The sequence below is a fragment of the Rhipicephalus sanguineus genome, chromosome 8 (genome assembly GCF_013339695.2).
Source record: "Rhipicephalus sanguineus isolate Rsan-2018 chromosome 8, BIME_Rsan_1.4, whole genome shotgun sequence".
Classification (NCBI taxonomy): domain Eukaryota; kingdom Metazoa; phylum Arthropoda; class Arachnida; order Ixodida; family Ixodidae; genus Rhipicephalus; species Rhipicephalus sanguineus.
In genome coordinates, this window is record NC_051183.1 from 2,510,691 (window position 1) to 2,582,779 (window position 72,089).

A 72,089-nucleotide genomic window follows, 5' to 3' on the forward strand; every position below is an offset into this window, starting at 1 on the left:
GTGCCTTCAACGAACGCTGCTTCACATATGCATACTAGTGCACCGTATAGCTTGCATTCCTTTCCGATAAAACTGACATTCACGACTTATGAGTGACGGCATTGCCGACGGCTCTTTATTGCGAACAGGGCTGGCGCTTGGGAGCCGAAACGTTGTTAAATACATTTTCACCTCGGTTGGCGTCTTCCAGAGTTTTCACCAATGTTTCATCTCGACCAGACGAGGTTTTGTATGACCACCATCGCTTTGAAAAGTGTTCACAGCGAATATGTTGCTACAGTACTTCGAGAAATCGGACAATCCTTGCGCGCAATAACACACGTAGTCAAATAATTCGTTCAAGTACTTGTTGGACAAACAACTCCCCCCACTGCCCCTCCCCCCCACCAGCCTAAAAAAACATACAGTGAGATCTACACAGTTTTCGGATACACATGGTGCGTTTTCAATGGCAGGGGTTCGAAGCGCTTTTCAGCTTCAGCTTTTGACCGCTGTATATGACGCTTTCTCTAAATAATAGAAACGACGCTTGACAAGCCGCCCTCATGTGCGCTCTCTGTCGGGCCAGCACAAGAGGTCACTGAAAGTGTGCGCCTGACACGTCACGGGAATTTTGATTAACCAGCTCGTTGCTATGCGGCCTCACATCTGCTGAAAATAACCCTTCATTTTTTTTTACTTGCTCCATGCACGTCATTGCGAGTAGCTTAGTTTCATATTACGCATGATATTAGCTATGCACAGCCGTATGAAAAAATCCTGCCATGTAATATGTAAAACCCTTAATGGAATTTTAGGGGTTGCTGCTCGCTAGCAGCATGGAGGGACGGACGTAATTAATATGAAAGCGATCGCTTCTTCTGGATAATGGCGGTGGTCGTTTCTAAGCTCGTTCCACTGAAATCAAAGGGACTGTAATGCATTTTTTTTGAAAGGTACTATCTTTTGGGTCCATAACAACACCCCAGTCAAACAACAGTACGCATGTTCAGCTCGACAGGAAATGTTACTCGTAGATTGCCCACAGTTAGACTTTTGTACACTGATAGGCCCCAGCAGCTGCAACGTCACTTTTTCCCCCACGAGCCGCATTTATTTTGTGAGCTACACCAATCACGGGGAATGCGTCAAGGTGCAATTAGCGAATGTTCCGACAATGTGTCAAGCCGGCCATGACGCCTCTTTATTTTCACAGTAATGAAAATCAAATTCTCGAGTACTGTATGGGTAAGGGCATGTGCAGAGGCTCCTATCAACATAGACTCACATGAACGCACACACTCAGATTGATTCCAAGAAAAAAATTCCTGCTCTGTTAACAAAATAGGTCACCCCCCGTTTCATTTAACTGTCTGTGTGCAGCAAACCCATGAAGTGACACGTGATTGGTGGGAGTTGATGAACTGCGCAGCCTTGTCCGGCTTAACGGTTAGGCACTGGTCTATATATAGAAAGTGACAATGAGACAGTTCAGCCGTGGAACAAATGGCAGCATTTGGTGGTCCAATTGAACTTTATTTGCGACAGTTTCAGGATGTATGCCCTCTGTTTGTTTACAACACTTTTATTTCACGTTGCATGATAATATGTAGTTGTAATTAGGGCTCCATGTTTTTGGAGTTGAATTTTCTTGAAATTCGGAGGGTGTTTTTCGGAACTTACTTTTTGGCTGAAATTCGGCATTAATCCTAGTTATTTTTTCGTAAATGCCCAATCCTCCGAAATTCTGAGCATAATTTTGCGTGATTCTGAATACTCCGAAATCTTAGATGAAATGGTATCCGAACACGAATACATTATAAGACGCGAAACGTATTTTAGATGTCTGGAAGGTTTGCGCGCACTACCACATATACACACAGGCACAAATACTCGGATACAAAACACCTGCGTTTATGTGCATTACAGTCTTAAAGCCTGTCGTAGTACACGCAAGCATATTTTACGAGGTTGCTGTCACTGATGGAAGCGCGCTCCTTTCTAATGATGATTCTCAGCTTTGAAAATGCCCTTTCAGCGTTTGCGGTAGAAAGTGAGAGAGCCAGAAGACCGAACGTCCAGCGCGTGGGTGCTAGCCACTGGACAGTGTGAAGTCTCCAAAGCGACAGAGGTTCAACAATGTTAATGATTTCACAGCTCTGATAGTTCGCAAAATCGCTCATGAGCTGGCGCATGTCGTCAGTTTCCAGCAGCACTAAATTCAATATCGGCACGTAGGTTTCGAACGAGTGAGGTAGCTCATGCTTTACATATGGATTCACAATTTCAACGCTGTACCAAAGCGATTCACTGGTGTACTGCAGTGCATCGCAAAGGTTTCACTTATATAAATAAATAAATGTCTGTCTCCATTTTTCTGCGACAGCAGCGTAGCATCCGTGAAGGTCGGCGACAGTCGTTGAGTGGCCATTCTCGTTAAGGAAGTCCAACGTACTTGCGACCTCTGATGTTAAGACCTCAGATGGTCACGCGATTGGCTGAGAAGCGCGTGCAAACGAAACGCCAGTATAGGGTTCATTTGCACGCGCTGCTCACTCACGCATTTAATCATTGTGATTAAGCGCGCGAGTAATCATGAACAATCAAGCAATGATTAAGTAAGTGTTCCTTAGCACGCATTTCATAATTGAGAGCACAGCAGAGTACACGAAATCGCCTTAAGAGACTTCAGCCTAATCAGTATGTCGTGCACAACTTCAGGCGATAAAACAAGAGTTTTGAGCTTCTCACACTTCGTTCACTTGGCGGCGTCGCTTCTCAAGACAAAATGGTTCGCCATTAGCACAGAACATCTTCTAAAGCTTCACAAAGATAGAACCACTTGGACGGACATACAGTCTTCCGCATCTTTATGACCATGCCCTTGCCCATGGCCATGCACACAAGAGCAAACTTACGGCGCAGCTACCGGGGACCGCGTATTCGATGTCGTTTGGCGCGTCCCAGTGCCGCTAGGGGACCGTATATCAAGATGTTTTCTTGCGCTCCCGGGGTTCCTAGATAGGCTGTCGTCTCTCGCTCGGTGCACCACAAGCCGTTTATTAAATGTGTGATGGGTGCGTTCTACGAGATACCGTTGTCGTGGGGTAAAGTTCAGATCGGCCAAACCGGCCGATGTAACAGTAACCGCCCAGAAGATGCCCTTTCGATAAAGAACGGAAAAAGGTAATATTGGCCGTTCAAATCGGAGTTTATCGGATAAAACCGAATTGTCAAAAGCTTTACCAGCGAGTATTGATCAGATTTTTTTCGGATTTATCCGAAACGTGAAGCCCTAGTTATAAGTTAGTGCGTGGGGCTGATAGGCCAGCACATTAACGAGGTCCCTCATGGAAACGTAAAGAAGCAAGTTGCATTTTATTCTGTTTATTTCTGCAGAAATCCTCGCAAATTAAATGCAGCCGAGTGACTAAAGAGTGGTCGTATCGAAACTCCTTAGAGTCTTACACTCTATCTCTATTATAACGCATCTTTCAGTCGACACCAGTCCGGAAGTATATCTATGCTTCATGGATCTCTGTTGCCTTTACAAAGTCCTGTTGCCTGCTCATCTCTTACTATGAGGTGTAATCCTGATAGTAATTCAACTAATGTTGGATTGAAGCAAATATAGCACTCAAGTCCCGCAGTGTAGTGAAAGAAAGCTTTCGTGGAGTATTTTGCAAAGTATCCGCAATTTATTTTACACGGTAAAACCGGGACGGAATCATAAGACATGGAACTTGACGAGACGTTCTCCGCCTTTGCTTTGTTCTTTAGTGATGTTTTTTTCTTCTGAAACATTACCATTTCTCTCAGCAGCATTCTTACAAAAGTAACTGCCCAGTACTAGTAGCAAGTGATCATTTGGGTCTTGCGCGATGTAATTGCCACAGTGATGTTTTATACCACCACAGTATTGTCCAGAAAACATATTCTTTTCTTATGTTGAAGGATTGTCCATTCTCTTCAGTGATTTCAGCATATCGGGCAGCAGCCGCCTTTTAAATTTCCCGAAGCTCGTCTTTGGAATGCAATCTGCGAAGAATACTCCTCCATGAAGGTGTTTGTATGGCGCCAGCCTCTCTGCGTATAGGTAAAAAGAAAAAAAGAACATTGAAATCTATACCGTGTAATACTCAAGAAAGACCGTAGTTTTCGTTTTACCATTCGATACCATTAAGTATCCAAAGTACGTCGCAGAGCGGTGTAAATTAGCACCGCATTGAAATGGTAATCAAGCAAGCACTACTGTCATTCAATAATGAACACGTAGCGTGTAATGCGATTTAACGAGCATTTGGGAAGCTGCCCCTCGGACGCGGCCTACAGTCTAAACTGTGTAAGCCTTACTATCGGTGCACAAAATCACATTTATACGTTATTTTGTAACCGATAAATTACAAGGGTATATTTTAACTGATACATATATGAGGTGCATTGTAACGGATTCATATATAAGGTACATTGTACCCCTATATATGTTGATGTTATAGAAGTTGCGCAGTTGGCCTTTATTTTCTAAAACGGAAGGTAACCTCTAAAATGTATTACATTTAGGGCTTCAGCTACCGTTACATCTCTTTTTGTTTTGATTGCACTCTATAGCCACGCCACAGTGGTCTAGTGGTTATGGCGCTCGACTGCTGACCCGAAGGTCGCGGGATCGAATCCCAGCTGCGGCGGCTGCATTTTCGATGGAGGCGAAAATGTTTGAGGGCCGTGTACTTAGATTTAAGTGCACGTTAAAGAACCCCAGGTGGTCGAAATTTCCGGAGCCCTCCACTACGGCGTCTCTCATAATCAGATCGTGGTTTTGGGACGCTAAACCCCAGTCATTAGTATTACTCTATGTTTACCGCCAACCTATACGTTGGCTATGATGCCCTACACAAAATGTACACAATGTTGCGCTTCAACGCATTTTGTGCATCTCGAATTGCACCAGCAGTGTCATGTCTTCCAGTTTACTGAATTGTTCTCACAAGAGGTTCTTGTGCAGCAATTTTAATTTAAATTGAAAAATGGACTTCCCCTTGCAATACTTTTCGATAACACATTGAAAAGAGTACATAATGTGGTCGAATTGCTGTTGCATCCATATATGCTTTCTTTTTCAGTGCCATAATTCTGCATGACAATCTGTTGTGAGAACAAATAAGTCAGATATCAAGGATGACACTTGTGACCCAAGTACAAACTGTCTTAAAGAAAGACATTGTGTATATGTTCAAAAGCTGAGTGCACTCAAACCAAGGACATCCCTATAGGTAGCTGAAGCAACCTCCAAATCTAACACATTCTTCTGTGTACAGTCACTGCTTGGCCACTCACACAAATCACCTATATATAGTGTTCAGATATGCGCCACCTGTTACTTAAGCTTTTCTCAATTCTGTGTGTGTGTGGGGGGGGGGGATATAATATGCGGACCCCAAAATGCCACCAGCTCCTGCATCACTACTGTGTACAAAATAACACTTTTAGCAAAAGTTTGTGACCTTACACGCACAAAAGAAAACCTAAGGTACACACGTAATCGCAAAACGTAGTGCCAACAGCCGCAATTTGTAGATATTTTAGACTGACTATAATAATTCAGTGCAGGTGAGTGAAAGCACATTGGAAAGCACCGCTCGCAATATTGTAGTAACAGCGACATTTTTAACGAACTTGAAGGCGATTAAGTACTTGAAGGTGATTGAGAACTTGATGGTGATTGAGAACTTGAAGATTTGAGTACTGTGAGGTATGAAATGCTTTATTAGAAACATTTGGTTCAATAAGTTTTGCGTAAAAAAATTAGAGCGCTCAGACCTCTCATGTGCGGTCATAGTATAGAACTATGGAGAACGACAGAAAAGGCTCACATGTGATGCTAGATAATTGTACTTGCACAATACTAGATCCATTCCTGCACAGGCTCGAGTATATATACTGATATGCTGGCACTAATCAAGGAAGGGAATATAATGTGCGTTACGCTTTTGTAAAACAGAATCGCCAGATGAAATGCATAAATGAAATATAATGGCGCTTGTAAAATGCATAAACTAAAGAAGATATTGTGAATCTTATAAACACGCAAGTAAAACAGACCAAATAAATGCACTGCCCGTGATTATAGAAGTCAATACTGTCTGAAATGCAAAATCAGCTGCCAATGGGTTAAAGCCTCTTCAACGCACGGATCTAAGATACACCTTGAAGTCACATGTCTCACTTTTTTCGCTTCATTGCTATCCCTGACAAACACAGAAAGCAGCGAGAAAAGCACTGTACCCAAATGATGTTTTGCTTGCTTACGATCACCAAGAGACGATTCAGGTGGGCATAAAGCAGTCTTTTCGATACCCTGTAAGCTAACAGCGTAACTTTTTGCACAAGAACAAGCATTGCACCCCTGTTCCCCACAGCGGCAGGCTTGTTTCCACAGTAGACAACTTTTACACAGTGGACAACGTTTCCACAGTAGACAACTTTTCCACACCAGTCCGCTTGTGCCACAGCAGTCAGCTTGTTTTCAAGTTCTGTTATTTTAACTCTAAACCGCAGTTCCACCTCGATGCACAACTGCAAGGAAGCAATTTAGAAAATTAGGAACTGTAATATTTAGCAAAAGATGATTCAAAGAATGTTTCATGTCATAAACGTCAGCTGTATAGGTGTGAAAACTATTGATAATTAAGTGCATTCACTCATACGCCAAAAACTATTAGGCAATCGTTAATATTAACAGAGCCATTTGTTTTAACGGCCCATTTATAATTACACATTCATAAAAATCACCTTTAAAACTTCACAAAGACTTTTTTGCATTGTTATTTCACAAAAAAGCCGGACAAATAATAGCTAGCATATCAAAAGTTGAGTGAAATCTGTTAACGAATTGTGCTTTCTTTCCTGTGTGCTCAGATTTTACATTGCTTGTATTGTTTCCAGATTTCTGCTTCTTCCTCTAGAACTGAAGGTTATAATCTATATTTGTGCATTTACATACGAACATCTTTGGTCCAGTGCTTCCTTAACCAACTCGTCCAGTCGCTTATTCTTTGGCAGTTCTAATGGAGACCCTCTAACTTCATGTGTAGCCGTCGAAAATGTTGGCTTTTTAGCCAAGACACTGGACCCTGCTGCTATTTACCCAAACATGTCTTGTCTTCAGATAGTCTTGAAAGATTAGTAATTTCAACTTACTATTTCCTTCACCAAGTTGTGTTGCAGAGAGGGCCCCATGAGTTCCATGCGGTGGTGTGGGAATGTCGCCATGAAAAAGGTGTCTTATTCTTTGCATATCAAGTGATGTACCAGTCATACTTGAAAAGCTTAGGACCTGGAAAGAGCTAAACTATTAACATAAATGGCGCAGCGCCTCCTCCCGCCCCCCCTGGCAACAGGACGTAACGTGATAATGTCTCGGCATGACATTCCTTTTAATAGTGAAATGAAAGGTGTCAACAAAGAAATCTGGAGGTTAGAGGCAGCATTCTCATTTGTGGTACTTGGTTAGGGTGTTGGTGACATAACTAAATCTGCGCTTAGTATTCTTTCACGTTACTTGCGAACGTTCCTTCCAACTGATAGCATCTTTAAATATACTCTGCAATACACAGCGTTCACATTTTACATAAAACACCTACCACCTCACAGACTTGTGAGACATGAGATGCAAAAGTGCCCACTTATTCGCTGCTATAAACACGAGTATACTTACATAAACCTGGCTTCTTGTTTTCTTCAGGCTTTGGTACATCCAAGGTCAGGCGTGATTAAATCTTCAGAAGAGCATCACCGAGGGCCTTGCACGTCCAGTGACACTAGGACGTGTTGCTTCTGGTACAGGACTCTCACTGCAGATGGTTGAGCAAAAATATTGCGCTGAAGTATGCGTGTACTCCATTTCTGCATCAGCACGAAATGGAGCCTTTTCGTTGAATGCTCGTGAACTACATGAAACATATGACATTTCGAGGTTGGTTTAGCGTCAGTGAGTAAGAGAACTGACATTAAAAGAAGTGTCGTTTCCATCCGGAGCTGGCGACATAGATGTTTATGCTGTTTTTGTGAAAGCGGTCCACCTCAAGAAGCGGTTGCAGACGTGCCGAAAATGCAGGCAAATTCTGAAGGAGCCACTTGACGAATTCCTGGAATAAGGTCGGTACGTTCTTGTAACACACCGATACAGAATTACAATATTAGATACATTTTTGAACCATATTTATTTGAATAAAACCAAGACCGATTGCACAACTGTTGGTTACGTCAAGGTGTAGTCGATGCGCCTGAGCTTGTGCAACGCACACAACTACTCCATCTATAAGTGATAGTGGAGGCCACTCAATTACCCAGTGAAATGCGGTGCGCATCTAAATAGCGGGCGGGAAGAGGGACGAGCCAAGAAAAATGTTTGTAACCGACGCATTCGTCTTCGCAGCTTTCTCTGGGTGCACAGCGCCGAAGTCCGACAATGCAAGTAGCGCTCTGGCGATCGCCGCTTGAGATTTCTTACATTAGTGTAAGGACGACGCATCAACAAAGGTTGCCGCCTCTAGTCTGAAGCGGTGCCGCCAAATTCTGCGATCATTTACATCATTACAAGGCTGGACAATCCTGCATTGTGGCCTGCACTTTTCTGTTGCAAACAAAAGCCCGTGCGCAACAGCGACTGACCGAGTTTTCCTATGACAGTGCCATCCCTGTGACTCGTATTAGACGAACAGTGTCTTTGAGTGATCGCAGGATAGTACGAGTCACTGACGCTGCTACCCAGTTGCCATCATGTGTCAACGCGCCCGTCCGCTTATTAACGTTTGTCTGAATGTAACAATGTGGCATAGCCACCTTCCCATTGCCTGCTTCGCGTAACATCGATTCCGCCAGTGCATGGGGTGTGCCTCAATTTTTTTGGCCACTTCCCTCTCCCCCAGCGAAAGGCAAGCTGCAGCCTAGTTTACATCTTTCCTCGAAAGCAGTAGTTGCATAGTTCAATCCGTTGTCACGTCTGTGTATCAGGGCCAACTAAAGCACTGTTGCTGCAAAAGACTAACAAGAATGGTGACGTTCACCTTGCCGGGACCGCGAAGGAGCGCGAGTTTCAGTACACATTAAACACTTCCCCACTAAAGCGCACGTCTCACTCACGCACGAATACCGGCACCTATATTACGCTGACGAGCCGCGACACATTCAAGCGATGGGGAGTGAAGATTGCGAAAAAAAAAAAAAGATAGACGGTTTGGCTCTGCGAGACAACGTAGCATTATGCAAAAGCAAGTTCGAGAGTCGCGAGCAAAGCCAAGCGCGGTTGTTATGTCAAAAATCGTTACATTAAAGCGCTACAGGCGGGCTGCCGAAAGTGACGAAGAACGCCATGCCTGAGTGGCCTGGGCACACGCGTTGAAACGCCGAAGAGCCGAGCCCCACCGGCGACTAATACCCGTAGTGAGTTCAGCTGAAGACATGTTCTTTCCTGATGTCCGCAAAATCTCGATAGGTAGAGTACACAGTGCTTTCGCAGCAAAAGAAGTCCGTTTATACAAAGCACAAACCAGAACAATGAAAAAACACTTACCAAGTTCGTGTATGCTTCCGTGTGGTCCGAGGCAATCGCCTCAGTAGCCACACCGCATGTTTGTTGAACTCAGAACAAAGTAGCGCTCACAGTCACAAAATGCATCCTTGCAACGGCCGCGTGCTGCTACGAACAAGTGCCGGTTCGTCACTGCCACAGTCGGATGCGCACGTGACCCAAACGGTATCAACGAGTCCACCACCGTCGTGTCGAGTGCGTGTTTGTGACATCACCCCGGCGACAAGAATGTTATCACTTAACATTCAACACACATCACAAAGTCACGGGCGCGCACTGAAAGCGGTCCGAGCACCAGACGGTCACGCGCAATATCACGTCGATATGTTCCAATGGGTTCTGGGGTAGCGCAAGCACTCGCTCACGAGGACAGGGCTCTGTGCGTACGTAGGTTCAATAGAGGCGCTTGTCCGTGTATTCTTGTCAAAAAGTGCTTCCAGTTTTCGTCTAGTAGAGGAGCTTTTATACCAGATATGTAGTAAAGTATCGGTAGCTGTTTAAATAAAATATCAGCGTGACGCAAATCCTGCATTTTTCTTCGCCTCCTGAGTGTACAAGTTGATGCACAGTGTAGGAATGTAGGTGTATGGCAAATTGTTTTTTTTTTTAATTATCAAGTTACATTACTAACTATATTTATAGAATTTTCTAAAATGTAATTAAAATACTTTACAAGTTAGAGCTGGCCGAAAGCAACATTACGATACTACTGCTTTTGAAATGTAATGAGAACACTAGAGCAAAAGTTCATGATACATACAAAAACTCATGTACGCCTTATTTACTGTAAATTCGCAATAAAATCTAGTCTTATTTGCATAACAGAACCAGTTGGGATTCGAAGGAGCTCCAGAAAGGTGTCGCCGTTTAAAGAACAGGGGGTGGTGGTGGTGGTCTCTGTATTACACCCTAAAGAAATTGGACCAGTACGAAGACTGGTTTCGCTGATTTAGAGGAGATCGGCGGGGTCTTTGTCCTTCGCACAACTGAAACGCCAGCAGTGTTATACCTTGTGACATCCGTTACACCAAAGAAACAGGCCAATAGCGACGACACATCGACGACATACAGTGGTTGAATGTTGACCCGAAGGTGGTGGGTTCGAATCCCTATCGCAGCAGCCATAATATTGATGCAGATGAAATGCTAGAGGCCCGTGTGTACGTGAAATAACACCATTTCGTCATAATTTCTGGAGCCGTCACTGCCGGCGTGCCTCATAATCACGTCGTTGTTTAGGGACATCGACGACACTGGCAGGTGATGTGTTCATCGACGCCACAGAAAATGCAGCTGTATTGTTACCCAACATGTCGATATACATACTGTACCGGAGCACATCGGTGTCAGCTCTGTGCCAACAACAATTCTTGGCGATCTCATGGCAAACGCAGAGCCAAAAGTACACTGCACTAAAATAGGCATGGAACGAACAGTTCTTGGCGTTTTCATGGCAAACTCAGAGCCAAAAAGTACACAGCACCGAAATGGGCATGCGTTGTGGGATGGCCCAAACACCGGTATGTTGGTTATAGCGCAGGCGTTATACAACGCGTCTGAAGCAACGAGTTGACATACAGGTTTGCAGTTCGAGCGTTACCACTGCGCTACGGTCTACTGTGCTGTAGACACGCCGCACGTCGGAGAGGACAGCTTGGAACGTCAGGCGTCGGGGCCACCGTTTTCAAGGTGCTTGTGCGCCCCCCTGTTCTGTCCGTCTCGAAACGAAACGCGAACCCTCGTGGGTCAGTGTGCCACAAGGAGTGGAACACAACTCGGGCCACGAATGCCCACCGGCAATGAAATACAGGGAGAGCTCTCACTGCCTGCCACTACGGCAACACAAACATCGGTAGGTCACCGTATTGGTGAGTAAGACGAGCATCTGGTGTTATATGTACCATGAGCTGTTTAAGGTACAAGGAATATGACACCCTTTTCGAAAATTCAGACGGTCCCTTATGCACTTGTGGAAGACGACTCGGTCTGCTGCATGCACCTGCGTAGGACGACCCAGGTCACTCGGGCGCGTATAGGTTTCGGCGACTGAACTACGCATAGTAATAACTGACTGGTCGATGGATGCATCACACGATATCTGCTTAGTCACCAGTTCTTCAATGGCCGTAATCGGGCATTCCGGGGTTGTCGATGCATCTCTTGAATCTTAACACGCAATATTTTTTTTTGGGGGGGGGGGAGCAGGGGGGGGGGGGTGAGGCAGGGGAGTAACGTGTTTGACTGGCGCTTCAGTGAGATGACTTTGGCGCATTGATGTCTTCATTGTTCCAAGTGTTGAAGACGGCGGGACTAGCGGGACATTTCGTTCATCCTGCGGATGTACAGAAAATCCCGCGGTACGTATGATGGGATATCTGCAGGACCACACGGCGCAAAGGAATTGCACATCACGTGCTAATACCAAAGGGCGTCAAAAGCGGACAGTCGGGTATATTGGGCCGCACGGAAATTTTGTGACCTTGTTTTCTTATGTCTAGCAGACAACTGCGGGATGTCCCAACGTTCAATGCAAGTGAGGCATTGTACTTTCTATGGACCTCGGACATCATTAGATTTATTGCAAATACAGCACAAAAATGGAGACGCAAATACACAAGCAAAGTAAGGACGCAAACAAGCGTTCGTTTTGTTTTTTTCGTTTCTTGTGTGTTTGAGTCTCCATTTTTGCACTGCATATTCAGTAAAGTGATAGCAACTAGCCCACCTTCCTACTTACATGGACATCACTCAGTGGGACGTGCTGCACATATCCGCCTGCTTTGCTGTACAGGCTCCAGGCTCAGCGCGACCCTGTCTTATCCCCTATTTCACTGGTCGAGCTAATAATTTATTTCATGAGCATGCGTCATTCTTAAACATGTTAGCACAAGTAAAACTCTGCATATGGGAAGACCTTGTTGCCGCAATCTAGAGTAATGGGAATACAAAGCGGCACACTTATTCAGCGCTCTAGTAGATTGCAAACACGCTCTTGGTAGAATAATGGCACAACAGAATATGCGAATGAGGGGACAGAATGGCTACAGCGAGCAAGCACTTAAATTGGCATTAAACTCTCCTAGTAGTGGCATATATGCATTTCAGAAAGAGAATTTCTTTATTTTGCAGTAGCCATCTGTCAGGAATTGGTAGGTAATCTTTCTAGGATACCCGCACTCTATGTTTCGAGGGGATCGGTAGACAACGGACCCACGCCACGTGCACGTAAGTGGTTCGATCGTGACCAGCGATAGGTGCACGCCTGATCGAATGCGGGCTAGGGGCAAGATCCGGGAGACAAAGTACATAGAAAACAAATGTCCAAATTAATACAACACTCCAGAAGCACGCGAGACAAACAAGAATGCACAGATTACGCGCGACAAGTCTCGCTGCCTTTACGCGACGCACAACGCGCATCACATGGTCACCAGCGCCCAAAATACTAAGAACTCCCCAACTCGCTCAATAACTGCACGCAACATTAGACATACGAACACACTGCCAACATATAACCAACAGAAACAACACACGATGAATAAACAAACAATGGACGTAACACGATTAAGAAAGTCCCGGCGAGGAGGGCCATTGCACGTGGCGCTTATCTGGTGTGGATGCCTCGTCGAAGGTCCGAGCTGGTGGGCTCCGGCCTACTGCTTCTCTGTCTTACGCCGCTGGTCGAGGTTGAGCAGGTTCTCAAGTTACACGCCGCTGCCGAACACTGTCCGGACACGAGCCGAGGGTTCGGCTACGAAGTCAGCCTGCCGGCCAATGTTAGCCTGACATCAAACACTACGTCCACACGCTTCCACGGTTCAACGAACTTTGCTACCGCGGCAGCATCACCGCGCCCCCTCCACCTCGTCCCCTGCCTGACGTCAGTCACCGGAACCGGTCTTCTGGCGCACGGAAAAGCGGGAGTTTATTCCCCTTACCAGCGGCGCTCCTTGATGGGGTGGTGTGACTCCACCAGCTGAACCATCCAAGAAACACAAACAACCCACACAACGCACCCATGCGAGGCACCACTCACGACGCCATCTTTGCAACCCTTTCCCGATACGCAATGCTGCAGCTATAAGGATACGCGAAGAGATGACATACAAACATGGCCGCTGCTTCTGCCCTGAAGCACAATTCAGACTTTCCGATCCGGCTTGACATATTTAAATAACGACACGGCGATTGTAAATTAGGCTAAAACACGAGCTTGTGGACAAAGTGTGCTCTTGGAAGCAGTGATACCACACTGAAAACAATCATTCTTTATCGCAGGCAGGGCGGTAAGGTAGTGCTTGCTCCCACTTCACGCCATTGGGTCTTTCATCAGTCTGGCTGGGCGCGCGGCAGTGGAGCGGCTGCGTGCGGTTTTTACGTGCATCAAGGCCGCGTTGGCGAGAACTGACGCGTTGGGCCATCCGGTTTATTGAACAATATAGAAAGTGATCACGTGCAGCAGATGCTTTTAAATTCATTTTAGTTCATTTCAGTCCTGTGAGATATTTAGTTGTGCCGTATGAAACTATACACATATAATAATGGGAGAGACGTGGCAAGCGGATAAAACATTTCATTTTGATTTGTCCAAATTTCTTACTTGGCGAAGGGCTGTTTCCTGAAAATGCTAATCAACGTGTTGGTTGCGCGGGTTGTGTGTCTGTTCATGCGCGTCTTCGGTGGTGTTGGTGCGCCGGCTCCGTGCACGAAGTGACGCGGTGACGCTTTGAGGACGGAATATTCCTGGAGCTGCGGACAGGAGCAATGGGCGCCAGTTAACGGTGAGTGTACTGATTTCGTAGGTACTAATTATACAGCTTTAGCTGGGCGTCTGCAGCAGCTCTGCGGAAGTTATCTGCCAGCCATTTCCAACAGCAGCCTGTGTCCGCAGGGCTGTTGCGGATGCCCAACTAAAGCTGTCAGTTAACGAGTTGCCACCGCTATGCGCGTTGCTGTGCAAGCTCCCTTATTGGCCGCGAGGAGTTACGGAGTCGCCCTCTGTCGGACGCGCCTCGATTGCGTGCTAGGTAGGATACCGCCGGCGCGCTCCCCATAGGTTTTGCTGTCGGCGCTCTACAAAAACACCTCGCGGAAGCCCTCTACGGCATTTCAGTAAGTACTTTCGAAAGCAACTGTGTTCTTTACTCTCAAAATAATCATTTTAGACGAACTGAAAGCACAAGATAGTCTACAGTCGCTGTCTCTTTGCAGAAACCGAGCACCCGCTTCACGCGGTCACAGCGTTGGAAACCCCTGAACCGGCCTTTTGCGTGAAAAGTAGTCACTCGCTGAGTGCAAAATATGTGAAATATCTCGTTAGAGTAGATTGCCTGTATAACCAAACGGAGCATAACAGAAAGAAGCCTCAAGCCAGCGATCGCACCGGTTCGCGACGACTGACGGTGCCTCTGCATGTATGAGCGTCTGATGGTTTCGCTTTTGCTACGAGCGTGTTTTGGCACCGCGCTGTGAACTTTAGGCCACAAAATATGAGAATTTGTGAGTACACAAAGAACTACTGTTGCGCGGACGCTATCAGAGCAGTTCAAAAACAATTTCGTTACAACTACGGCTTCGGTGCGCATGGCAACCTTGTGATGTGCCGTCCCGACGATTCAGTGTTTTTTTTTTTTCGGTCTAAATTCGTGTACGTTTCAATGTCATTTGACAGGTTGTCTCGCACTGCTTATTGATCGGTGTTCTCAGCGGGTAAATGCCGCTGCTTCTCTTTCTTTGTTCAGTGAATTCGTTTCGTTTGGTGCTCACACAAAGCATGAGCAAATGCGACGCCTTTTTTTCTAATGCTCCTTAATTATCGATCCCTTTGCATTCCAGTGAACTTGCCGCTCTCTGTCGTCAACAAATTCATAGACCAAAGCTTCACCACTTCGAGATTGCTGGTGGAAGGAGCTGCAGTCGACGAGACCGAGCATGTAGTAGCATGCAACGCCAAGGAAAAGAAAGAAAATGCAGTAACGTTTGCCGGACTTGTTCTGCAAACGTCGGCTGTGAACTAGGAGCCTCATGAACTTGAAATAGCGGTGAATAAAACAGAAGTTATTGCAGCAACCACCAGCCGCAAAACAGGATAGTAATTATTTGGCGAGTACCCCAGCAATTTTGGCAGCAGTGTCGTGTCTAACGCCTACAGGGTGGCATCTTTCCCACGTAAATAAATGAGGCTCCAAGAAAATACATGGGGTTGGAGAGGCCCAACGTGAGTTTGTGAGTGACACATATAAACTTGGGCTTTTTAACACGTAGTGTTTGCGTCAGGGGAACGCAAGCTCGACTGAAAAAATGTTATTGCCAACATGAATGGAGCAGACAGCCGCAGCATTTGACTCTCGCTAGTCCACCAGCAAACGTCGCGTAGCTTATGAAGGCGAAAGCCTTAGATGCCTCTTCAAACGGGAAGATTGACCGTCGGCGGCGTCAAGACTAGTGACGCAAAAAATAATCGTCACGTGATGACGTCATGAAGATGTCACAGATCTCCTAAATTTGTAACTTCATTTTGACATCACCATGACGTGACATAACGTGATGTCACATGATGACGTATTCACACGACATGGTCCCTTTGCATTGCCTCCGTGATCGGCGGGCCGATCACGGAGGCAATGCGAAAATTATGTAGCTTATGAAGGCAAAAGCTCTAGATGCTTCATCAAATGGGAAGATTGCCCGTCGGCGTCCCGCGTCGGCGGCGTCAACACGAGTGATGCAAAAAATAATCGTCACGTGATGGTGTCACCATATGACGTCATCATGAGGTCACAGATCGCCAAAATATGTAGCGTCATTATGACGTCACATAACGTGACGTCACATGATGAAATATTCACACGTCATGGTCGCTTTGCATTGCTTCCGTGATCGGTCATGGAGGCCGTGCAAAACCGCGTTAGGTGCAGCAAGCTTCGGAGGGGGGCGCGGGAGAATCAGTACAATTACTGACAAGAAGAAGATGGCTTTCGCCTTCTAGTCATCTTTAGCGAATGCATTAGGAACCCTGTGCGTTTTTTAATTCAACGTATCTAAACAATCACTTGCGCATCTGCAGCCGATTTTGTGGACGCTGAGCACGGAGCCCACGATCAAGAGGTCGCACGGGAGGGTTCTGAGATGGTATCGCACGTCGTAAAAGGTAGCGCCTTTTCCATTCTGTGGCTGATAAGCATCATTTGCCTGCGGGAAGCACGCGTGAGCCATCGTCTCAATGCGCGCTGTCTTCTACTCACCGAACATCGCAGGCCCGACGCAGTAACGAAAGTCTTCGTCGCGGAAGTGCTTGTTGCACACAAGACTCGTAGCCGATGGCTACTTGCCGGTTCTTAGCTTTACAACCCATGCATCACACAGTTTCTTGTCCCGCGGTTACCGGTGCAGGCTGACACTGGGCTGCGTTGCGTAAGCGCGGCACTGCGGCACCGAGCGGTAGAACCCCATGTTCGTCGCCCTCGGAGGCAGCCACTCTATTACAATGGTTTCAATTGAGTAGAAAATGAAAGAAAACTTCCGAATTTGAACAGACCGCAGCGCAATTGGGACTTGAAAATCGTTTTCAAAGCACGCGGCAGTGCTCCACAAGCAGCCGACGCGGCCGCTGAGACCACGTGATCCTGCCAAGCACGTCACACCGACGGTGGCGCCGGCGTTTCCAGTGGTGGGCATCGACGCCAATAGTGAGCGATGCAAACAATTATCAAGGGTCATTTTAGGGGCGAAGCCCGTTCGCCCCGTAGTAGTGTGTAACCAGTCTTAAAAAATCACAGCATATCCACGGGGTGAATGATGATGAGTGGGGCGAAGCTACGGAGGGAATCATCTGTAAACCGTGAAACTCTTCCGTGAAATGCGCCCAGTACATAATATAAAGAGTGTGAAACATCGTGTACATATTAAACATCAAACTTTTATTGTACTGTTGGTTTACGTGGTCCCTTCATTATCACTTGTGATCGGTGAAATGCAAGGAAGAAGTCCGCTCCCGAGCGAAAGAGCGCCAAGAGCGACCGCATTCCCCGCTCGCCCTGTGCGAATTAAAGGCAAGGCTAGAGGGAAGACAGGACGCGCGTTCCACGACGCGAGGTCGGTAGCATGCCCAACGAAAGCCAACGGAACGCGATCGTGCAAGTGCTCCGGCTTCGCATCGCCTCCTGGTTCCATTTAGCGTCCCAAAACCAAATATATTGCTCAAGGTGTGCCTTGCGTTTTTCGTAGAAATAATTTCTTTATCATGTACATTAAGACGGAAAGTTGAAAGCTCACTAGAGTGTATCGCCCGCAAAGTATGTCTTTTAGTGTGATTTAACTCTCGTACGGCAGGGTCCTCGCGCCGTTGCCGGTCCACCTCGCCCGTTGACGATCGGGAGAGGTGGCTACATACAACTACTACTACTACACTTTAAGAAAAACATCTGGCGTTCTTTCGTTCTGCTTTTACAAAACATCTGGCGTCTTTCGTTGGTTTATTTCATCAATCAACGGCGTTTTGAACAAAATTTTTATTGTTTAATCACGCACAGGAGAAATCTCACCAGGCACTACCTTGGAGGTAAACAATGACTGCTAATGGGAATGAGAGACAGAAGAAGTCGGCTTTTAGCTAACACTTACACTTCTACTTCTACTAACGTTTCCTACTGGAACATGCCAATGGCTGCTAATGGGGAATGAGAGACAGAAGAATTCGGCTTTTAGTTAACGCGCACGCTGCGAATTTTTTATTGTTCAACAACGCACAGGAGAAATCTCCCACCGGCACCACCTTGGAGGTCAAAGCGTAAGACTTGTTACGGACTACTACGATGATTACGAGGGACGAACGGGTGCCGCCTTAAGGAGCTTCGCCCCTAAAACGGAGGGGGCGTGCACACATGAAGGCTCCCTAAAGACAATGCGCTGCGACAGTACGTGATATGTATCGCCCTCTCCTCTCCTACGCTTCCCCCTCTTTCTCGTCTCCTACAGTACCCCCCCCCCCCTATCTTACCTCGCGGCGCAGCGGCGCCGACGCAGGCAGCGTCGCGAGGCAGCGTCGCGGCAGCGTCTTGATTGAAAAAAACGACCGCTCGCGCTGCACAACCGTTCACTGACCACCCCGTATATATAGGCACTGGATTTTGACCTCCAAGGTAGTGCGTGTGTGCGATTTCTCCTGTGGGTGTTTAAACTATGAAAATTCACAGCGTACATGTCAAATTAGTGAGCTGCATGTCGTCATAACTCTCATCGAACCTTTAGTATAAACGCGCCCGATCTCACGTCGGTGATGATGTACTGGGCAGAATTCACGGAAGATTCACGGTTTACCGATGAACCTCCGCAGCTACGCACACTCATCATCATTCACTCCGTGGATATGCTGTGATTTTTTTTTTTTTTGCTGATCGAACGTTGTGTCTGCGCTACTGAATGTGCAAGATGTCGTTTTGAGATGCACTTTAGTCTAGTTCATAACATTTCCATCGACCTTGAGTGTGTAGCGTGCTTCGGCGCGTGGGAACGTTAAAAAAAGATGCCTGTGTACGGAACGCTCAGACGCACTATATATAATGGTTTTTGTTGGATTAAAGACGGTAGTTTGAGGTGCAGGTATAGTACGGTGCTTCCAGAACGTACGCGGTAGTCATTCAAGTTGTACACGCTTCACCGGTAAAGTATAAAAGCTCTAGGCTTTCGACGGCGCGCGTTGGTGCGGCCGCGGCCGTGCACTCTTCCCTCGTTTCTGTTTGCTGTTTTCGTGATTTGCATACACTGCGATGACGTTGGGCGTTATTACAGAATCGAGTGAGTGTGCGTGATTGTGGGAGCTATGTGCGGTAATTCTAGCATATGACACGTCTGATCTCGATGTCAAAAAACTTGGTTCCTGACCACGCCTGTTTGCATTTGTTGTTTCGTTGTTACCCTTTATTATGTCTGTGTTAACCACTTGTGTAGGTTTTGCAAACCTTTACTGCAATTTCATTTTCTCATCATAATATCACGTTCTTATTTTCAGATACCGTTTTTCATGGTGCTCACGCTGAACAGAAGCGACAACCTAGCAAGCCACAAGTCTGATATCTGCAGCCGTCACCACTTCTTGATTTATTCTTAATCATAAGAATAAATATGGAAACATGATGCCAATTTCTGCTGTTTATTTAGCACCATATGACACTGTGCACATCACATCCACACATTTTAGTTGGCTGTACTCATACAAGCATGTAAATGAGGAATACCTTAACTTCTTAATTGGAAATCACTGACCATCTTTTCGCGCTTTCTATATAACTTTGCTAGAAAATATGTGTTGTTTTGACGAGTTTTATTAAAATAATGCTAAAATTGAACTATTCTTTTTTTGCAGTCGCTGGGCAGAACGGCAAGTATTATTGCACTTGCTTAAAATGAATACTCCGCTATTTTCAACAGTAGTCGCGCAAAAGTAGAGCAAGGGTCAAAGGAGTAGCTTAAAATACTTGTGAAGTCGCTTGACGCTTCGGTGTGGCTCAATTGACCCGCGTAGAAGTGTTACCGGCAAGAGTCGTCTGACTCCCTATAAGTAGTAACGTGATCCTTCGGATGAGAGTCTTTCCACTCTTCCTAGAGGGTCAGGGGACTCTCCTAGAGCGAGCCGACCCTGACCCACCAAGGGAGTCACCGTGACTATTTAAAGAGAGTGCTATACGTGGCAAGTCAGAACTCTCCGAAAAGAGTCACGCATACTCTTTTTTTTCTTAGAGTGAATAACGTGCGTGAGGAGGTTGTCTACCTTTTGTTTGGCAGTGACAGTGACTGCTCGGTCGATGGTGATGACGACGAATCAATTCAGTGCTAATAAAGGCGTGTTCATTCTTGAGCTGTCATACACTTCCCAACTTTTGTTTTCTCTTTTTTTACTGCACACCGAAAGTTAGATAACCTCATATTCTCGCTCAATTTTTTTTCTCGATATTAGGGGGGCCATCTCTCGTGATTTTACGGTAATGTAAATGTTAGCCCAAAAGCTATATTTCTTAGGGCGTGTCGGGTCACTCATGGCGGTATCGGGTGGCTAGTGAGGAAATAACGAGCAAAATAGCAAAACATTGAGGTACTGCTAATTGAATGCGGGACATGTTGCAAGAAAGATCTAATTATATGATATGGACATACGAAATGAGCACACGTGGGAAAGCGCTGTTGGATGGGAAAAAATAAAGATTTCGGTAGAGAGAAGCCAATATTAGGATGAATCTTCCGGCTATATTAGGCTATAACCTGAGAAAAAAAAAGGAACCTGCGCCCACACAACGGCTGCGCGCCAGCCCTTCACCTGTGAAAGACATTCGTGCTAGATCGTTTCCGCTGGCACCGTAAGTACATTTTTTCTCGACTAATGTAAATGCTACGCATATTTAGAGTTAAAGGTTCCACGTTACTTAATTAAAGCACTATGTTTGGCCGAGCAGCGATGTCTGAATCTCGGACGATATTCATTAGGACGATACAGTTTCTGATTTATAACCAGCGATGCACACATATGTCTGTACGGGAAAGTCGACTACTTGAAACTCTCGAGCAGCGTTTGATGTCACGAAAATGAGTGATCGCTATTGAATGCAGCATTTATGCAAATTGGATGCGGGAGGGACAGCCACGCTGTGGGCGGAGCTGGCAAAGTTTCTTAGGTTGTAACCGAGTGTAGTAGCAATAATAATAATAATAATAATAATAATAATAATAATAATAATAATAATAATAATAATAATAATAATAATAATAAGGATATGTGGGGTTAAACGTCCCAAGACCACGATATATGATTATGAGGGACGCTGTAGTGGAGGGCTCCGCAAATTTCCACCTCGTGGGGTTCTTTAACGTGCACCTAAGAGCATAGTAGCAGGGGAAGGAAGGTCCGAAATTCAGAATATGCAAATTTTGCTTGTACCCACCGGCGACGAATGCTTTTATTTCTTCAGCCAGCTTCTGGTCTCCAGCGACGCCCTCTTTGAGGACGATGATGGCAGCCGGGTCATCGTCAGTGTCCTCTCTCGGCACTGGTAGCACGGCCACCTCGGAGATGGCCCAGTGGGCGTACAGGCAATGTTCCATCTCAGCTGGATTCATGTGCTTCGACATTCGGAACATGGTGTTCTTCAGCCGCCCAGCCAAGAACAGCCTGCCGTCGTTGTTGTAATAGCCGAGGTCGCCTGAGTTATGGATAATGAGAAGCACAGCGATAGTCAGTTAGCCTATCTCTTTTGCACTGTGCACGTTTCGGAAAATTGAGCTAAAAGTATTCAACCTATGCATATCAGTACAAAGCTCATCTATCAGAACAGAACGTATTTTCTTATTTTACTTTTGTCTTCGATTTTATTTAGTCTTCTGAGAAAATTCGAGCACTTCGAATATTCGAACGAATATTACAGTATTTGAACTCGCTTCGAAATGAATTTAAATTCTCAGAAATTTCGAAGTATGCGAAACGAACGAATAAACATATATAAACCGCATGTAACCCCCTGTAAAGGTGGTTTCACTGCAGTGGAGGTCTGTTATACCGTGATTACACTTTTCCAAGAGAAATCCGCAATTCCGCCAAGCTCCACTTCAAGTTTAAGTGAACATACAGTAAAACCTCGTTAATTCAAAGTCACTGGGACTGTGAAAAATCTAATTAAGTGGGTTTTCGAATTAACCAAACATACAAAAAGCGGAATGCAAGGAACTTTGAATTACTGGAAGTAATGAGAGGTGATCGTTTGCTGTGCCTGCTAGTTTGCGGCTACAAGAGTTATGTCTTCCAGCAATACCTGGTCCCAATTTTGCCGCTAAACAGGGGAACGGCGGGCCTCGCTGCTGCTAGCGCAAGAAAAAAAAAAGGAGGAGGGAAAAAAACGGTCTCGTGGTCAACTGAAATGCGCGCCTGCGGAAAAGACGTGCTTCGCTGCAACACAGTGATGACACGCGGGCAGCATGTCACCTGCTCCTCGCAGCCTCAGCGCGTCATGATGCGAACATTCGCCCATTCTTTCTGGTAAAATAAAGAATTTAATAATGACCAGCGTGACGGAATTCGTGATGTGTTCTGGGTGGAAAAGATGATCATTGAAGTTTTGAAACTAAGTTTTCGAAGTAGGCGTTGCAGGCAAGTACTCCACCAGCAGTGCAAGTGCGCAAATTGCCGGAACCGCCATTTGGTGGTTCGCAGACATTGCGAATTCCGTCAGACCGCCCTTTATTAATTCCTCTATTTTCCCAGAAGGAATGGGTAAATCATGTCGCGCTGACGTCAAGAGAAGCATGCGTCATGCTGCCCGCGTGTCACTGCTAGGTTGCAGTGAAACACTTCTTTTCTGCAGGCGCACATTTCAGCTGACCACGAGGCCGCCTTTTGTTTAGTTTTTTTTTTTGCGCTGGCAGCAGCGAGCCTGGGATCCTTCACTTGTGACTCATTAGTATCGCCACATTGCATTGCCTGGTGACTCCTAAGGGTCATCGTTTCTGCGGATTTGCGACTAAATCGGGATCGGGGAATTGGCACATGGCACCCAAAGTTTTCGAATTAACCGGGCTGGTACTGACAGCCGCTTCAAATTATCCACTCAAGTTTACATTGCAGATAAAGGGCCAAAGAAATCCTTCTAATTATGCGGGTTTTCGAAATAACAGAGTTTGAATTAATGAGGTTTTACTGTAGTACCCTCACATCGATTCATCATTTTTTAAGTTTAAAAGCTTGTTATGCCGGCTTATATGCTCTAAGTACAGTAAATTTTAAAACGTAATATATTTCACAGGTTATCACTTTCATTCTACCGAAAGTCAAATCCAGCTATTACTCAAAGTCGCTTCCACTTCCCTTTGCAGAATGACAAAAAAGAATGAAGAATGACCAAAAAGAATGACATATGCTATGCCTTGTTTCAACTTTTAAAATATTGCGCTGCTTAGTTGGGTCATGACAAATATGCTCATTTTTCTTTATAATATGAGTTATAAACTACTCGAATTCGCTTCGAAATTCGCTTCGACCAAATCACGATTCGCACAAGCCTAATTTTATTATATTGACTTTGTTTCAATGAATTCATGATGCCCGCACCATAAAGATTTTCACTAGCATTTCTTTCCTCAGCCTATACTTACTATTATATAATTATAGCTTTTTATACCATGTCTTTTTGCTTACATCTTTTCATTCACTTTTTGCTTTCATTTATCAATCTTGTGTTCTCCATAAATTTCCTGTAAAATTTTTTTATAAACGTATTATTTTTTTCTCCAGTGATGTTTAGGAAAGCAATCTTGTGGAATAATCAGGACCATTGCGTATCATCCACAATAAAGCACATTTTCAGGGATGGCTGGGAGAAACGAAAACCACTTTTTCTCGATTCGGATAGGTTTCAGCTTGCGCTGAAAGTGCTCGGAATCTAGCAATGCACAACATTCGTATTCAATCACAACAGAATACGTGGTTGCAGTGCCAGTTACAGCACCGAACATTACCGCATGTCAGATTTCAACGACTGATGATCGTATAGCTGGAAAATTATGGCTTTTTGAGCGATTTAGCTTGTACTAGCCAGCTAGGCTCCTGATCATGTGCAATGTAGATAAGCTAAAATTAGCTTTTTTTCTTTGCTTCCAGCAATGTTATGCGTACTATGCACGCTGGTAATTTTAGGTATTCGAAAGCTGCATGATACGCGTATCTATAAATATGACACGATTTAATTGAAGGCTAAATCAAACACGACAACAATATGTTTTTTATTTGAAGATTTAAGATACTGCACACCACTGGCTATTTTTTTATTCTGCCTTATCAAGCACGAAAAGTGACTGCCGGAGGCGATGGCCTCAACACGAAGCGATGCGAAAAAGCATGCGATAACATCACATATCGCCAAAATTTGTGACGTTACTATGAGTTCATCATGTCGTCACCATGATTTCAGATAAAGTGACGGCGCATGATGACGTCATAACATGAATTGTGGCTTCGTCAAAGGTGGGTGGGCCAATCCCGGAGGCACTGCAAAACCACGTGGAGCGCAGAGCTAGAGCTTGCAAGCCCCTGATTCCTGAAGCAGTGCAAATCCACATTAGGTGCAGAAAGCTGTCGGGCAGGCGGGGGGATCAAAACAATCGGCCGAGAAAAAAAAAAACAAGATGGCTTTCGCCTTCAAGTCATCTTAGGAGAATGCCTAAGGGACCGTGTGACTCCCTTAAAGAAGCTGCCTTTGTCATTTTCAATTTGAAAATTCGTCATTCACGAAGCTTACCTGTGTGTATCCAGCCTTCACGGTCGATGAAGTCTCTGGTAGCTTCGGTGTTCTTGTAATACCCACGCATGACGTAAGGGGAGTGGAATAGTACTTCGCCTGTTTCCATCGGACCCAACACAGTTTTGTTGTGGGGATCAATCACCTACGTAAAAAGAGTGGACGCAATTTATTCCGGCTTTTCGAGCACAAGCACAGATGTAGGGAATGATCACATAGAATCAAATTCGCAGGCAAAGGCAACTTTCTGCAGCCCCGTTTTTGGTTTTACTATAGTGATTATTAGTAGACAATATGGTACTGATTGTGCAAGTGTCTCAAGCGCTTTGTCGCAACAGTTTTTCCTTTCGCGTGCTCATTATTATCACTCCACGAACTTCAACTCTCACATCGTTGAAAAGGTAGAGCTAGGGTTGTCGTAAAAATTTATTAGAGGTCATACGATAATGCTGTGCTTCCACATTGGTCCCTTCAGTAAAAGTCCTAAGCGGAACACAATTTTTCATACTGGGATAATACGTAAAAAATGCCAACACAGATTACTTGTGGTACGCCGTATTTTACACTAAGTATTGCATGCTCGTAAGCTGGGTGAGCTTAAACAGAATCGTCTTAACTGATGTAATGGCTGACTGGTCAAGCGGGCAGAAAAATGCTTGCCGTGGGCCCAGTGGACCTTCCTAATTCGTTGGGCGTATCGTAGTGTTGCTGTAATGAATCTCAGATGCTGCTGTTTTTTTCTTCTGGTTTGATGTGTCACAAAAAAAGTGGGCAGCTCGCACTAGTGGTGCAAGGCTGGACTAACAGCAGAGCTTGTGGCTGACCTAGCTTCTGTCGGCTTGTACAAGCTCGACTAAGTCGTTGCTAGGTTTAGCTAGACATTAAATGACTTGGCTATGTGGAGCGTAGAACTATATTGCTTGGCGAAGTGTCTTCGTGGGCACGTGAAATAAATAATTAATTAGTATGTTCTTAAATAGTGGTGTCGTAATTAGCAAAGCCTTCATTAACAAAGGCCTGGTTAGCCTGCTCTTCATTATTTAGTTTTTAATTAACAAGATCTCATTAGCAAGCGCTTACTTCGTATGATCTTAATTAGCTAGATCGTACTTAGCGAGGTTTTAATTAGAAATCTCTTATTAAGAAGATGAAGAAGAGGACGAAGAGAACGCGCGCCGGCCTGCAATGCGCTAGAAGGTATGGTCGATCATGATGATAATAGTGTATGTTAAAACGGGACGGCCTAACGTCTAGCTTAAACAGCTCGTCTCTTAAAAATAGATCACCAAAGACGGTGATAAATCCTGGAGCATTGAATAGCGCAACCCGATGTCTTAGGCTTCTATACGTAGACTCCACTGGTAAATTGGAAACTGACTTTCATCTTTGTACCGCAGACGGGGAATCCGACGTTTCCTTGCGGTAGTTCCCCCTTCGGAGGCACAGCCAAGAAGCCGCTCACTTCGGTCATGCCGTAGCAGTCCCGCAGCTCGTCGGGCTCGAAGACGGACACGACCTCCGCGGCTATGCGACCGGGGAGAAAAATTCCTTGGGTGCGTAGTTTCTTCACCGTCGGGAGCGTCGTGCCGGTGGCCTTTGCTGCTTCAGCGATTTTGAGCAACTTTTGAGGGGTCCCATTTATCAGGTTCACCTGATGATGAAGAAGAAAAAAAAACAAAAAAAACAGCTTGTTACAACAAGTTGCTTGTTCTCTTTCATAGTATTGTGTTATTAAGGAACATATGTCATAGTATGATATATGTATAGAAAAAATATCTGTACGGCCTCTATCCGCGGTAGTTTGTGGGACCACGCTGCATGTACTGGACTATACCCTGAGACTCTACTCGTTCTTTACACGCCACATATCGTACATGTGCATAGTGCTTCTGATTATTTTTCTCTTTTCTTATTTTTTGATTCGTTGTATCTTTTCTTGCTTTTGTGTATTGCTTCAATACTACCATCATGTTGTTGGAATAGCCGGATCTAACGAAGCCTACCTTCCCATGCTTTCTCATACATAAATAAAAAAAAATATTTGCTGTAAACACATCAGTGAACGAAAAGAATTAAATGTTCTCTTTCATAGTATTGTCCTTCAGAAAAGTCCTTGTAGTGGCACTCGCACTTCGGCGTTTGTGTGCCCGGAGTATTCCTTGGTTCAACTTTGTGTTTCTTTGCACTGTCGAAGCGGACCACAAAGGCCACGTAGAAAAAAAGAACGCTATTCTTTACTTAATGCGCAGTTGACAGGTGCAGCACATTGTGCTACGACGTAACAACAAGAGCAAATTGTCAATAACTGGCCGCGTGTAGCAGCTTCTAAGGAACACAACGCAGTATTTTTTAACACGAAAGTGTTTTATGCCGGGGTCCACCACGGCTCCACTGACGCATTTCCGTCACGGATATGACGTTGTAAAATATAAAGACTAACATATGGCAAAAAAAGCTATAAGAAGAAGTTCCGCCACCGGGAGTCGAACTTACCTCTCGATCACCAGCGCGAAGCGCGAAACGACTCTGCCACAGACGGCATGTTCTCTGCAATGCTAACAGCGAGCTATTTATGTACACCATTTGCCGGTGGCGGTACTCAGAGATCGGCGGTACAGCGCGTTTTTGTCATCACTAGCGAGATGGCGCGAAGCGCTCGAAGAGCGCGCTTTAAAAGTCCCCCACGCGGGTTAGCGCGCGCCTCGACAGGGCGTGGTCGCTAGTGCGGGCGCTTATCTCGTGATCTCGGTGGTTTGTATGTCTTGCGCTCTGCCTGCAAGTTTCCGTTGAGAGCACGAAGGTCACCTCGCTCACTGCAGCGGCCGCTTTTGCGAAGGGAGCGCGCTGCTCACACAGAAATAAGTTACAACTGTGACAGTTCGCGCTCATCCTGTGTATGTTCGTTCCGCGCGTTCTTTCTGCTTGAGCAGCGCATAGCAAGTTTCGAGCGGCTTGTCGTTCTTCGCGTAACATTGCAATTTGATGCTGTAGCATTAATTCCTTCGCGCTTGGGGCGAAAGAATGCACAACAAACGCTCAACCACGTCTGTGAAGACACCTTTCACATTCGTGTTATACCGATTCCTATGACAGAAGGATCAGCCATGTTTTTTTTCAATACTCGCCTTATGCTTATTTCTGGCAGTACTTCACCAAGGTCGACAAGACTGACAGTAACGCTAGAGACGTCATCGACTTAAAGTATGACCATTATGCCTATAAGGTTAGGTAGCGCACTTTCGACGGGGACAAAAGAAACAGAAAGGACACGACACTCGCTTCACTCGCAACTGAATTTATTTCAAAAAATACTTCAATATATATGCACCCAAGCACCCCCGAGTGACACAGAAATGAACCAACCCTTAATATTACCTGATTAAAGACAAAATTTTGCACACTCCTGTGAAAGGATAAGTTATGCACATGTGAAGATAAACCGACAGTCAATGTATTCTTATCTAGGACCAAACTATCTGCGCACACTCAAGCGATACAAAAACCAAAAGTTAACGAAACACGAGCAGCTTGTACACTATAAAAAACCACGCACAATCTAGGGTTATTGCAAGACGTTCAACAAGAAATGTACACTCGCTAGACGCTCGTCGGCTACCGGTGAAATTAAAGCAGGAAGCAGCTTCACTGGGAAGGAAAATTGTACGATTGTGTGTCGCTCGAGCAACTCCTTTTCAAGCAGAAACATAACTAAATTACGAGATTAATTTCGTGGAGAATGAACGCATTAGCTGTGGCTGGGCACAAGACGTTGGGGAAGTGACAAAGAAGAATACTGCATGAATTACTGTGCCCCTGTGAAACTCTGCCGCACGTAGTGAGTCATTAGCTCCAGTAAGGCAAGGAACGGGGCTAGAGTTGGTGCACGTTTCTGTTGAAATGCACTTCGCATAAGAGATACTGGAGATGAAGAAACGACAAGTGGACGTACGTGCCGCAGACTACGAGCTGTTTATTACGGTTAATTAGCATGCCTATATATAAGGCGATGGTGGGGAGTATTGCAATATAGACAAGCTATTGCCACGCGCGCTTCTTTTTCTATTTTCATGTAAGCGATCCGCAACTACTGCCTTTCGCGCACCGCTCCGGAATGTCGAACAATCTGATCAGCGGTAAGGCATGTCGGTATTTATACGTTGCACATCGAAGATTCCAGCCTTGTCGTCGGTGGCCGCGTTAGTTCCTGAGTAAGCTGTACTGTTCGCGTTGTGCGCTCAAGCTTATCAGGACAATCTGCAATAATCGGGAATGCTCGGCATTCCGGCGGGGTGCGCTGCGAGGCAGTGGTTGCACGTGTAACGGGTCGGTTACATGAAAATAGAAAAAAAAAAGCGCGCGGGTAATATGGCAGCATAATGACGAGCTGAAGGTGATGTGTGTCGGAACAGCAGCGATCACGTTCACCGACAAGAGCACATACGGCCATAGGTCGGCAGAAAATGTGGAGCTAACTGAGACTCACTCACGAAATATACTTTGCCCTTAGGGCTCACTCGGACTCACTATGACCTAAAAATTTTTCTCAACTGGGCTCACTCGGACTCAAACTCCAAGATATTGCTCATTCGGACTCCCTCATACTCAGACTCACGGTTCTATCGGAATCTCGATGAGTCTATTCAGTCTGAATAAGTCGACTGACCAGAGGTCGGCAAAAAAAAAGCTGCAGCTCAATCAGACTCACTCAAGAAATATATTTTGCTCTGAGGGCTCACTCGCGGACTCAGACTCACCAACATTTTCCTCAACCGGACTCAATCGGACTCAAACTTACCAAAGTTTTTCTCAACCGGACTCACTCGGACTCAAACTCCCCAACATATTACTTAGCCGGACTCACTCAGACTCAGACTCACGGCCTCACTTGAGCCTGGGTCAACCTGAGTGAGTCGACTCATGAGTCCGTTGGCCTAAAATTACCTTTTTATGATCATATTGTCTATCCACTTTAACGCCAATATCTCTCATAATCGGTGCTCTACGATACGCCTTTTGATCTTGTACTTTCAAACACGAGTTATCATCATGCATAATATATCATCATTATCATACATCGATCCAGTAAGGATATTTTTATGAAATACGTAGCATACACGAGATATTTTTATCTAGAACCTCCCATGAGAGAGTTTGCGGGGGGAGGTCATGGCACCCTCCCCCCCCCCCCCCCCCCGTTAACTCACGCTTCTGATAAACAAATATGGAGGTGCCGCATGAATGCTAGTGCTATCAGATATGTGTGAATATACTTGAGTATAAACGTAAGTCGATATAAGGCTGATAGTAATGCTGAAGATGAGTAGATAGGACCATAAGTCGGCAACAAAAGGTGGAGCTCACTCGGACTCACCCAAGAAATATATTTTGCGCTCAGGGCTCACTCGGACTCAGCCTCACCAATATTTTCCTCAAATGATTCACTTGGACTCAGACTCAGCAGAATTTTCTTCAACCGGACTCACTCGGACTCAAATTCACCAAAATATTACTCACCCGGTCTCACTCAGACTCAGACTCACGGCCCAATCTCAGTCTGAGTGCGTCGACTCGTGAGTGAGTTTGCCGGCCTATGCATACGTCCACTTGATGTTTCTTCGTCGTTCTTTAGCCCAGTAACTGTTATACAAAGCGCATTTCAACATGATTTCTGCTCTAGTTTCACAGAAGTAAATGGCTAGTAGAACACTAAGCTTCCCAGTAGGCAGTGTTGTTATCTCTCTCTCTCATTTGTCCATACTTAAAGAGTGGGGAAGCGCAGTATTCAGGAGAGGACAGTGGAGAAGAGGCCGAACAAGCGCCAGTGTTGAATGGTGTGAAGCTATAATAAAGGTTCGTAATACAGTTATATGAGCAAAGGTGTCCGTTTCACAACTATGCGAGACTTCTAATCTTCCTGATCATTCTTAATCGTTGCTGAACTTCAAGTCCTAGGTGGTAATGTCGTTCCTCGTAAGTGCGTCATACTAAGGGGCGCGTTTTTTCAGGTACACGTTACACTTAGCGAAAGCCGTGTGAAACACTATTAAGAGTGACACACGGTATCAGAAACAAGGATTGTATACACCCGGTCGAGCAACTATGCGTAAGCGCAGGCTTTCGACAAAAAGAAAGAAAGAAAAAAACGCATTTAGTTTGACTACCGTGTCACCAACTTACTTAAAACTTACGAGAAACAAAACTAAAACCGCTCTTGCCAGTGCTGCAACAGATCCCGAGAGCTCGTCAGAAATGAATATTTCGGCTTTCAGCGTCGATCGCACGCGGGAACGAAACTTTCTCAGTATTATTTGCGAAGCTGCGCCCCATTACAACCTCATCAAGCAATAAGCACTTGTTTCAGCGAACCTGACAATTGCGTTAAGATGTGGGAAGGTGCCTAGTGACTGCTATGTCATCCCCTTGATGAACGCTTCTGTAAGGCGAGGACTTTTCGTGTGTGTGAACAGATATGACGTGTGAGCATTGCTGTTGCGCAGACAACTATAATGTTGTAGTGGGGTTAGGCGTGCGAATGTACTACATTCATGTGTACATTTCGTAGTACTAGGGTAAGGTCTGTGACTGTCCATTCATGTGTCAATATCGCACTACTTCGTAATCATTCACAGCTTCACGATGAGAACATTTTTGTAAGAGAGGTAGCCGGAGCCACACCTGGGAACCAACCTCTCCTGAAAAGCATTTATTTAAAAAATGCAATTTCCATCCTCACCTTGTGGCGATTACAAGCCTCGAAAAGGTACGGCATGTTCGCAGACTTGAGAAGCACAATTGTGGCTCCGGCAGATAAGACGTTGAAAACGAATGAGAAGAAGAAGAAAAACGACACGTTGCCTCCTCCGATGGCCACGTCATCTTGCGTTACTATCTCTAACGTCCTGCAAAAGAATTTTTCCATGTTCTTACGTAGCAAACACAAGACACTGCGGATTAGGAGATAGCAGAAAAACGAAGTACCATAACATTATGAAAAACATACGCACAATAAAATTGAGATTCCAGAATGTAGCGATGGCTTTCCCTGCGTGTCAAAAAGGAACACCAAAGGAAAGGAAGAACCATTGAATCAGCTAAGAGTATTTATTTAATTAAAAAAAAGCAACCTTACTGTAGTTCAATTTTCTGTCGCAGGTTCCCATAAGAACAGAAAGTAGAGGTAGAGGTAGAATCTTGGTTTTGAATTTCCCGACGAAACTCGAGCACGTGAATGTCAGAGTGACCTCACGAATCCCGAAGTCGTTTTTTGCATTTTTTGATTGTGTTGGCGCAAAAACTCACAGGGTCCCTCATGCATTCACCTAAGACTACTTGAAGGCCAAAGCCATCTTCTTTTTCCTCTCAGTCGATATAGTGATCCTGCTGCGCCACTCTTCGCAAGCTTTCTGCACCTAACGTGGTTTGGCACTGCCTCCAAGATCGGAGCCATATCACTTGGTTTTTGCACTACCTCCGTGATCGGGCCACCTTTGACCAAGCTACGCTGTCATGTGATTACGTCATTATGTAACGTTACGTCCCGTGACGACACAATGACGTCACGAATTTTTGTGGTCTGTGGCGTCATGGTGACATCAAATGGTGACGTCATCACGTCATGACGATTTCTTTGCACCACTCGTGTTTCCCCGACGCCACTGTATGCCGACGGTCAATTTTTACCCTTGATGAGGCTTCTAAGGCTTTCGCCTTATAATAAGTTTTTTCTGAAATTGCAGTTTTGATCTGGAGGCATCCTTAGAGCTTAATGCAATTGATTTTCACACACAAACTCAGTTAATATTTATGACGCCATGGCGAGTTGGGGCGGGAGCTTCAACCTGTATTTCTTTCTGCGCGTTTTCTCACTTACCAAGCATTTTCCTGCCGCAAGAGTAGTGCTTCAAGGGGTATGTTACTAAAACAAGTAGACGAAATAAGGGAAATATTAAAGGCTCGTTTTTCTAAGACACAATATTAATGAGATCTTACAGACAATCACACCAAGTTAAGTATAGGGGATGTCATTCTGAATGGAACACACACAGGACAACCCTCAGTGCCCTTTACTTTCTTCACATTCATATCATAATTACTACATATGACATTCTCTATACATTCCTTGTTATTATTGTCTGTCAGTTCTCATTTATATTGTGCCTAACAAAGAAAAACGAGCCCTTAATATTTCCCTTCTTTCGTTCATTCATAGCGAGGGTCTTGTTCTGGCAGACTTCATGCCTTCAGGTAGGGTGCAAGGAATGATTGGTCAGCTACAAGCTCGTAAAAATATCACACGCTACGTGACGCCAGCAGGCTGAAAAAGAGTGTTCCACACTCGCCGCCATGGCTAATATAAGCGCTGAATAGCACTCGAAGGTCTAAATGCAAAGATATAGCTAATGATGCAGACGGGAGGATGACCGCCGCCGTAGCTCAATTGGCAGAGCATCGGACGAGTTATTCCAAGGTTGCAGGTTCGGTCCCTGCCGGCGGCAAGTTATCTTTTCGTCCACTTTATTTCTTTTTTCACATTTAATCATAATTACTACAAATGGCATCCCCTGTAGTTTTTTGGTATTATTGTCTGTTAGTTCTCATTAAAACGTGTCAAAATTTTTTTTCTGTAGTGTTCGTTCGAGGCCGGTGGGCAGAAATTAGTATGATTCCAGATCCTAAGGGGGCTAGAACAGTTTATTTGGATAAACAGATGAAAATCAGTATAGGATATTAGTCACAAGGACACCAGGAACGGACGTGCTAAGCGGCGCGAACGTTATAAATATCTTGAGGTGTAGTATATCAGCCTGCGATAAACTGCAATTCTTATGTTCCGTTGTATATTAGGTGCAAAATATTGAATGACTTTCATTCTGTCTATGAGAGATGGTTGAGTGTAACTAGTGAAAATTAAATCTATGTATACTTTTATCACGACGCTGATTGCTCTGGCCAAAGATGTGAGGTTTAGGAGTCTTGCAGCAATGATATGCGGGAGGTACCTTTCAATATATTGGTACTTGTGTGACCCATGCTAGCTCTACGGATAAAAAACGTAGGTAACACACACTTTTCGAACCGATCGTAAAATTATGGAAGCCGCAGAATATACTTGATGTGTTTGAAAATAAATATGTTGCTCCAGTACAATTAACAAATAAATAACAAATAAATCACGCGGTGGTATCACGTCTCGATCCGTTCTTCTCTGGAGTGTGCCTATGTGTAATTAGAGACGTGAGTTGGGCTAGTTGGTGCGTATTAACTGCAGACATGACTGAATAGCGCAGTAAAAACCGCAGACAAAGTAGCCCTGTCTGTCGTCTCTACCTTGTCTGTGGTTTTTATTGCGCTGTTCAGTCATGTCTGCAGTTAATGCCTGTGTGTTCTGAGTGGAATGGATGCCTTTAGCCTGAGTGACAAATTGCCCAAACTACCCGCAAGCATTTCACACTGAACATTCACTATTCCATCATGCTATTGAAATAGCATTTAAGGCAAGTGAATTAGGTTTCTCTCCCAAGTGTACAGTGTTGAAGGATACTGTGAGATCCGAATAATAACGCGCGAAGGAGCCACTGCAGTGACCATAAATAGGTGTCGCGAGATCAAAAGTAATGTGGAAATATTTTTGAGCAACGTTTTTTCACCTGAAGGAGCACATCAAGGGGCAGCATGGTCTGCCGACTGCGAGCTTTTTTTTTGGAAATGTCACAATCTCACATACAATATGAGCGTAGTGCACTTATTTCATTCTTACGCCATATCAGTCGCGTATTACTTTGAGCCGCTCGTGTACACACAGCGTATCTAGTTAAAGTATGGGCGACAACCACCTTAATTTTCTAAATTGGCCATATTATCGTCACTCCTACGTTTAGATATAGGAGGAAATAGCCCCACAAATTGTTTTATAGAGCTACGCAATGACATCAAATTTCGCGTATAGGTTAAGCGGTATTTGTTGCTTACTCGCACTCCAGACGTGAACTTTATGTAGATAGAAACCTCAACACGTTTGTTGAAGTCGGCAGCAGCACAACTGTTATTGTGCCGAATAATTTTTCTGCGTGGTAGTTTCCTGCATAGAGGCACGCGTTGTACTGCGAAGGCATCGATCGGCTGGCTAATTTGTGCTGCATAATTCCCGCTCTGTATATAATACCTCGTAATTAGACAGCTTACAATTTATTTCAATATAATGCTAGATTATTTCTTTACTGAATGATAGAATGACAGTAGCGAGAAACAACGGACACGAAGACTTAGCCAAGACACCCTAAATATAAATACGTCTCTCTCGTCTAACTCCCCGTCTTTTTTCTCAAGGCTGCACGATACACTTCCCGGCTGTGTGCCTTCTGCGCTCATATTGGCGAGATTGAACAATTCATTTGCTATAGACCTGCTCTATGCTAGTAAACAACGGTAGGCGACGTCGATATATTTAGGCACTTGTAACGACGCCGCAGCGCGTAGGCTTCGCGCGTGCTTCGCTCAGTAAAGGGGTTTCATTGCTCAGCGCTCGCCACCGCCCTCTGTGGTCGTGCGACAACGACTGGCACAACAGCTGCGAAAGGTGCCTCCAAGCACCGCACGTAGGCGCACTTGCAGGGTGTTTAGAAGGAGTGGCTGCGACAGAAATTGAAGTGTATCTGAGAAAGACGTTTCGCAAAGCTAATCAGTTTCGTTTAATATAACAGGCCGTGCGAACCGCGCAATTTTGGCCCCATAACCGATGAGTTGGCGTCGGAGACGAGTTCTCGCACTTTACAGCTGAGACCGATTTCTTGCGACAGTCTTCGTAAAGAGGAAAGCAACAAAAACTTTTTTTGAGTTTATGGCGCCTTGCAGCGAAGTTAACATCGACGAATGTCCATGGTACACAGTTTTTTCTCCTTTGCACGATGGCGAACTGCGCACGCACCTGCGAAAACACAGTGGCAACTGCGGTAGGCACGGCGCAGATGCCTAACACGTGAAATTAAAAACCCGACGTCAGCGCCACCACATTTTAATGACGTAGGGGTGGCGGAATGACCCATGCCTGCAGTTTCGCAGGGGCGTAAAAGTGATTGTCCGCACCTTGCAGACATGTGGCTTTACGTACTGGACAAGAGAAGGCTGTTTGCCCCGAAGGGCACGCGGCAATTGTGAATGGGTAAAATGAGTGTGGACTGCTTTTCGGCAGGACACGGGTCTGGTTAAAAACCTGCTGACACACCGCTTCTGTCAGCTGATAGGATGAATGATTTCATGAAGCTTCTTTTCTTCACTCACCAACTTTAGTAATGCTTCGACACCGTGGAGCTGCCACCTAATGGGCTATATATAAGAATATCTGGGGTTTAACGTCCCAAAACCACGATATCATTATGAGGGACGCCGTAGTGGATGGCTCCGGAAATTTCGACCAGCTGTGGTTCATTAACGTGCACTTTAATGTAAGTACACGGGCCTTGAATATTTTCGCCTCCATCGAAAATGCAGCCGCCGCGGCCGGGATTCAATCCCGCGACCTTCGGCTCAGTAGTCGAGCGCCATAACCACTAGACCATCGTGGCGGGGTTGGGCTTTATTAGAGGTTTTTAATGTGAATGAGTTGTTTGTAGCACGAAGCCACAAGGAAATGCATACTGATTTCTCTAAAGAAAAGCTTCTTAGCTGAAGAAGAATTCGTCCTGGTCCGGAGATCGAACCCGGGGCAACGTCTTTCTTAGGCAGTCGCTCTACCAAGGAATGAGGAGCCCAAGCCGTTGCGCCTCCGGGCTATGCCGTCCTTTTGCGCTCTCTCCGTCCTCTTCTGTTCGCCAGCCGTTGTACAAAAGGATGCAAGAGCTTAGGGACCCAATGGTTTGGCGACCCAGTGCTAAAACTCTATAACAGAGAATTTGATTGCTGGGTAACCAAACGGCTTGCGTACCCAAGACTTTGGGGCGCATGCGCGAAGACCCAAGCACGTGCGTCCCCGGGTCACCGAGGCCGTGCGTACGCGCGGTCATAAACATCGCTGCCACAAACTCCTAGCGGAGATAATCTGTCCCTAGCAGGTCACGCCCTCCTCGGATATAATAAGTGGCCGTCGTGCGCTCTGTAGTTCGTCAGCTCCGAACTGATACCTTTGTTTGCTTTATTGTCCTTAAGCTTCCACAGCAAAGCATTCGCGTCGATTTGCCACCGTTGTCGATAGTCATACTCAAATAATCAATGCTGTTGGTTTGGAGAGTGGCGATGGGCGCTCCCGAAATCTCGGAGGACATAGATCACGTGTTTATTAGTTGTTTTTTCGTCCATAGCTGGCGCCACGTGATGGGGCGGTAGCTATGGCACACGCTACGCCTTGGCGATACCGGAATACCGGACAGACTAAAGACGCTAATGAACCCGCACATTTGACGAAAAAGAATGGTACATGGTAAAAGACGACGGCGATCACACCGCCTCAAGTTCTCCGACTTTACATCCTTGTCGGGCTACGGCACCGGCTGCAATCGCAACTTCGACACGTACAGATATATTTTTTCCGCGTTGATAATTAATTAATTATTAATCGCTTTCGTAATATCAATTAATAATATTTTATTGGACGCATTTCATTTCACGCCATTATCTATGCTTAGTTTAACATCTTAAATTGTAAAAAAAAACACAAACCAATCCATACGTGACTAGATGCTATCGCGCTGCGAGCGCATGTGATCGTGCGGCTGACGGTTGGGTACGCACCACTATAAGGCGTGCCTGCTTAGGTACGCAACCCCGCGCGTACCCAAGCTGTTGGGGACCGAAGCGCTTGCGTACCCAAGCAAAGGCCCCTCCCATGTTCCGCCAATCAACTCGGTCCTGTGCTTTCTGCTGCCACGTTATACCTGCAAACTTCTTAATCTCATCTACCCACCTAATTTTTGTCTCCCCTCACGCGTTTGCCATCTCTTGGAATCCAGTCAGTTACCCTAATGACCACCGGTTATCCTGCCGACGTGCTACGTGGCCGGCCCATATCCATTTCTTTTCTTAATTTCAACTATGATATCCTTAACCCCCGTTATATGCAGCGATGGCGTAGTGGGTAGAACATCAGCTTCGCATGCAAGAGGTCCGTGGTTCGAATCCCGGTGCCGGACATTCCCAACCGGATAAAAAAAAATCCGCGTGATGATGGAATGTGTAAAAGGCCTGGGGTGCAGCCTCACTGGCGACCACAGCCAGCAATGCACTCCCTCACCAGAGCAGGATTGGCCACCCTGGTGTAGTACTTGGCCACTACCTCCCACATGAATACACCAATTAACCCAACATAAAACTCTCTAATGTTTTACACCGTGGCGAGGCGCATCGCACGGGGGCTTGGGAAACACTGCGACGCACAATGCCCACAGGTCTGTGCATAGGCGTGCGCAAGGGGTGGGGGGCGAAGGTTCGTCGCAGGTTCGTTCAGGGGGGGGGGGGGGGAGAGGGCAAAGGTTCGTCGCAGCGCCCCTCTCCCCATTATGTCAATGTGTGGGGGGTTGATTTTGCGTCCCCCCCCTCTTCAACGAATAGGGAGGGGGGCGGACAGCTTCCCTGCCCCCCCCCCCTCCCTCGGGCTCACACCTACGGGTCTGTGTGACAAAGTAGCGAAGACGACAAACTAGAGCAGACAAGTGACCAAGTTTGGAAATATTCTGGCTGTCAGAATGCGAGCATTTTAAATTGTATGAATTAGACATTAGAGCACGCCTACGAATAGTACCCACTTTTCTTGGTAGCGTAGCGTGGTGGCAATGATGACTCAGAGTCGCCCGCGTAGTGGCATATCGATCAATGCCACACGGATTACGTGCTTGTCACAGCAACTATGTGCGGGATCGATCTCACACGCTCAATGCGAGTAAAATAAGACTGCAATACTTACTCTCTGCAGCACATTTGCTCGAGAAATCGCTGCTGTTGCACTTCCATAATCTTCGATATGCCGGTGGTTCCAGATGTGTGACTCATGATTATCACGTCATCTTCGTGCGCTTCCGGTTCAACGTATTTGAGGCATTTGTCAAGGTGTTCCAAATCCGAGATGCAGGTGAATCCCGGAAACGATTTTGTTGAGAACATACCCTAGGCGGAACAGTGTAGCTCTAACACATGGGATTACTCAATTAACGCGTTAAAATTCGTCAATTATGATGCCTCTGAGGTATATATGAGGAGTAAAGTGAAACTTTGGGCTAGTTGGTTTTGCATTATGAAATAGTAACAGCGCGAAATTCTACACGGGGACACACAAGAGAAGAAACACAGACAAGTGCTGCAATCCGAGATGCAGGTGAATCCAACACAGCGCTTGTCTGTGTTGCTTCTCTTGTGTGTCCCCGTGTAGAATTTCGCGCTGTTACTGTTTCATAATATCTGAAAACTGAGCTCAGTACAATGAAGAACACTGTAGGAACGATTTTATCTGAGTGTGCTATCGCAGGACCTTTAAATACCACTGTGATAACCACAGGGGATCTTTAATTACGTTAAACAATACAATACGAGTGAAGTATACACGTTTATTATCAAATAATTTCGCAGACTACTTTGAAAAAGAAAGTTTTAACGTAAACGCAGTTAGTACGGAAGATACGGTTTAAGCATGTGGTGGGATGCATGCCTGCTGTTATAGCCGAGGTAGTAATGTACTGCATCCTTGCAATAAAATCATATTCTCACTGGTGAGCTAGGCACCAGTGCAGGAGAGAAAGGCTCACAATAGCATTACTGTCATTGGAAACCATGTATTAGTATTTTTATTGTACTACAGCGTATTAATAACGACCCCGTCCTGTGTACGGGAAAGGTAATTTTACGAGCGTATTGTTAAACAAATAACCCGGTATATTGTAATTTGGAAATTCCTCAGGAAATATAATATATGATCGTAGCAGCTTATACATCGACGTCCGGGTAACCACTAAGTAACTAGATTACGAGCTTTGCCTAAAGCAACAAACAAAACTCGGCAGCGGCAGGCTCATTGCTTTGATACAGTTCATGCTGTGAAATGAAAATAACATGGGACACTTATTGTTGAATAATATATTCTCAGTGTCAGTTCATGTACTCAAATTAAGTCTGCAGACAGTGTTGATCACATTGCCGAAAGCATAAGTGCTTGTTGAGACTACTGAGTGACATCTCTTTAAGCTGACTAACATTATAATCTGTGCTTTTCGCAAGAGAAGTCGCTAACGCAACGCCGTAACAAACATTTTGATAGCGGAGCCAAGTGCTTGTAAAGTGATTGGCACTTTATATATATATTCTTATTGGATGTTTGGCGCAGAAGTCCTCGTGAAGTGAATATTTCAACATTGATTCTAGTTATTACCATCTTGTTGGAGCGCTAACGCAACATAGGGTGTGTTCGAATACTCCCCGTATACAGCTAAATAGACAAATAAGTGGACAGCGGCCATCTTAAGTCCCATTCCAATTCTCACGTAGCCGGCAAAATAGACAGCTTCGAGAAAGACAAAAACGATGCAGGCTACTTTGCTGTCCAAACAAGATGGCGGCTCAGCGAACTGCTCGGATAGCTCTGATGTCGCCGGTATGGTCGTCTGCACACCAGCAGACGCATTTCCAGGCGCTCAATGTGAGCTACGTTAAATTTTTCATAGGTTTGAACACGTAAGAGGCTAAAAAAAGGACATTTACGTTTGTTTTTCTTAGCTTTCTCTTCTCGACGCGAGGTGGCATCACGTCGCGTAAACGTCTTCTAGACGCGTTCCATTTCTCGGACAACATGAGCTCAATGCTGTCTTCTAAGCTGTCAGCGTAGACTTTCTACGACGCTGCCCAGAATTGGAACACAGCCATAGTATCGTATATTTGTTTGCCTAAGTTGAACCTGATGGTATATCTTCTGAATTAAACCTTTGCAATGGCACCGCTATGCCTGCTGCAAACGGCAACATCTATCAGGCCCGTCGTAAGCAAGAACGTACATCATTGAAATAAATAGTGAAGTATTAGAACTAGTTCACAGCTGTCTCTCCTAAAACTTTAACATTATCATAACGTAGCTGCGCCTTACTTTTTATGTTAAGTTAGGGTATATTGAGTTAGAATATCTTGCTGAAATTTTCTCGCTTTGGAAATTTGGTCGGAAGGGTAGGTTGTTTGAGTGCTGAAAACAGTACACCATCTTGTATTGCTTCACGGTATTTCACTGCCCTGTGAGTATTCCACAAATATTCCGCTAATATAAGAATGATATCTTGTTCAGCTGTCTATGAGAGTCTCGAAGCATGCAACTCGAGTCTCGAAACATTCAGCATGCAACTAAAGGAGTTGCGGCTAGACGAACAGCCAACGCCTTACCTTGAATGTGTACTTATGCTTGATGTCGTTGAACAATGGAGCGAAAGTGGTATCGGTCAATATGTGAGTCGCATCCGAGTTTCGAAGGTTCGCCAAAAGCTCCCCTAAGTGCAGGGACGAAGTTTACGCATTAGTGCTCAGAACTCTATCGCAAGTACGTACACGTCAAGCATACGTGAAGGTGCGCGTAAGATGGATGCAGTTTAAAAGACACTTGAAAAAGTCGCAACCTTTACACCCTGTAGAGATGGTTGACCTGCGAAGCTGAAAGGGGCAGGTAGATGGCCATCGACGCCGTGCGGCCCACGGCACAGAAGTGACAGTGAATTTCGTTGAAAGATAAAAAAAAGCATGGACTTTTAATGAAACGTACCGAGAGGTACAAAACGTCTATTTGAGCCGCATGCGTCTTTTTGCCGCATTCTCCGTTTTGAGACAATTTAGCGGACCAGCGGAAAGTAGAGGGGTTTGTCCCATTTCTGTGGCACATACGTGTTTAGCCGCGGACAAGTTCTTCATATTTACCGGAGCAGTGGTGGCTAGTGGGTCTTGTCCCAGCTCTATCGCCCATACATGCGCTAGGGACAACCTACATACAGACATCCGTTTCGCCTCTGCTTATATACGGCTTCTCTCTAAGAATGTTTGAGCGGAACCGTATGCGGTACAACCGCACTGGGTTTTACTGCATCTGTATAACCGGCACTGTAGTAAGTGCTGCCAGTTGTGCGTATTCACAGATCCGCAACCGCTCGGCTGCCGTAGTCTCACAGCAATCCTCGTGAAAGAAACGGGTCAAACCGTCTATGAAAAGCTCAGTTACACGTGACTGAATCCTACCTCACTACATCAGTACATCGAGCCATGACGGCATCAAGGCATGAAGATGGCATAAGGTCGTGTCACAGCGTGGAGCCATTAGCGACGTAGGTCGCGTGGGTTTTTGTGCCACTTCATTCGTGAGCCATATTTTGCTCAAGGGGCAGCGCATCGAGACCCGTAATGAACACAGCTGTATTTAACTACCCAAAGCGAATTTCTTAGCTGCGCGGCGCAGCCACACAAGCCTTAAGTTACCTTCTCTGAAGAGCACATCAGACGTCACGAGAGTGGCACCAGTAAGGGGTATTGCGCAGATAGAGATGAAATTGTCGATGCTGTTCGAAACGTGCGCGTACACCCTATCCCCCTTGCCGATTCCGTGCGACTGGTAGACGGCAGCGCAGCGCTCCAAGCGCTCAAGAACTTCGCCGTGAGTGATAGCCTCGGAGTCACAAATCTGCGGTAGGAAACGTCCACTGCTCTGTAAAGACTGCGCACTTTTCGACAGAAAAAAAAAATTAACTTGTTAGGACACTATCAGTAACTCACGCGTGTGCGTTTTTCTGCGGTTTGTGAGCGTTTACTTTGAGCATTTCTACTCCAGAACGACCTCAGGGATAATCTCTTTAGCTCGCAATACGTGTTCGTACAGTTCAATGAAATAGTCAGCAAAAGGACTCGGTGGACTAAGTTTCATTGTGAATAAAGGTGCAGTTCACGGGAAGGTTCAGGATTGAGGAAAGAGCAGTAATCAGAAAAGGAATTCCATCGGATCTATTGTTTCAAGGCGGTGACGTGAGCCGCCGCGGTGGTGCAGTAGTTATGGTGCTTAGCTGTTTGTATTTCTTGAGGCCTTGAAGTGGCAAATGCCGTCGTCACAAATAACATCTCTTCATATGTGTGTCCCTTTCCGTCCAATTACAAATAAATGGGCATGTTAATGATAGAGCCATTCTTTTCTTCCCGGAAGAAGCGATTAGTGGAACAGAAGAGTAATTTATTGAGTGATTTATTCTAAAAATATAAAAAGAACACGTGTGATTAGTATATCATCATCACCACGCATGGGAGGATCCGGCGTAAGTGAAGCTTTTGCGTTTGTTTCCTTAAAGGGACACTAAAGAGAAACAATGAATTGGTTTAGATTGATAAAGTGTGCTCGGAGAACTCTTGTGTAGTTTATTTCACCACCATAGGTTTATTATTAGAGGAGAAAACCAAGTTCAAAGTTTTATTTTAAAATCTCGCGCCAAACTTTGTAATTCGTGACGTAAAAGACTTCAAAGAGCATTTAACTTATTTTGGCCCCACTGGCTCGACGAAATTTCCACAAAATCGTTATGTCAAGTCTCTGGCCCCCTCAGAGGACAATATACTTCGATTTAACCGATTAGGAACTACGTAGGCCCAAGTAGGCACCGTCAAAACTATGTGACGTCACGGCAAGTGGTGCGGGAATTCCAAGGTGGCGTCGCCACCTGTATTTTCCTTTTGCGTGTTTTCTCACTTATTAAGCGTCTTCTCGCAGCAAGCGTGGTGTTTTTTGGTATCGTGGAAGACTACTTTACTAATGCGAGAAAAATCGTTTTGCTCTTTAGTGTCCCTTTACCGCTTTCCCTATTGAGTTCTTTTTTTTTTGGGGGGGGGGGGGAAGAATGTCAAAAATACTGCTTCTTTGGATTTGCCTGTTCTATTCTACGTGCGTTGAAACAGCAATGACAATCATTCATAGGCGCTCGCTTCGCGAGATATACGCAAAATATATATATTTTTAAAATATGCAGGCGATTAGTGCCACTGCACTACACCACGGTAGGTGCCCTCGCCTGTCAAAAAATTCGGCTAACAAGCGCATTTTTTTTTCTGAACGTAGTTGTTGCCGGCACGCGCGTGCCATTCCCGCACAAAGGAGGACGCCACTTTCCGATTGCGGTTCCCAAGACGAAGTCGTTTCTCGACCACAACACATGCTACGAGCACGTTTAAACTTTCTTTTTCCAGCTCCATCTGTTGAAGCGAAAGTGGACAGAGCAAAATGATTAAGGGTAGGTAAACTGCAGCGCCCCCAAATGCTTGTATCAAGGTGGACGAACCTAGCTCATTCTTCGGTAGGTAAACGGTTAAATTATCAGCTGACCGATGGGCAGTGCACGATGTAACTATACCAGCAAGCATCGTGCCTACATTCCGCTGGCGCGGCCTGCTCATCTCGTCACTTGCGTCAACAAATTAGCGTCCGCGCCTCAAAATTCGCCATCACATGATAAGTTTCTCTCAGACCTCTTATAAATATTGAGCAGTTTTATTGAAGCACCCTAAAGGGAGTAAAAGTGCAGCAAACTAATATTTTGTTGTTATTGACGCAAAAAATAAAATAAACAATGACCATACCAGAGCAGTCTTCTTACTGTTTTGCCGTATCCTTTTCTTCAGGAAAGCGAAAACAGTGGCGTCGTTGACGGGCTTGACGTCAGGGTACGGAGAATGAACCACACGATTTTCAATCACCGCTTTCATCTGCAGTGCTCAAGAGAATACACGCATGAAGAGCCTCTTACTATGCGAACTGAAGTTTTGTTCTTCTTTTAAACAAAATATGCAGATACTCTTAGTCAATGCAAGATAACATCACTATGGTTTAATGTTTCGGCGTCAGAACACACTTAACCTGCAGGTACTCTAAGCAGGAAAGCCACAGTGTACTTGGAGATATACAGGGCGTCACAACTATCAGGCAGCATGATTAAAAAAAAACAAGAATGGTGTTATGCAAAGCAAACCTTGTCCATAGTGTTCCCAGTAGCCTGGAGTATCAAACACTAACTTTTTCATTAGTGAGGTTTAATCAATTAGTAATAATTATATTCATAACTTGACAAGTACTCACGTAATTATCGAAATATCAATGAGGCATATGTAGGCATTATCAAATGACATCTGACTGCGCTATTTTCAGGAACGTACTAATTGCGTGCTCATTTTTTGCGGCTCATCAAGAAAGCCCGCGAAATCTGAAAAATAACACGTGACTACGCTTCCACCCGCAAAACAAAGCCGCGCCCTCAAATAACCTTACTGCAAACAACCGCTCTGCCTGTTGTCCGTTGCCACAGACAAGCGTTTCGCACTTCGGCAAGGCCACAGGTCGGGCGCCAACATGCGTCACAATGATGCAAGGATTTATTCCACATGATTGCACGCCACTATCATTATCCAGACCTCACTGCCGACTGTTCTCATTGGTAACGCCGCAGGAGCGCTGATTACGGCCTGACTCTTTAAGACCAAAGCTGCACGTTTCTTCGGCCGGGGAACGGCAGACAGGGTGATCCATATTTTTTTCCTTTACACTGGCTACCTCACAGTGAGCCTATTTGAGGGCACAGCTTTCTGATGCGTGCAACAGTCTAGTCACGTGTCACCTTTCACATTGCGCGGGCATTCTTTATCAACCGGAAAAGAAAAGAGCGCACAATCAGTACGTTGTTGAAAAAAGCGCAGTTAGATGTCATTTGAGCATGCGTACATTTGCCTCATTGACATTTTCAGAATTAGGTGAGTACTTGCCGAGTTACAAATGTAATTTTGACTGATTTTAAACCTCATTAACAAATAATACTTGTGGCTGCTCCAGAGTACTGGGAAGAATATAAGCTAGGTTTGCTTTACGTAACGCCGTTGCTCTTTTTAAAAATCGTGCTACGTGATAGTTGGGACACCCTGTATATCGAATTGTACGTACGAATAAAAGTGCCTTGTGTTAAAATGAAAACAATGTTTACATGACAGCACATTTTGCTTAGAGCACATTGGTTTGTTAACTGCGGTAATATAGGAAGCATCGGCGTTAAGTCAATTCACGTGTGTTGTTTCAAACAGGAAAGTCTTGAAAACGTATTTCCTCAACTCATCCGCCTTGCCAGGTGGATTGTCGATCACTTTGTTAGAAAATGGCAACGTTTTGTTAGCTATTTCAATTGCCTATTAGGAAAAAAATAAACTTAAATTATATTTTGATTTCTAACTTTTCAGACACACGTATTAAATGCAAAGTGCTAGTCGGTAATAGCCGTGCCTCCTCTCCTTAACAAAAATACTACGTTTTTAGCTCAGCTTTTCAGATAACCACCATGGAAATGAGTTAGATAATGCATGGCCTTCCGGTGAAGTTACATGAACGCGTTCTTATAGGAGTTCAAGATAACGCAATCACCAAGATGGAAATTTTAGACGTGTTTATTTTAAAAGTACCGCAAATGCTGGTATTTCCCTCCAATACTCACAACGCTCTTTCGAGCGAAGTTCCGCCTTTTTTAAAAGGAGTTAGCAGAAATATTGTGGAGATTTTTAATAATTTCAGCCTATATTTCGCATATATACTACTTTGTTTAAATACGACTGGTGCGTTTGTAACAGTGCCTGTGTATAACTTTATAAGCAGTCGTCAGGGAACTGTTTTAGATAAGGTGTTATACAACGCCTCGACATGCATTTTAATACGTTAGTGTACTGATCATGCTATTCCTCTTTCAATCGCTAACCTTGGCATCAGTGACATTCTTAGCCTAGCGCACATGGAAACAGCATGTGTAACGAAATATCTGGGAGACTTTTCAAAATCCTAATTTCCAACAAAATCTATATTTACGTGTAAATGCACTGTTTACATACTTAAAAAGTGCCTTTAATGTCGCGACCTCAAACACTGACAACATGATTGCTATTTTAAGAACTTATAAAAAAACATCTGTACTTCGCGTAGATGCCCGCCAATACGACCAAAACGATTTGGAAAGCGCGTTAAAATTACCCAAAGAATAGAGTGTTGAGTAGTTATTCTCATAGAACATGTTTAACTGAAGTAGCTCAAATTTTCAGAGCCATCGTCGATAGTGTTTCCCCATCCCCCATCGCCCTTTAGTTGTTCATTACGTATTATTTGCTCTAATTGGCTTATTCGGGGAAGATGGGAAAGTTCACAGGCGTTTCAAATTATATTCCTGTAAACAGGCTGAATAAGACAGCTTGGCTATTTTTATTTACCCTTGGTATAACCGGCCAGCCCAAACTTTGTGGTTTTTCTACATAGTGCGCCATTTAGTTCACATTTACATAAAATAACTAAACAAATAGGAACTGCCAAAAATTATTATTTCTGCAGTTGTACTTCCTGGCTCAACGTAGCGTTGCACAGATTGAACAACCGAGGTTCAGTCGGTTAGTTCGGCTGGCATTCGTTGATCGTATTTGTCCGTTCGTTTTAAAACCTAGCAATTTCTGTTAGCTTAGATTTTAGTTTCGTGGAGGAAACATTACTGGCAGACCAGTTAAAAAACTCGTACTTCTGAAACGGTATTATATACTTGCAAATGGTGCAAATCAAACTTGCAGCATATACAATTTTACTTAGGTCTTTGCAGGAGCTCGCACCGGCCATTCGGAATCCTCACCACGACAGCCTAAACCGCGTGATTGAAGCGCATCAAAGCAGGCGGCAACATTCTCCATGTCACGTTATTCAAAGCGTCACTCTGTGTGTGCTGTGATTGAAAAGTGTAATACACCGATACACGTCATACGCTCAAAGGTCGTCCGTTTATCATTGTTTTACGCGTTCTATTATCGTTACGCAAATTGCCGCTTTCAGCGAAAGGCATTCTTAAAGTACATTGTTATTCCAAGCGCATTGACCGCACTCACAGATTAAATCTATCTGTACCCGAGCAAAAGGACTCCAAAACACCCTTCTTGTGTTAATTGACGCATAGAACTTTTACAAGCTAATGTAGTCGCACTAAAGGTGCCATACTCCTTCCGAAAAGCACTAGTAATATGTTTTAAAACTACTAATAATCCTTGAGATGTTCACAGCCAGACGAAAGGTTTTGGTCTTTTGTGCGATTTGAAGTTTATATAAAACATTTAGTGACTTATTTCACAAGAGTTAAGTGATTTTCTTTCATCAGATACGTGCATGTTGGTATAACTGCTTAATTACACTTGCACGATTCTAAACTCTTAGGGACGAACACGTTGTTCCGCCCCCTCACCTCTATTTAACGTCTCACACGCAGGGCTTTAAGGGTATTTAAATAAAATATTAGAAAATCAACGAAGGTTCAATAGCAAAAGTGAAGAAGGCATTGCTACGTGTTCACGACGTTAAAAAGCTAGCCTCAATGTCAGGTGAACCGGCCAGAGAATCAGACGCGGTTTTAATATTAGTAATGGAGACTGTTCATATCGGAAACTGAACACCATGACACAGGAGCGCTGCGCTCGAAAGCAACGCCCAACTTTGTGGCGATAGAATAAAAAAAAGCTCAGTAAAATGTATCACGAAATAAAAAAAAACGAAGATACAGGCATGTTGGAGTATTTGTCCAGCGATGGCCTATAATTGTTTCTGCCACGCTCATCAAAAAAAGATTGTGTTGTCTGTTTGTTTATCGAAAAAAGGATGCACCTTCTATTCTCTTTGTTGGGTGAGTATGAGAAATAAAATATCAAACTATTTTTTTAATCTGTCGGGCTTTACAAAAATATAGAGTTCAGTAAGACCGTATATACGCAGTGGTGATGATGCATATTGGCCTGTTTAACTATATTATGCACAATTCTTAATCGTGTGCAATCGAGCCTCTTTTCGCGAACTTACACAATCAGCGTATTTGTTATGTTAGCTTATGCATTATCTCGATGGTGTTATCGAGAGAATGACAGTGCATCTTTGTCGTGAAACGGACACGGGTAGCGCTACGTGGTTATCACGCTTTCTCATCGATCATATGGTTTGGATGCTTGTTTTGTGCCTCTGAAACCAATGCTTTGCCGTATGTTACATGCACGATAGCAAATAATGAATGCACTTGTAACTTCAATCACTGAAGTTCTCTTTCTCATCTGTGAGGTCGTAGCCACACAAAAGAAAGAAGGCTAGGGGCTAACAGCTTTGCTATAAAATGGTTCCGATCGAAAATTGACAGTTATTGATCGACTTGCAAATAACGAGCGTAAACACGTGTTGCTAAGCTAAAAAAAAAATCCGGATATATGAAATTACCCCAGCATTCTTCCTTACGTGCATGTGAACGACCACAGTTATTGACGTGTAGTCACGTGATGCACTATCCGGTTTGGAAATGCTTAGGTAGTTCCGGCTTGCAAATACTTTACGAAAAACATTTTGTATACGGGTAACTAGGAGCAAACGGGACCTATGAGGGTGGGACAATAAACATCTAATATACGTTTTCTTAGGGTTTTTTTTTTTCGCGACGTTGGTTGGCTGCAAGTGCCCAACATGATCGCGTAACGGCTCCAAAAATAAGGTGCAGAAAGTAGAAGAAAAGGGCGGCTGGCTGCTAGAACAGGTCCCGTCCAGGACTGGAAGTAGCCTCCGTTTACTGACGATTAGTCAAGGAGAAGTCAGATTACCATTGATCACCACCACGTCGGAATATTAGTACGCTAGCGAAGGATGTGTTTGTTTGTGTGCAGTGAACTTCAATGAAAGTCTTCTCGGACAGCCAACGAATGTTTTTTTTTTTTTCAGCTAGCCAGAGAAGGTAGAATGCCCTCCCGGGTGAATGAACGCTTTAAGCAACGCGAAGTTCTCGCTGGTCAAGATGAGGAACGCGCAGAACCGTGTGCTTGAGGTAAAAAGAGTACACGTTTCAATAATGGGCTGGAGTGACGTGCGAACATTGGAACACCGATGTCGCCTTTCACTTGACGGCCGAAGGCATAAAGACATAACCACGTATGCTTTTAACAAGACTGTTTGTTGGCCTAGTTGGTACTTGCTTAGTGACATCTTTTAGCCGCGAAAGAGCACAACACAAAGGAAAGCCGCCCGTCCTGTCGTTGTGTGTTTCTTTCCTTTGTGTTGTGCTCTTTCGCGGCTAAAAGATGTCACTAACCACGTATGCGCTGGCTGAATGCTTGCCATAGAGACTACGTTGAAGAATGTTATTCGCAACAGCTTGCCTTATCTCTAGGTGGTCGCCATTTCGTTGAATCATGAAACTGAAGTCTATATTTCACCCGAATCGCCTGACTTGCACACTGTCGGCTTCTCAGGAACGAAAGCTAGATAGATCAACACACTTGTCTAGAACATTGCAATAACGTGATCCGGACTGCACCGGCAACGTTTGCCGATTACAACTGTTTGGAAATGGCCCATTTATAGCATAGAGGACTCGCTGAGATCCATGCCTTTCCTTTCACTCCTGTTCCTTCCTTATAGCATACAGTGCCGCTCAAGATGAATGCTCAAGTATGTGCTACCTTAAACTAATTGTTATCGGTATGTACGGCGCCGGAGCGCGCTGAATCGTGCCTGAGCGTGTCGTTCTAGTGTTCTTGACAAGTGTGTTTTCCTACTTACGTATGAGACTATCGAGGGTGGCTTGTTATGCAAATGGCGCGGTGAGCATCCACGTTATACTTAACTAACTCAATGTGCGGTGTGAGACTAGCTGCTCTGTTGAACAACGAATACATAGACGTTGGCTAGGCTTGTTGCTTTGCCCCGTCTGAATACGTGCCAAGAAGGGTATGTTACATGAAGCGATTAACCGAATACGCTCTAAGAAAAAAAAAAACGAGCATGTGTTACTCTTTTCTGTGAATCCTACTTGCCACGTATAATATGACTCTCTTTAAAGATGTACGTTAACTCTCTGTAGCCCATCTTAGCCTCTGAGTTGCGCCACGATAACTTTGTTGGGTGCGCTGTGGTACAACCGAACCAATGCGTGTTTCAAATAGGAAATCTTACAAAATGCGAATTGTCTTACCTTTTCTGACAAAGAACGGCGCGATTGAGCACAGCCGAATTGCCGGAACGTTCGCCGACTGTAGAATGGCTAAAATGACAATCGATGTTGTTGGTTTGCGTAGGCAGCGATGAGTTTCACATCCTTTTTCTTCGGCATAACGAATGTGCCCAAAACATCGCACGCACGCATCTGGCCATTTTTTCGCATCCTGTGCGAACAGGATATCCATGTCGAGTCTAATTCGGTTGTGAGTTGTGTGCACAACTAAACGAGCGTGATGGCGTCGACTCCGGACGCAGCAGCGAATCCAGGAAAGGCCGAGGGGTACTTACTTATTCATTTTTTTTATTTCATACGTATTTTGTAACGAACGCGTAGTTAAGTGACGAAAAAAATGTACAGGAAATGGTTCGTAATTTCATCCAAGGAAGTTGCTTAACGGTACTTTTATTAAGTTCTAGAAAATGTTTGACCTTGCAGAGCAGCGACCTCTGTAGCGCTGCTTGTCGACGCTGAGGAAGAAATAGATGTCGGTTGAAAAAATTTGGGGCTATGGTGTTGGGATTGTAAGTGTGTTGTATAAGCACAACAATGGGAATCATAGAATAGAAATGTTACCAATATTGAATAAGTTTTATTACTAATTACATGGTTCACTCGAAGGGATAGCGCTATTTCATCTGGAATATGATCGAATAATCAAAGAGTTATACATAAGATGGCATTAACAACTGCTTCATAGCACTGTATCAGTAATTGAACAACGCAAATTTAACATCACACAAGCAAATATACAATTTAGGGCGATCACTTTTATTGCTTCCGCAGTCATCCTTAGGAATTTATGAAGACACGTGCTCTGAGGCTGTCACTTATAGAAATAGTCCATAAGAAAAAGAAAAAAATGCGAAGCTTGTACTAATTCGCGCAAGGATTGAAAGAGCGAGGCTGGACGATTCTGAAATTTAACGTGGTTGCTTCTAGGTTGTTTCTAGATTTTAGCTAGGTGATGGTAGGTTTTTTCTAGGTCGCTTCTAGGTTGATGCTAAGCTTGAGCTCGGTGATGCTAGGTGGTTTATTTCTAAGTTCCTTCTCAGCGCAGAAAATTTCGAGTTAAACCCAAACACTCACAGACACGACACGGACATCCAAACTCCAGAGACAGAAACTCACACCGAAACCAAGCGTTCGCACCTCTCATAGCTCTACGGGAACGTCGTGGTTCACGTAGGGTTCCCGGGCCTTCTCGCAGCCGTCGTTGCCTTTCCCGTTCCCAGATGCTCTCGTTGTACGTAGCGCTGAAGCACTCCGCATACAGATGCTTCAGGCACGCTGAAACATGCGGCCATTGTGCTTATCACTGCGTTAACCCCGACAGTTTATTAAAGCTTTTATCAATTAGTGGTGACCTCAGCCTATAAATCTTAATTGGTGTTTCCCGCGTGTCTATTGCCTGCTTCATTTATAGTGGGCCAGCGGGGAGAAGTGGGATTTGCCCGATTTCTGTGGCACATGCCCGTTCACGAAGATGCTGGTTTCTTTTACTCTTGCACACATGAAAGCTTTTACGGCCAGCTTAAATTGCTTCGCTGTTTAAATTCCGCGTATCATGGTACGTATCTATCACCCAGCGTGATCCCACAAGACCATGCATGAAATCTTGTATATTCATTGATAGAGAGATATAACGTAGTGTTATGGAACGGGACGTAGGGGTCCTTTGCTTGCCAGGCGCTATGGACAGATCATGAACTGTGTCTTATTCCAACTAATCTAACACCGGAAACGTGTAGTCAGTCAACAATAACGATATAAACTTGGTAACGCTGATATGCGTTTAGACATGCAATCATCACCCTTCATTTTGATGAAGAACGCTTCCACGAGTTCACGAATTCAGATCTCTGCACACGGCCTGCATCTCCCGCGCGGTTGATCCCTTTGCAGACTAACTGGTTTGCACACGGCACGCATCCCTCTGCGCTTGCTCCTCAACAGCCTATCCGTTCATCGCGCGCCCCTATTGGACTCCGTTACTCCTTTTTCGGGTAATTTTGCCTTACAGTGTAGGTGCCCATCAGCTTTGCTGTCTCTTTAGCATTGCGCCTCCTGTGCACGCTACGCTAACTTCTTTTCCGAAGCTGTTTAAACCATGGACAGGGCTCTGTAGCAGAATAATTGACTAACCCAGAGAACGCCTTGATTCGATTTCAGCTCAAAGTATTGTTCATCTCCACATTGAGGGTGACACATTTGCGACAGACACTGGCGGCGGCGCCGGCGACAGCGGCTGCGGCGGTGGACTACATCATCGCCAAAATCACCTATTGCTGTGAGCCGTACAGGGCCGCCTATCGCCTACGCTGTAACGACATGCATAAATCGTTACGCAAGTGGTAAACGTACATGTCGGGTGCTCTTTCGCAAAATTGTTTGACTCCATGCGCAACTGCGTTGGATATTAATAATAATATCTGGGGTTTAACGTCCCAAAACCACGATATGATTATGAGAGACGCCGTAGTGAAGGGCTCCGGAAATTTCGACCACCTGGGGTTCTTTAACGTGCGTCTAAATCTAAGTACACGGGCCTCATACATTTTTGCGTTGGATGTTACTTTAGTGAAGCCCATAGCTGCAGTTCGTGCGCATATAACGCTGCAAGGGCCGCAGCTAATGGGCGAATACAACAACAAATGGGTAGTCTAATGCGGGACACTGCTCACATGCGTACTACACCGTGTCAAACGAATTCTTGAAGCGCGCAAGATGTCCAGCGCGTTGGGAATTGGCGCGGCATCGAACGACTTGGTTGTTGCAACACTCCTAGAATAGCGGACGCATGTACGACTCATCGACTCTTAATCCATTGTACCAGCGGAATCGCGTTGGAGTGAATAAAGGTGTCACCATGATCTTTGCATTAGAGCGCGTGTGGTAGGTTTTAGAGATGCCGCTCTCCAGACAATGTTATAGCAGCAGAGCCGCACAAGTTCACATGTAATAAAAAGTGCCCCAAGAAAATAATTACTAAGCATGAAATGCTTTTAGCTCCCGCTGTCGGCGGCTGTCAAGTATCATTGAGCCATAAGCCAACGCCGTCATTCGGGCTCTGAAAAAGACATCTGGGCTGTGTTGCGAAAAGAAATCGTGAACTTCTGGGCACTCAGTCAAAAGTTAACAAAAAAGCGGTCTGTGGCCGCTTGCCCAGGAGCGGATTACATACGCCAGCTACAGCCCAAACAAATTTCAAAAAAATTCCTCTAGATCTCACACATCCTAGAATTCGATGCAATGCTAAGGAGTAGGCGAGCAGAAGTCTATACCGCTTTTTTATTGCTTTGAGCCAAGCGTTTCGAGGTAGACCGACGTCCTTGGGCACGTTGAGTAGTTATGGCCATATTGGGGGCTTACCAGACACGTATACTAGACTGCCGTCCAAAGGGTATCCTATGGTCCAACGTAACGTGAGAATTCTCGTTAGAGCACAGATGTCAGTTTTATCGAAACGAACTGCACGCTACAGTGCGATGATGTGCATACCATAAGCAGTGGTTGTCAGCGTATTACTTGAGGGTTGAGCAACGGTTGAAAACAGCAATGGTGAGTTATAGGAATTCATACGTATTATTTATTACATTTTTATGAAAAAGGATAGCCAACACTGCAGCCACAATTGAAGTTGCTGCGACATAACGCCTGCAAAAGGTTTTTTTTTCTCGACGCAATTCTAAGCACTGACGCGGCTATGTGGTAGAATACTTGACTGTCAAACAGAATGCTGGGGTTCGATTCTAGTTCGAAGCATGAATGTTATTCTTTGCGTCCCTCAGAATTTCCGCTCACCGGCAACGTTGCCCACGTCGGTACCGGATTTTCTGCAGCACAGGTTCCTTAAAGCTATCGCGTTAAGTGTTACAAGGTCTTTGACCACTGTTCCTGGGTTGATGCGCACTGTCAATCACCTGTGGGTCGCACCCGTATTCCATAGGCCGTGGTATGCGGGTATGTGCGACATTTGACTGAGGAAAGTGATTTCATGACGTACGCGACAAGCATCTCACGCTATTAATGTCATGACCCGCTTATCGTGTTCATCTCACACTAAGGTCCTCCTATACAAATGTTGGTATTTGTCAAGTTATGGATTAGAGTTGAATTGAATTGAACAAAACTTTATTCGGTCCTGCGGAACGTGACGGTGTCGCGCAGCCATCTCAGTGCCACGTAGGGACGGGCAAACCGAGTCTGCTGGCCACCTTTCGGGCCCGCTGTACAGACGTGAGCTCATCCTTAGGACCACAAGATCACCAAGACGTAGGCGGTTAGATAGATAGATCGAAACAGTCAAAGTTCCTTTGGTTTTCTGAGAAATGCTTCGCATTTAAAGTATTTCCTCCGTGTTCTTCTCAGTATTTGTTCACACTGTCACCGAAGTGTCATTTGCAGATTACAATAGCGACATTCTAAGGCCAGATACCGGGCACCATACATATGCTCTTTCATATGCCAGCGCCATGCCTGTTCACTTATAAACGCCAGCAGCTACGCGCAGACGGAGCTAATCGCGGAGGCAACGGTATCGCGGCGCGGATTGCCGCCTTCTTCGAGAGATGGCGCAATGCAGCGGGCGGCGAACCACTTAGCGTGGCGCCTAAGACTGTGCCAAGTACCTTCTCCAACTAATATGCTTTTCCAGTAGCCATGTGATGCTTGCATCTACTCTCGATTACAGGAGAGCTAGCCATTTTTTTCACTAATACGGTTTGGTCAGATACAACGAGGGAACATACGCAGCAAATGCTTTTACGAAGAGTTTAGTTGTGTACTGTACATGCGTGATGTCAAGCATGTGAAGTAGGGGAGGGAGGGGAGGATAAAGGGGGATAAAGGGTCAATGTCGATGAGTGCACACCCTGGATGCGGAGCGCTTTCGACACGTGTTTACTTCCAACTGTGGTTTAATGCCGCGTTCAGCAATAGGCGATTTGCAAAATGATTCCCCATACAACAGTTCTCACTGAGTCCCACCACATGTGTGCAAAAACATTTTTGTGTGTGTGTGCCTGAAGCCTGATTGACTGGCAGTTTATAAACGTGTAATTTTTTTATGTTTATTTTCTGATCGCCACCACAGACCCTTGCGCCCGCTTTGGTGACTGCACCGTCCTTTTCATTAAAGTTAATTATCTGCCTAATCAAACTTCCATATTAAATTTTTGGAACTGGAAGCATGCTTTGACTGCCATGTTTGGTACCATATACTCGAACACTTGCGGCTGCTACGTCGTCAGATATTGAAAATTTTGCTTAAATGGAGAGAAAAGAAAGTAGCCTAAAAAGGGGCCAACACAATTTTTTTGCCGCCACCGGCCTAAAAAAGTAGCAGAATTGGCGCAAAATATCCGAAGCTGGCAATCCTGATCATAGTCACTGGTTTTGTCAGCTTTCCCGTACGGGCTCAGAATTTTCGCGTCACTTTATGTAAATCTGTTAAGCGGAAAGTGGCCATCTATGATGATTGATCGTTTAGTGGGACGCATACGTCGATTAATGGATGAACGAAGCGTCAATATTAGGATCCCTAGCGTAGTGTTACTCGGTGTAAAAGCAAGGCGTTCGGTTCTGATAGTTCAGACAGTTGATTCCTGATTGTCTTCACATTGAGAGGACAAAAGCGTTTTCGTCGTTTGTTGCTCTTCTTTGCTGCCTTCTGTCTCCTGAAAAAAAAAAGAAAGAAGAAGAAGACTGCTTGAATGCATACATGAGAACACAACATAGCCTTGGCTATAGTTATCTTTATCTGCACGACATGTATAGTAAATAGAATTGTCAACAAAATTACCATTTACAAGTGTGCGTCATGGCAAATCTGCGGGTCGACAATTTGACTAGTTACATATTGGGATAGAGGAAGGGGCGAAGAAGTCTTTACCAATATGGTGCCATGAGCACAACGTGACTATGAATGAGCAAATAGTGGTATTTAAGTACAACTAACCCTCAATTTAGGTACGTCCATCAGAAATTACACTACGATAACGCATTCGTCCGATGTACTGATGAAAAAAAATATGTCAGCTTCGCAAATTGTTGTGCCAAGCCTGCAAGAAATGAGGGGCTGGGCGTCCATCTTTGTTCCTTCTTATTTTTATCTTTCTTTTTTAAAATGCGAAGCATTTCTTAGCGAACCTCTGGCACTTTGGGCGTTTCTATCTACGTATCTATCTATCTATCTATCTATCTAGCCGCCTACGTCTGGGTGCTCTCATGATCGCCTCCTTAACTTGGTGTAGACCAAATTTGCGTGGGAGAGTAAGAGGATTTGACGAATATGATTGCCGGGCCATGACATGAATAACGTTAAAATCCTGCCACGTACGTCGTCAAACCCTTTCCACTAGACACGTGTGGCACATACCCGTTTGCGCCACAAGTGATTGACAATTTATATCTACCCAGGAAGGGTGAGAGCAGACATTGGTAACTTCAATGCTAGAGCGTTAAGGAAAACCAACATCGGCAGCGTTGACTCAACGAATGGAAAGAATGAAAATTAGGATCCCAGCGGGAATCGAACCCAAGCATTCAGCGTGGCAATCAGGTATTCTACCACTGAGCCATGGCAGGTCTGTAAAGTGGTTTGGAAAAACAGCCTACGCAGGCGTAATATCGGTGCAACGTCAATTTGGGCTGTGGTGCTGGCTATCTAATTTTACAAGAAAGCAATAAACACTGCATGATACTCCTACGATGTGTACTCATACGATACAGGCGTCATATCAGATTAACGTCTGTAGTTCCAGTGTTGGCTCCGCTTTTATGGCAGTCTAATAAACTATATGTTTGTATTTCTAATATTCAGCAAGCTATATTGAAGCATTGCTCGACCCCGGAGGAATACATCAACGAAAGTTACGTATGATATTCACATCATCGCACCGTAAAGTGCACTTAGACCGCCAGAACGACGCCGCATTTCTTACTATCTTCATTTCTCACGAGGCTGTGCGATGGCCTCATGCTGACCGAGGACGATGCCAGATTGACTGACAGCCGCTTGGTAGACTAGGCTACGTAGGCCACATACGCCAAGGTATAGTCTACGAACACGACAAACACCATCCACTGATGTTTGTCTACGTACCACTATCCAGGCCTACCAGCCTCGACGGCCTATACCTCACCAACGCGAAGGGTGACTTCAGGTTCCGACACGTCGCCGGCTCTGTCGACAGACAATTTGTCGACACAATGACCGAGGCATCCACGAATTCCAACAGTTCTACTGTACCACATACTTCACTACACATGGGCCTCTCGTCACCACGATCACGACCGGATCCTATAACAATTCATGACCAGCTGCTGGTGCTCACTGATCACGGTGATGATGCCCTTGTTCAAGAACTGTGAAGAACTTCTTTAACACATGCACACGCGTTCGTGAAACATGCGTGCGTTTTTGGGACACGTATAAGCACTACATATCAGCTTACCGCTTCTGGTGTTGGAATACCCACGTTGCCAATGGCAGCGTTACCCAACCGTAAACAACTGGTTATATAACACATATGAGGCTCTTCAACATATATATGTGTGTGCGTATAAAATTTATACATATCTTTAGTGTCATTTTATAACGTGTCGCTATGTAAAAAACTTACGCCACAGTCACCTAGCCGCCGCATGCTTCGCATAATATCTACTCCCACGGTACGTGAGATCTTCCGAATTTTTTTCATCTCTTTCTTTCATTTTCTCTCTAATCTGTATTTGTTTTCTGTCTTTCTTGTCTCTGTCTTCCTTCTATTTCTTTCGGTCTCTCTCTATATACTTCTTTCTATTTCTCGCTCCTTCTATTTTTCTTTCTCTTTCTTCCCTCTCTTTCTCTCTCTCTATTTCTCGTTTGCTCTCTCGTTCTATCTTTTTCTCTTTCTGTCTATATATTTCTCTCTCTTCCTTTGATTCTCTCCCTTTCTGTCTTTCTTCCCTTTATTTCTCTGTTTCTCTTTATTTCTATGCTATGCTTTAATCTATCCCCTGCTTCGTTTCCTCCTCCTCACCATCAGGGGAGAGCGGAAGTGGAGAGGGGAGGGAAAGTGGGAGAGAGGGAAAGTGGGAGAGGTTGTGTGTGGAGAGGGTTCGCGCATGCGCAGTAGGGGTGGGCCTCACACCACCACCGGATTAAACTCCGCCATAAGATGCTTCGCATCTAATAATGATATTTACTGTTGCTTATTTCTGTGCAGTTTCTAGCTTAGGCAAGGTTCCTCGTCATTGCGCGTTGAGTGTCACGCAGTTAGATGCGTCTCGCAGGGAGTTCGCGCCTTAGACGAAACCGTGCCATTGGGCATAGAAATTCGCTTGTTCTAACTATGTCATCAAAATAGAGTAAATGGTGGAAACCTTAAGTTGCCTACGTAATGATTAATGATGTTTTACCCTGATAAAAAACTATGCTGGATCTTTAACTACCTTGGCTGCTGCTTCATTTTTGGTTGGTATTCCGTAACAAGCTGACCTTCGTCTTCTACATCGCACATTTGTGAAGATGCTGATAAAAGCTTAAAGCACAAACGCATGCACACAAGAAATCGCGTTTTGCAAGACTGGAAGAACTTTTATTGCTGCGTAAATCGAGGATTCCTTTTGGTAACTCTCGACAGGGGAAGCGATGTGTCACTTGGAGGATAGTGAGGGCTACAGAATGGTATGTGTAATGAAAGATATTTTTTTTTTCGTGAACTCAGTACGCATGTAACGTGGTGCTGAACAAATACTGCCTATCTTTTCGTTAATTTTTATGCCGTCTTGATACCAAAAAACACTGGGACATAATCGTTCTTCAAGTAGCTTCTTATTACCTGAAGCTATATGTCATGATTATGAGAACTGTATAAATATAACGATTATGAAGGTTTGCGATACGGATGAATATTGACGCGGCATCCGCGCATTTTCCGGTCATATCGCGTCATTCATTTCACGTGTTGTTTTGGGCGTTTATGGCAAAAATAAAAATAAGACGAACATAGCCGGATCAAGTTGGCGTCACATTGCTGGAGCGGTGACGGCAATAGTATCGGGATAATTTTTTCAAAACGTTTGTGCTGCAGAGCTGGGTTGAATATTTCGCGTAATAATTTGAAGTTATATTGAAGTGGTTTGAAACAAGCGTGCAGCGTTATAAATTGAGCCATGCATTGTTGCCAAACCAGGACTAAACTACTAGCGAGCATGAAGGAATCTTGAGAGTCACTAAAAAAGCTACCAATAAGCGACAACTCACCATAGCGCCACGGCATTGACAGGTAAAATCCCGATTTTGTTTTTTAATTAAGTTTGGCGAAGAATGTTTTGTGACATTAACTGATATGCTGATTTTCTGTGGTGTTCCTTTGAAAAATACAGTATAAAACACAGTTTGGGACGCAAAAAAGCGTGCCGATAAAGGACATTGCTGCAAGCCATATATACAACAGCTGATGCAGCGTAGCTGTATCTTGCTGCGTTTAACTGAAGGTATTTTTAGAGGAAAATTGTTCGCAACAACGTCTTTTCGTTTAAGCTTATTTTAACCAGCATTGAACGCTTCAGAAAGTTAAAATGTTCCAATTTAACATTTCGCTGCATACCATAGCCTGAATATAATATGGAAGTGTAGATGCAAACACATACTTGATTCAGAAAAACCTTCAGCATCCTGCATCCTGGCTTCAGAATGATAGGATAAGCGTATTGCGAGACCCAGTGTGAAACACCGAAGCTAAGTAGAGATATGCAAACTATAATAATGCGAATAAGTTTTCACTAACGTAACCTGCTTTGCGGTTATTCAGATTGCACTCAATGCCGAGCACTGGATGCAAGCTTTCGTATGAAGGATGTGGTTTGCCAAAAAAGAGCGCTTTTGTTATTCATTTTTCCGCGTCATTTATACGTTCTTTGCGAGGAAGTCCCGCAGTCAACTGCAGTATATGTGAGAGTAATGGAGGCGAATCCGCAAAATTGCCGACATGGGTCCTTAGGCATCTTAGGTCAGGTTTACCGTAGTCTAAAGAAGGTGAAATTAATTATTCAAAAATGTATGTGGCAGCTTGTCAGCAAGGCAGAAAATATTACCTTTATCGAGAAGCCTTCGTCCCGCTCCATAACGCCCAGCCTGCGCCAGAGCTGAACGCATCGCTTGTTCAAGTGTGTGACGTCAGGATGACGTTGCCGATGCTCACCTGTAAGTTAGATAAACACTGCATCCATACCTTAAACTTAACACTGTAGCACGTGATACAAAACATCAGCTGTTCAAGAAAATTACAATAGCAGGACAGTCCTTTCTTCTACGGCAGGAGGCTTGGTGAGTTGGGAGTGTTCGCAGAGGAATATCACGTCCCTATTTTATTTTTTCATCTCACTCTGATGTACATTTCTGCGCAACATCGTGGTTTGCAGTGTCGTAATTCGAGTGCGCGAAATAATGACGTAACACTGACGCAAAAAAGAAAGATCGCTCCGGTTGTGTTCATTACTATACTACACCTGCATAATTGACGTAGATGCTAATACCCAATTGATGCACCTGCCAACTAATTACCCTAAGTACCTGCTAACTTAATACCTGCTAACGTCGAAGAAGGTAATAGACGTACCTGTGATAATACTTATGAGTATCCCGAGCACGACCGTAGCCAACATGCCAAGGAGAGAACTCCACAATGACGAAATTACAAACGAAGATGCGTCTGTTTGTGACCTGCAGATGAGTACAGCAAAATTCCTCATTTGGCACAAAAACACACGTAATGTCATACCAGGGTGGTAAGTAGATTCACAATAGCAAAAGCTGTCGAAATGATCGCCTGTACATTAAGCGATCCTTGTAAACTACAGATATATATAAACGGTAAAAATTCTTAGGCAGTCCAAAAAGAAGATATCTGTAATCATGGCACTTCACTTATTATTCCACCACAAAAATATTCGCATGACAAAAATTGCAGGTATATAACTGAAGTGATTGTAACTAGGGTGCGTTTGCAATAGTTATGTAGTGTCAATGCAGTGACACTGAAAGAATGTTTCCCGTGCTCTTATATTTTCTTTAGTGTGTCTTTACACCAATTATTTTGTTCGCTCTTGTGCAGTACAGTTTTCTGTTATTTCTGGGTCACCTCTCGCAGAAAATTCATCTCGTGTTCTACTACAAATATCTCTGAGATTGGCTATACCAACGTTACTTACGTATGCAAATGTCATACTATAACTCCATTTTTTATAGTAGTCACTGAGTGACTGCTATAAATAGTCACCCAGTGTATATAGTAGTCACCGAGTGACTACTATATAGTCGCGCCAGGAGTATGTTTCCGTCGGCAAGTTTCTTCACCTCTGCAGAGGTTCTTGTATAATTTTTCCTACTCTCGTCTTACTAACAATAACTTCCGGCGTCATTACAACATCCTTGCTGTATGTAATAATAATTGCGCTTGTCCATAAATAAAAATTAGGATTGCTTGGACCCGTCGACATAGTTGGTGCTATAACTACCAATGCCTGAAATTGTTCAATTAATTGAAGAATGTTATGAAAACACGGTACTGAGAGCAGCATCACGCACACTGCAACACCTGTTTCTTTTTGTGCAGAAAGAAAAATCAGTCTCGTGTATGTTACAGCAAGGTGATAATAAGCTTTATTGGCCATTCGTGAATTAACGAAAGAAGCTTCCGCAAGGAAAGTCGCTACAAGTTAAACAGGCAACGTTATGCAGGCCTTTGAGTTGTGTTCCGGAAAAGGCAGGAATGGTTCAATGAATGCGATTTCACCAGCCTGTATCTGCAAAACACTCCATGGTCTCCTCTATTTCATCATCATCGTCATCATCAGCCTATTTTTGTGGGCACTGCCCGAAGAAAGCGTCTTCCAATGTTCGCCACTTTACCCTTTCCTGAGCAACGAGATGAACTGTATGCCTCGAATTTTCAAGTTTCGTCATCGCGTCGAGCTTCCTGCCGTCCTCGGTTGCGAATGTGCCGGGCTTATGGCGGAACAGAATTGGAAAAGCGCGGAAGCAACACAAAGGACAAAAAGAGAAGCCCGATCTGCCACCCTTCTAACTTATGGCGGGCCGGAAGTGTAACGCACGCGAAATGCACGTTAAAATTACGGTCTCAAATGAGCTATGCGGAATCACGCAAGGTGGCGGAAGGGTTGTGACAGGGATAATTGACAAGCACTCCTTTGTAGCACAAAGCCACAAGAAAATGTACACGGATTCCTCAGGCTTCTAAGTTGAAGAAAGATTCGTCCTGTTCCGGTGATCAACCAGGGGCCACCGACTTTCCATTGCGGTCGCTCTTCCAATTAGCTAATCAGGATGCCACCAATAGGTGGATATCGAAACCGCTCGTCGTCAGCCATGGTACTTCCGGTTCGAGGCCTAGCTCTTCGCTGCTTCAAGGCGCCTGCTGTTCAGTGTAATCGGGAAGGAAACAAGTGCGCCGAGTATGTTTAGCGGTTGTGCAGTGACTGTGTCTTTAACTTCTTTTGGAAATGAATACAAGATATTTCGCATTTCACAGAATGAAGCGAGAAGTGGCAATTGTCAGTCGCTGTGAAATAAACACTGGTAATGGTGTACGTATACGGTTATACTTTAAAACGCGCAGCAATATTTTGCTGAATTCGCTTGATTTAGTATTTTCGTAGACTTTTAGTGATTTAGTATTTCGCATTTTTTGTAGATTTTAGTACATATGAGCTCATGATGCCAAGTGTCAACGTACGTACCCAAATTGCTCAAGGACTGCCCAGAACAGTATACACGTATCTGCCCGATCAAGTACGCCGATTCCGTATAGTTGAATCGCATCTACTGATTTGCCGACTTTCTGTCAAATGTCTGGAAAATGATGCACGCCGTAAATGCCAGCGGAACAAAACTAGTATCAGCTTGCACGTAAAACGATGGACGTTGCTTTTGAAACGACGAGCGACATGGTATTGCGTCTCTAGTATTTCAAAGACTTGCAAGCGTGATGTGGCGATACCATTTAGAGGAACTTCAAAGAAAAAGTGCATGTTGATTGAGCAGAATTTTGAATGTCATGGAACAAAAAGTTTGAGTGCGTGAGGGAACGAAAGCTCACGTAAAGCAAGATTCAGAGGTGTAAAAGAAAAAAAAAAAGCAGACGACTGCGAGAGTGGTTTATTTTTGCGTAGGAAACACTTTACTGTTGCTAATCGGTATATCGAAACCAAAATGGCATCGTTGCGACACATAAGCGCATGATTTATGTTAGGAGTTCGCACCATGAAACAAATAGGTCTTATATTGAGCGAGTATTTTACCACACTTCGAGGTGCAACAAAATGGTAACAAATGTTTATATGCCATAAAACGCGCATTAAAATACTCTCCGCTGCGAAACAACATTCATTTGTCCGGAGGGGCATGCCACTTGAATAAAGACACGACGACCATGGATACGTTGAGAAGTATTCGACTGGGGGTGCATTTGCTATTCAAGTAAGCTGCACATCACTCCAAAATGTTATGCAGTAATTTGTGAGAAAAAGGGACCGCGACTGCTAGGTGGAACGCGGAGAAAGCAAGAGCACAGTCAACAGAGCCCGGCACCTCGAACCGGAAGTCGATGCATTCGGGCGTCGTAGCCCATAATCTTTTGTCAGAGCCAGGTTTTTGCCATGCGCCTATTGGCAAGGCGAGGGTGAATTTCTGAGGAACTCGAAGCACGTGAGCACAGGATATTTATTGCCAATGGGTTGTGAGGAATCCCGCAAGATGGCGGTATGGTTATGAGAGGAGCAATTGACAACCACCCTCTTGTACCACGAATCCACAAGGAAACACACGCGGTTTTCTTATAAAAAAAGCTTCTCAGTTGAAGAAAAATCTGACAAATCCGTATGGGTTTGCTTGTCGCTTTGAGGTCTTATAACTGAACGCACGTGATGTGATAGCAGGTACAATTTACTTGCCGAGATACCACCTATTGTTGTTTTACTTTTAGAGCAGAGCTGCCATGGTGGAGGTTTGTCGTGTAGAAAATTAACATCATCATGAACCGGCGGGCTCTCAATCACCGCCAGAGCACTGAGTACACATGGTTATCAAGAGAAGCAGAAACGCGCGGCCCCTGATCGGTGTTTGCCGCATGTGTGTTCCAATGCTAATTTTTAGCGGGACCAGTCTGGGGAGCCCAATTTCTGCGTACATACGCGCTGTAGGAATTTTACAGCATATCTTTCATGGTCGAGGAGTGAAAAATATAGAAGGCTGGAGAAGGACTACAGAGAGAGAGAGAGAGAGAGAAAGAAAAGACATAGAAAGAGGTAAAAAGAAAAATAAAGCAAAGGAAGTTAGAAAAAGATAGAAAGACAGAGAAACAAATAGACATAGAGAGAAAGAGATAGAAAGACACTCTAAAAAAAGATTAAGAAAGAGAGCAAACATAGCCAAGTATAGTGTAGTATAGGAAGGGTCGAGAAAGAGGGAGGTGAGAGTGTCAAAGCCAAGCCAATCCAGGGAAAGCTAGGGGTTTACCAGCTCTGCTGTGATCCAGCCTTGCGCGATTTAGTGCTAGCTGCGCTTATTTTTTGTTGTTTCGCTTCGTCGCACTACTTGCGTAGCGCGCAATAAATTTTAGCCCATGGTCACCGCTTCATCGTTCACGCTCTGGTTTAACTCGTCCATCGCACTGCTTAGACTTCGACTAAAATTCGTGGCATGAGTGACTGGCACATACTTGCTCGAGGAAAACGGCTCCGTGAAATTTGTGAGAAGAGACGTAGCGGTAGCGTTGCCAGGACAATAGTCGAGCGATACCGGCATGTGCGGCGGTTTGATGCCGCTGCTGAGTGACCGCCACATGGCAAAAAGTTGTCCAACGATCATGAGCAGTGTAGATATTCCAGCTCCCTGCGATGAGACCGAAAACTGTGAGTTCTGAAACAGTGTAGTAACTTGGAATCATCATCAGGCTGTCTTACGTCCACCGCAGGACGAAGACCCCTCCTAGCGATCTCCTACCCTCTCTGCGCTACGCGAACTGATTTCATTTTATGCCTTCAAATTTCATAATTTCGTCTCTACAATTAAATCGTTGCCATCCTCGGCCGCTCTACCTATCTGAAAAGAGCAAAAAAATAAATAACAATAGACCCTTTTCATAATCCGCAAGTGCGCTTCTCTGCGCTGCATATTTGAACAACTAATGGCGGCACCTCTCTTGCTTAGAGTGGAGACGAGGTCCTAGTTGCACGTGCTGAGGCTTGTCTATTATGCGTATTTATGTCAAGAGAGCCGAATCTACATTTTCCACGTCATAGCGTAAGCAAAATGCGCTAGAACACGCTGTTTGCAGTAAGTGACTAGCCGCCATTACTTGGGCAAGCTGCATGGCAGGAAAGCTAGCTTTACAATTATGAAAAGGGTCTATTGCGGCTGATCTCACACATTCTGGGAATTGGTGTCATGCGAAACCGTCAGTGTGTAGAAACCTACGGCGGATTTTCCTCTTGGAGCCAAGCGTTACGAAGTGAATCGACGCATTTGTGTAAATTCGGTACTTGCGCGCATATCGTTGGCTTGCCAGGCACGTCGACCACGCTGGCGTATAAAGGGTAGCTCATGGTGCGATGCATCGTTGGTATTCAAGTTACAGCAGATATGTCAGTTTTGGCCGCGGGATCGAATCCCGACAGAGGAGGCCGCATTCTCGATGGAGGTGAAGATGCTTGAGGCCCGTGTACCTTGATTTAGGCGCACGTTAAAGAACCTAAGCTGGTCGATATTCCCGAAGCCCTCCACTACGGCGTCCCTCATATTCATATAGTGGTTTTGGGACGTTAAGCCCCAACAATTATTATTATATTATTATCGCAATAACTGCTTTAAATATTCTTTTTCCCCAGAACTGTGCAGGATTGGAATAGTTTAAATAATCTTCAAGTCACAACAAAATCTTTCACATCCTTTGCCGCTAGTCTGGAAAAACAGAGAAAATAATTTTACTTGTGTGAGAGCTTTGTTTTCTTTTCTTCAAATGAGAGTGATGTGCCATCGGTAATATTTTGTTACGTTTGTTTCCGTTGTAAAATGCAAGTGATAGTTATTTGTTTCCTTTGTGTTATATGGCTGCCTACTATGTGAAATGTGATAAGCTGTTCCATCTGTTTGCCTGGTGTTATATGCCGATATTTACGTCTTTTGTACCCACCTGCTAAAATCCCTCCAGGGGATTGCAGTACCAATAAATAAATAAATAAATAAATAAATAAATAAATAAATAAATAAATAAATAAATAAATAAATAAATAAATAAATAAATAATCTCTTAGAGTTACGCCTCCCATTTTCGATCTATCGTACGCTGTATGGTCCTTAGCTTGTCGAGTGTCCTTGTTATTCTCCTGGTTTCCACCGAACATGATAAGCATGCTTCATACCGATAGCGCGCCATCTGTCGGCTGCGCTGCCAACCCGTGAAGCTTTGATATTCTAGTATACTATAGCACTGCGGGAGCTGTCGCAACAACGAGCTGCATACGCCGCGTCTAGCTCTTGCGGTCATTACGTAGTGGCGAAATAAACACGCATCAAGCGCCCCAACGCTCTTGCTTGCATGTGGCAAACTCTTAAGGGAGAGAGAGACTGAGCATTTTCAACTAGCAATAGTCGCTATCAATCTACTAACGCCTGCGGCAAAAAACAGCAAAATTGTTTATGTTGTAATGGTTACTGTTACAAGCTGACACCAGCGACGCCAGCGCGAAGTCGGCGATGGGATGACAGCAGGTTAGTTCGTTCCGTACGTAAGCAGAGACAGTGAAGAGATCAGAGACGTGGGAAAACAAAACAAAACAACTTTACTCTAAGGATATTGCGGCACAAGAACTCTAATACAGCACTTATTACAAACTAACAACTACATACAAACTCAATAAATCAGATACAGGAGAGAAGGATTATAAACTACACAAAACTAACAAACACTAAAACTACTGATGCGAAAGTTCGAAGATATAAACAGGGGAAGGCATACGTGTGATGACCGGCAGCGCTGAGTCCACGACGATCGGATGCGAGAAGTCACAGAGAGTTCTGGCACGACTGCGATTGTCAGTGGTGTTGCAACGCTGGCGTTTCCGGGAGGCTAGTGCTTGAAGGCGATCTCGGGCAGGTTGAGCTAACCCGAGAGGAAGCTCCGATGTCTACAATGCGGACGTTAATTTCTCGTCACAACTAAACGAACGGCTAAGTTTAGGTGGCCAGCCGATACAGAGCCACACTAAAAACTTCCAGAAGGGATACTTGTTGATCTGCTTCTACACCATGTTGGTAAGCGACTAGACTGCTTAGAAGGGCAAAATCCTGCGCTTAAATCATCCTCGTGTCCCCTCATCCTTTTCCTGGGGGAACAAGGGACCTCTACTTGGGTCCAATCATGCGCGTTTCATTGTTCGAAACTCCGCCCTAAAATTACACTGACCACACCCCCTTTTAATTAGGAGAGTGTCCTCAACTGAGCGAGGGTGACGATCTGTTGGGTTGCTGCCATACGGCTTGTCCACCAGAAGTTTTTCCCGTGGGAACGGTCAGTTTGCTTGGCTCTCAGCCGGAGCGTCTTGAAGTCAAAAGCTTGTTCGGAGTACCTCGCGGCCTTTGCAAGATCTTGCCGCCGCCGCCGTAGGTACAAAGGATCAATCGTCCGCGGCGACGTTCGAAGAAGGACACCCCTTCAGCACTTCCCGGCTCTTTTCAAGAGTACGCGGTTCCCGCCGGTCAGCGGGGAAGAGCGGCGCCCGTTAATTCGCCGTGACGCCGGGACGAAAAAATCGCCGTCCGTGACAGTTACATTAATCCGCTTCTGCGGTGTAGAAGCCGTGGGTTTCATTCCTGCGAAGTACCAACATTCTAAATATATCCGATAGCTTTCAAGTGCATCTCATTGATTATTTTGTATGCCTTTCTTGATTTCTTTCTCGCTCATTTTGTCAATTGCTTTTGTTACGTTACTGGGCGCTGGTAGAGAGGACGAACAACCACCACCCTCGTTCCTGACGCTTCTCAATCAAAAATGAAGCTTTTGTAGCTTGGGGCATTGATAAATTATACGTGTCGAGCACAGAGGACGCGAATGAGAAATTCGGGAGCTGTACCTATTGTCTTGTTCAGTTCTTGAGAAAAATTCAATGCTTTCTTCGGTGTATAGGGTGACGAAGGTGATACCGTCAATATAAGGTTTGCTGTAAGTACCGCTCACCTTGGAATGCACGAACGGGAACATTGTGGCCAGAATGAAAAGTCCCACGAAGGGACCGGTGGCGGCTCCGTACGCCATCATGACAAGCTGTAGTGACATAAAAATTCAACAATTATTCGCTTGAAAGTGCCTTGAAGTCAAAGCAATGAAAATCTCCATTCTGCTGAAAGTCAAAGTACGCGGTAATTGCATTTAAGGCGCGAGAGAGCACAGTCACAAGGAATTACACGGGACAGAGCGCTTCTAAAATGTACGTGGAATCCAGGCAACTGGATATGGTCACTCCGCAGTTTTGTCTAGGCGTCAGTCGTCTGCCTGTGCCACTTGGACGAAAGTTAACGCACGGTTCGGCCGCCGTGCGCGCGTGATAACTGTCGTACCGCCATTATAATGCAGTTGATAAAATGACGGGCCCCTCACTGTAGGGCGTGTTACCATACCCTAAATCACGTAGTAGCAAATCGCAGCAGAGTCACGTCACCTGTTGCAGCAACGTCACGTAAGACGTCATACCCCCGCCGTTAAATTTGAATGAAAGGGAAGGTTGTGCCTGGCGTTACCTAAGAACCGCAATTTACCATTTTGAGTGGTTGACCTGTGTCGTTGGGGTTATTTTGCCCACTATTTTGCCCTCATCACTACTGCTACGGCCAGACGCGTGACTCTGTCAATGGCATAATACGTGACGGACAACTTCCGGTCGCCGTCACGTGCGAGGCCCTCACATGCGAGACATTCCCATCACCTGAGCAAAATACATGTTGTCTTTTGCTCAGGTGACGTGACTGCCCCGCATGTGACGGCGACCGGAAGCTTTTCTACTGCTCTTTTTAGGAGATGAAAAAAAAAAAACGTCAGTGTAGGCAGTTACCACTTCGCAAAACCTCATCTCATATTATGCTAATTCAGTAATGCAGCCGCGCCTGTGGGTCTGTAATACCCTTTGAGAAGACGTTCTCCTTGTCAGCAGTTTTTCGCGAAAATATTCTTCAAACGCGTGACGCGCAATTGTCAGAATATTACCTCATACTCACCTCAAAGCGCACCTTATTCCTTATTGGTACAGCCTCTTGCGGACGTAAAAGTGTAGTTCCCGTACATGTGAGGATATTTTGACACACGGTAACCACCGACGTTGTCGGTATGGTTTAATATTTGATTGGTCAAACTCACATATCTAAGGAACATACGTCCAGCGAAAACATTGTAGGCGATTTGATGAATTTTAATGATTTCGGTGTTATTTATGAGAAAAAGCTGGGAACAAGTTTTTTTTTTTCACGCCATCCACTCACCGAACGCAGCAGCCACGGCAAAACAATGAACCGCTGCATCATACGCAACGATAGTTGCCAGTTCCGTTACTTGATTTGGAGATTTAGAGCCTCATATTAAAAAAAAATGTATCCTTCAAAATTTTGTACGCTTTGCTGGAATAATGTCTTGAGGGACAATTTGAATGGCAAAGCCAAAGTGAAGATAATGGAAAGGTTTGTCCTATGTAGGTTTTTATTCAGACGCCTAACCAAACGTCGCAGTTGATGTTGAACCAAAATGGAGAATTGAGGTGCTTACTCTCGTTAGGGACCCCATGTAGACACAGACACAGCTGTAGGCCGTCATAAGGGCTCCCAGAAGAAATGCTGCACAAAGAAGGGTCAGTCATTGTTATCAAACCCACTTCTGCAGTCATACCTTTGCTATCTGTGTTTTCATGCTGATGTACAATGATGTTCTAGGACATAGAGTTATGACGTGTTGTTTGTTATGTTACCCATATCTGAGGATCATGATGATTCGAGGAAATAGTAATTAAATTCTGGACATTTTATTGCACATTACCATGGTGTTACCTAAAGTGTCTATTGTATGTGCAACATATCATTTCTGGTTTGACGTTACTGTCAGAACGTTGCTCGAGATGTGCCTGTGTGTTCATGTCTTGGTTTTCATTGTTAGAACGCTGATTTGACAGTTTGTAATCGCTCTGTTCTGTCGCTGTTTGTGTTACTTTGAGAAATTTGAGCGTTGTGGGCTTCATCCCTGAAAGAGCTGAACAGTAGCCAGGATTTGTGCGCCAGTATCTCCTCGCACTATATCGATTAAAAAAATGGTAGTAGAAAATGAGACCCGCACTTTAAATATGTGTCCTTCGATCTGGTCAAATGCACAATCCATTCAAGTGCTTTAAAGAACAATGAATTGCCGTTCACACGAATTATAAATTGTAGTGTTAAACGTTGCAATGCAGTTCATAGTTAGCGTCATCACAAACCGATGCCGCGGGTTGTCCAACGGACATTAGATTCGAAGATCTTGAAGTGCGGAGAGAGTATGTCGACATAGAGGACGGCAGCTTGCGAGTTGACGATGGACGATGTCGTGCTAGAAAAAACAAAAGTCGCGAATTTGGAGACCTTATTAGAAAAGCATGAGTTCCTTAAAGCAGCCTATAAATTGGTTTTAACTCATGTATTAGTAATTATACATCATTTTTCATAAATATTGCTTGGTAGATATTTGAATACGTCTGCTATTCTGCGTGTCAATTTGAGCCTATATACTTCCTACTCTCATATTCGGCTTTGAGAATATTAGAAATGATCTGATGGCTTAAGTCCACCTTATACCCACTTCATTTTATATTTATACGCAGGATCATGCCACATAGTCATTTATATTTGCGTGTGGGAGAGCACAAAGCGAGCAGTTGTGTAACACGCGCCTGAAACAGGCCTTTTGTACTAATAAAGAGAAAGCAGCTTTCATTGTGGAATATCGATGAAATATCAACCTTATAACAATATTTCGTATCTAAGTTGTACAATAATTCATTATTTTGAGGAGTTGAAGCTGACGGTCACGCTTGTAGCTAAATGTAAGAAAAATTCAGTGCGCGATCGTCCACCGCATAGTCAAGAAGAAACCGTTCACATCCTTAATAATTTATATATTGAACACAGCGTAGTATCGTTATAACATAGCACATCTACTTATATTCGCAAACAGA

The 72,089-nt window shown here is 44.7% G+C and overlaps 2 protein-coding genes across 2 annotated transcripts in view; both read right to left on the bottom strand.

The window, feature by feature from the left end:
- Positions 1 to 7,767: 7,767 nt before the first annotated feature.
- Positions 7,768 to 38,931, bottom strand: LOC125759651 (uncharacterized). Its single transcript, XM_049418674.1, has 6 exons — positions 38,735 to 38,931; positions 31,577 to 31,742; positions 26,222 to 26,494; positions 24,844 to 24,988; positions 21,502 to 21,759; positions 7,768 to 7,829 (listed from the first exon to the last, which is right to left on the bottom strand). Exons 1-6 carry the CDS (start codon positions 38,929 to 38,931, stop codon positions 7,768 to 7,770), a joined length of 1,101 nt encoding a protein of 366 aa, XP_049274631.1.
- A 26,526-nt stretch (positions 38,932 to 65,457) lies between these two features.
- Positions 65,458 to 72,089, bottom strand: part of LOC119402502 (sodium-coupled monocarboxylate transporter 2-like) — a 258,827-nt gene continuing 252,195 nt past the window's right edge. The window contains exons 6-9 of the mRNA XM_049418675.1: positions 71,355 to 71,464; positions 70,655 to 70,722; positions 69,080 to 69,166; positions 65,458 to 65,733 (exon numbers count right to left, since the gene is read on the bottom strand). Of these exons, the coding sequence (XP_049274632.1) occupies positions 65,458 to 65,733; positions 69,080 to 69,166; positions 70,655 to 70,722; positions 71,355 to 71,464 (541 nt within the window). The remainder of the gene's footprint in view (positions 65,734 to 69,079; positions 69,167 to 70,654; positions 70,723 to 71,354; positions 71,465 to 72,089) is intronic.

Bases quoted from the DNA above. Each gene is read 5' to 3' on its own strand.
- LOC125759651 (XM_049418674.1), bottom strand. From the start codon at position 38,931: ATGTTCTCAACAAAATCGTTTCCGGGATTCACCTGCATCTCGGATTTG. The intron at 26,495-31,576 runs GTGAGGATGGAA...CTTCATCATCAG, and splicing joins AGGCTTGTAATCGCCACAAG to GTGAACCTGATAAATGGGAC. The intron at 21,760-24,843 runs GTAAGCTTCGTG...TCCATAACTCAG, and splicing joins TGAAGGCTGGATACACACAG to GCGACCTCGGCTATTACAAC.